The 72,089-nt window shown below is 47.2% G+C and overlaps 1 protein-coding gene across 1 annotated transcript; it reads right to left on the minus strand.

Annotated features, from left to right (window-relative positions):
• Positions 1-9,007: 9,007 nt before the first annotated feature.
• Positions 9,008-31,287, minus strand: LOC149325475 (uncharacterized). The gene is made up of 4 exons (XM_089564298.1): positions 31,283-31,287; positions 26,420-26,508; positions 11,598-11,678; positions 9,008-9,144 (listed from the first exon to the last, which is right to left on the minus strand). The coding sequence occupies exons 1-4, from the start codon at positions 31,285-31,287 to the stop codon at positions 9,008-9,010; spliced, it is 312 nt and encodes a 103-aa protein (XP_089420424.1).
• Between the last annotated feature and the right edge of the window lie 40,802 nt (positions 31,288-72,089).

Consider the following 72,089-nt stretch of genomic DNA (forward strand, 5'->3'; position numbering starts at 1 on the left):
AAGAGTTGCGTGCCCAATTACAGAAAACCTGGGTGAGTTATTCTGAACTAAACATCCGGTATATCCAGTATACCAACAGCTTTCGAAAAGTGTTGAGTAAAGGGATCTCTTTAGGTCAAAGATGTTGCAATCGGTCTTCTTACTGCAAAATAAATTGACGAAGGTAAATTAAAAAAAATACATCTTCTACATGACACGGTAACAAGGTTGCAAGATAATGCGAGAACATTCTTCAGCTGGCTCATCCAGATTTTTCCACGTGTATATACATCCTGACATCAACGGCGCGGCGGTTCTCGCTCGCCGAGTGGCAGGTCAGCCGGTGCGCCGCCGCGCCCTCGCCGGCCACATGCGCACCGCGAAGCCCAACTCAGTGCGCACGTGCGCATCTGGCGGGTCGGTTCTCTGTCGCGCCGTCGTCAACCGATCGGTCCGCTGGTATTTTTGATGCCGTGTTGATCTTGGGGTACTCACCGTGTCAAATGAGATGAGTCATCGCAAGCGGCCACCAGCCATAAAGAGGAGGTCATTGAAAAAAAAAAGGTCAATACCATTGTGGAAAATGCAGTATATTGTATTTCTTGCCTGACTAAGTCAGGGCGCATGCCACAGCATATGTGAAGAATCTAAACATTATGAATAATAGAAGAATCTGAAGAGATCAGAAGGATGGTGATGATGCATGACTTGTCGGGCACTAGAGTACGTGCAAGAGCTGTACACTGAGCTTTTCAAGCGTGAAGTTCCTTAGCAGAAGCATATTTGAAACTACACGTGAAACTTGCGTATCATGTGAAAAAAGCTGGTTCACAATGCTTTAGCGTCACTTCAGTTCTACTGTATTAGGCAGGAAAGACGTTTCTTCTACGGTTTTTATGATAAATGTGTGATGCATTTCTTTTTTCCTTGCACTGTGGGCACCTGCGCTGGTTTGAGGGTTTCTATGCTGTGTGTGCGTCGCTAAATAAACAGTTGTCATTCAGCGCTGTGTTCGTCCTTCTTCTCGTCTTTCTTTTTCCCTTATTTGGGCCGTGTGCCACTGCGCTGGAAAACTATGAACTTACATTACATACATACACATATTCTTTTTCTCTAAAAGAGAAAAAGGCCCCTGGGCAAAAAGCTACTTCAGAGTATCTTGACTAGGCCCGGGGCCCATTACAAGGCAGCAGGGAGCATACAGAAATTCATACATAATAAAGTACAGGGTCACATTCGATAAGCACTTAAATTTCGAACGCAAAAGAGACGAAACATGTAAGTGTTTTTCTTTACCAATTAAATCTAATTGAACATGACACAATATGACAGGCAGGAAGAAGAATAAATGGAATCATAATCAGACATGTAGAACACAACGCTACGAAATAGTTCTAAGCGACAGACTTCAGTACAACATAAGATGTTCACTATGAGATAATGAAATAGGGAAGAGAAATTTTCTGTTTGTAAGAAGACACAGTGAGGATGTACATGCATATACACAACTAATAGTTAAGAGAAAAAACTGTCCTCCTCCATACGACTAAGAAAATTGCTCATAAAAACATTTCTTTTAGAGCCGGCATTCCCACACCACCATTCATTTGAATTAAGTGTGTTAGGAACTAGGAATTGCATCATTTGCCTCCCATAGTTTGTGCGAGTCTGAGGTACCGACCATTTTATTCTTTGACGTGTATATCTAGATGGGTCTATTTTTTGTAATCAAGCAAATTTTAGGAGGAATTTGCTCCATTGGGAGGTCGTGGATTTCATAAGAAGCAGGACGTTGTACTCTAACATTTTGCTTACTGGTAAAATATTGTGTAGGATAAATAACGGTGGTGTATGTGTCACGTAATTGGCGGAGGAAATAATACGGATGGCCTTTTTCTGCACGATGAGGATGTGGTTAATATATGTACAGGCTGCGGTCCCCCAGACTAAGTGGCAGTAGTTAATTTGAGAGTGAAATAATGCATGGTATATCAGTTTCTTAATTACTACAGGTAGTATATCGCGACATCGACAGATGACACATACAGTTTTTGATAAGTTACTTGTAAGATATTGAATATGGTCAGACCATTTAAGATGTTCGTCAAAGATGACTCCTAGATTTTTGCGTTTGGTGACGACTTCAATGCTATTGGTGCACAGAGTAAGTGACGTAAGTGCAGATACTGTGCGGTTTACTGGACGGAAGGTTATTGCGTTATATTTTGTGTTGTTCATTTTTAAGGAGTTCGTATTGGACCAATGCAGTACTTTTTCTAGAACAGAATTTCCTTTCACAAGTAATTAAGCAAACAAGGGAAGGGGCATGAGGGGCTCGTTATAAATTTGAGAGAAGCCAACAGCCACAGAAACCAAGAGGCACAGGGGATTTTTTAATTAATTTATTTATTTTGTGCTATTGTTCGATTTAGAATATTACTGAAAATGTTATTGTTTAAAGCTAATTGATTAGATAAGCAGAAGAAAAAACAACCACGTGCCGCCGGTGGGATCCGAACCCACGACCTCCGAATTACGCGTCCGGTGCTCTACCGCTGAGCTACGGCGACGGCTGTCAAATCTTCTGCTTTCGGGGGTATTTATGTTTACAAATAACCTAACCTTGAGAGTGTTCATCAGCGCCACGTACGTTCTTAAGCGGCGGGCGTAGCACGTCCTGAGTTACCGCTGATGTGGCGTAGAACGTCATCGAACGGCGAGGGTGGAAGCCGTCTGAGAACCCTCTTATGCTTCCTACGGCGTCAAGGCAGCCAGAACCGAGGCCCTCGCTAAGCAATTAAGCAAACAAGGCAAGGGGAATGAGGAGCTCGTTATATATATGAAAGAAGCCAACAGCCACAGAAACCAAGGGGAACAGGGGATTTTTTAGTTTTTTATTTATTTTGTGCTGTTGTTCGATTTAGAATATTACTGAAAATGTTATCGTTTAAAGCTAATTGATTAGAAAAGCAGAAGAAAAACAACCACATGCCGCCGGTGGGATCCGAACCCACGACCTCCGAATTACGCGCCCGGTGCTCTACCGCTGAGCTACGGCGACGGCTGTCAAATCTTCTGCTTTCGGAGGTGTTTATTTTTACAAATAACCTAACCTTGACAGTGTTCATCAGCGCCACCTACGTTCTTAAGCGGCAGGCGTAGCACGTTCTGAGTTACCGCTGATGTGACGCAGAACGTCATCGAATGGCGAGGGTGGAAGCTGTCTGAGAACCCTCTTATGCTTCCTATAGCGTCAAGGCTGCGAGAACCGAGGCCCTCGCTAAGCAATTAAGCAAACAAGGGCAGGGGAATTAGGGGCTCGTTATAAATATGAAAGAAGCCAACAGCCACAGAAACCAAGGGGCACAGGGGATTTTTTAGTTTTTTATTTATTTTGTGCTGTTGTTCGATTTAGAATAGTACTGAAAATGTTATCGTTTAAAGCTAATTGATTAGAAAAGCAGAAGAAAAAACAACCACATGCCGCCGGTGGGATCCGAACCCACGACCTCCGAATTACGCGCCCGGTGCTCTACCGCTGAGCTACGGCGACGGCTGTCAAATCTTCTGCTTTCGGGGGTGTTTATTTTTACAAATAACCTAACCTTGACAGTGTTCATCAGCGCCACCTACGTTCTTAAGCGGCGGGCGTAGCACGTTCTGAGTTACCGCTGATGTGACGCAGAACGTCATCGAATGGCGAGGGTGGAAGCTGTCTGAGAACCCTCTTATGCTTCCTATAGCGTCAAGGCTGCAAGAACCGAGGCCCTCGCTAAGCAATTAAGCAAACAAGGGCAGGGGAATGAGGGGCTCGTTATAAATATGACAGAAGCCAACAACCACAGAAACGAAGGGGTACAGGGGATTTTTTAATTTATTTATTTATTTTGTGCTGTTGTTCGATTTAGAATATTACTGAAAATGTTATCGTTTAAAGCTAATTGATTAGAAAAGCAGAAGAAAAAACAACCACATGCCGCCGGTGGGATCCGAACCCACGACCTCCGAATTACGCGCCCGGTGCTCTACCGCTGAGCTACGGCGACGGCTGTCAAATCTTCTGCTTTCGGGGGTGTTTATTTTTACAAATAACCTAACCTTGACAGTGTTCATCAGCGCCACCTACGTTCTTAAGCGGCGGGCGTAGCACGTTCTGAGTTACCGCTGATGTGACGCAGAACGTCATCGAATGGCGAGGGTGGAAGCTGTCTGAGAACCCTCTTATGCTTCCTATAGCGTCAAGGCTGCAAGAACCGAGGCCCTCGCTAAGCAATTAAGCAAACAAGGGCAGGGGAATGAGGGGCTCGTTATAAATATGACAGAAGCCAACAACCACAGAAACGAAGGGGTACAGGGGATTTTTTAATTTATTTATTTATTTTGTGCTGTTGTTCGATTTAGAATATTACTGAAAATGTTATCGTTTAAAGCTAATTGATTAGAAAAGCAGAAGAAAAAACAACCACATGCCGCCGGTGGGATCCGAACCCACGACCTCCGAATTACGCGCCCGGTGCTCTACCGCTGAGCTACGGCGACGGCTGTCAAATCTTCTGCTTTCGGGGGTGTTTATTTTTACAAATAACCTAACCTTGACAGTGTTCATCAGCGCCACCTACGTTCTTAAGCGGCGGGCGTAGCACGTTCTGAGTTACCGCTGATGTGACGCAGAACGTCATCGAATGGCGAGGGTGGAAGCTGTCTGAGAACCCTCTTATGCTTCCTATAGCGTCAAGGCTGCAAGAACCGAGGCCCTCGCTAAGCAATTAAGCAAACAAGGGCAGGGGAATGAGGGGCTCGTTATAAATATGACAGAAGCCAACAACCACAGAAACGAAGGGGTACAGGGGATTTTTTAATTTATTTATTTATTTTGTGCTGTTGTTCGATTTAGAATATTACTGAAAATGTTATCGTTTAAAGCTAATTGATTAGAAAGCAGAAGAAAAAACAACCACAGCACGTGCTACGCCCGCCGCTTAAGAACATAGGTGGCGCTGATGAACACTCTCAAGGTTAGGTTATTTGTAAACATAAATACCCCCGAAAGCAGAAGAATTGACAGCCGTCGCCGTAGCTCAGCGGTAGAGCACCGGACGCGTAATTCGGAGGTTGTTGGTTCGGATCCCACCGGCGGCATGTGGTTGTTTTTTCTTCTGCTTTTCTAATCAATTAGCTTTAAACGATAACATTTTCAGTAACATTCTAAATCGAACAACAGCACAAAATAAATAAATTAATTAAAAACTCCCCTGTGCCCCTTGGTTTCTGTGGCTGTTGGCTTCTCTCACTTTCACAAGCAATTCACTTGCCGATAATGGCGAAAGAAACAGACTAGTATCGTCGGCATAAATTACAAATTTTGACATATCTATAATCTGTGCCAGGTCATTAATATATAAAAAGAAGAAAAACGGACCCAATATACTTCCCTGAGGTACACCACAGTTAATATATTCAAAGGAGGAACACAAGCCGTTAATGGTAACACACTGCTGGCGTTTATCAAGATATGATGCCATCAGCTTCAAACCATTTCCCCTTACTCTATACTTTTGCAATTTGTCTTTTAGGATATGATGACTAATGCAGTCAAAGGCTTTGCTGAAGTCCATAAATATGCCTAAAGTTAATAGTTTTTCTTCTATATTTTGTAAAATGAGTTCTTTTTGTGTCAGCAGAGCAGATTCAGTTGATAGGCGTGGTCGGAAACCAAACTGGGAATCATCTATGAGGGAATGTTGATTAGAGAAACGTCCTAAACGCCTCAGTAAAATCTTTTCCAGTGGCTTCGAAACTATAGGTAGAATCGACACGAAATCACCTAAAAACATCTCAGCGACTCGGCCTGTGTCTTCCTCTCGGACACTATAGAAGCATTCTATCAGAAATGCCACACTGTTCACCGCTCTACAACGGCCTACTACCTTAAGAAAATATTATTGAGCATTTCAACCGCGAGTTTAGTGATTTACAGGTCGTGTAATCGAATCTGAAAGCTCAAACTGTGACGCATGCTCCGCTTTGTAACATACGTCTGTCATAACCACACAGAGCACGACTGGCTTCTCCGCATAGAAGCTTGCTTAGAGTGGACAGTGCACCTACATCATTCGTACCGTGCTCCCCCGTTGCCCTGGTGCACCCTAGTGCGCAACCCTTTCTGATGCCTTCAGCAGGATGAAAAATCACACCAGATTGCCAGATCTTTCGTGACGCAGAGCCAGAAATCTCCTGAGAACTTCATTATTGGACGCTTTCGTCGCCCAGGTTATGCGTCGTCACGCGCTTGAAACACAGCCCGTCGACCCTGTCAAGACGTGCTACGATCCACCTTTTGTGCCTACTTCATAAGGCGGTCGGATACGTGCTTTTCTGCCTAGAGGTGACTATACTCTATCATTCACAGTAGCAAAAATTTGAGGGAGAAGACGATCCCTAAGCACAACTCTCGCTTCCAGGCTGAGCGCTTGGCCTGGGACGTTTTGGGCGTCGCAAATTACTCCGGTACAACTGACGCAAAGTCCACCAACAAAGGCAGTATTTTCGTTAGGCAACAGTCAGTTAACCATTGACCTAGATAAGCGACATTAAAATCAAAATCCTGCTCCTGGGCTATGTAACAGGCAAATAACGTAGGAAATTGCAGCAATCATTTGATTGTATTCTGGCACATATCGAGGGAGTGGGTGTGGGAGGAATAAGTCGCTTTGGAGATTCTGTCTTTGAAATGTGCGATTCCATCGGTGAGGATGATGCCGAGATATTATTCGCACGTCTTTTTTTAGGCGTTGAAAAAAACAGGTTTCATTACTGCTTTTTGGCGGCACATTCAGAAAAAGTGCCTAAAAAGCCGCGAATAATACGATAAAAAGCCGCGAATAATTCAGTACGATATTCAAGGCTACATACAATCTAGTTAATGTTTCTTGTTTCAAATATCTTGGTGTTTCTATTTCGCATGATTTAAAATGGCACAATCAAGTAGAAAGAGTGTGCTCTGCGGCACAGAAGAAATTGGGTTTTTTAAGAGCAAAACTGGGGTGGGCAACAAAAGATGTTAAACTGCTGGCTTACAGATCTCTTATTCGACCATCCCTAGAATATGCGTTAGTAGCATGGGCGCCCCCTCAAAAGGTAATGTGGGCCAAAATAGAGAAGGTGCAACGCCGGGCGGCGCGCTTTATTTGTTCGAAATATAGAAGGACAGACTCAGTTTCGGTGATGTTAGTCTTGCGGTCTTGAATTATTGGAAGATTGGTGCAAGAAGCAGAGAGTAAAAACGTTATTTCAAATAATTCACGGCGAACTAAAAATTAATAAAGATTTGTATTTAAAACCTCCAGGCAGACTGAGCTCCCGCTTAAATCATAGTGAAGCTATTCAACCGTACTTTTCCCGAACCAATGCCTTTCGTTGTTCGTTCTTCCCAGAGTCAATAGAGCTGTGGAATAAGCTGCCTGCAGAAATTGTTCTCAGTTCTGATACTGCATTATTTACAAATGCAATCAAGGTTCTTTACTAAAACTGTGCCATGTGGATATTGTAAAGTGTTTTTCTTTTCTCTTTTTTCTCCTTTTCCTTTTTTTCTGTTTGTGTGCGTGCGGCAGCTGGTTGAACATTTGAATACATGTCTTACAGTCTGTATATTGTATCCTGTGTTGTATCCGTAAGACACTGTAGTGCATCTGCATATTTCTTTTTGTATCTGACTGTATCTTGTATGAACGTATATGTAACATCCCTCCCTGTTATGACCCTCAACTGAGGGTTGACAGTATTTCTAAATGAAATAAATAAATAAAACGTATGACATTGAAATATTCATGATATCAACGTTAGATCACAATATTTGTGTAGCCTTATCTGAAGGGCTCTGAGAAATACTATCGACAAGAAAAGGATGCCGCCATGCCGATATGCCACATGCAAACGGAATAGATTGCATCGATAAGCAGCTATTGTTAGTCTCTGCATCGTCTCATTGAAGCGTAGTTAATGCTTGTATATAAGCATTTATGTCTAGGCAAGAGGACGACCAAAACTTCCAGGCCGGTTGTCCTTACTGACGGACACTCTGTCGCAAAGAGCCAGTCTAGGTTTTTACTGACTGAACTCCAAACAAAAGAAAACAACCTCTGTAACGGTAGCTGTATCAAAATCGTACTCACCTTTTCGATATCGACTTCTGACCGCCAGTGCGGGTGACCTCGTTAGACCGTATAGCTTCTTGCTGGAAGTATGGGAAACATTGTTGTTCCTCAATATAGCCTTTAAATAATATCACACTTCTAACGTGCAACGCGAGAATTGTATATTCATTTTATATGAAGGGAAAGTAGCTCGTTTTTAAAAGAATTTAAAAATATTTTATTGCAGAAACAATATGGTAAGTGGCCAAAATATTTCGCGTGCATTTCAGAACACCACCACTTTCATGTGTACTGTTTCTATTGCTAGTCACTGTTTAATTAGGACCATAATCTTCGCATCCATGCGTACAGCTGTGTGCAAAGTATCGCGCAGCACGCTCAGGCATTGTAAAACTTATGCAGCGTTCCGAAGAGAAGATATGATGCTTCCTTGTGTTCATGCCGGAACGCATAAGCTGAAGCATGTGCTAACTCGTGTACTCGCATAAAGTACGTCCGTAATTTGTGCTAGTTAAGGCGTGACGTCAGTTTGGTCGCCGAAGCGTGGTCCATAATAATAGAACCCGGACTGTGCTTGCGTGCCTACGCTTTGCGCTGCTCCATGTACCGAACCATTATGATAAAATGCATCCGGAGTGAAAAGGAGATAAAAGACGTGCTATCCCGATTTCAAAAAGATTGCAGTAGAACTTCGACAGCGCTGCTCTTTGTTCTTAGAAATTCCCAGCCACATTCCAGAGGGCTCTTTGTACTTGGGCACGTAAATATACTTGCAGTGCACAAAGCATAGATAAAATGTTATTGAAGTGGAAGCAGTATGCTTATAAGTTCTGCCTAAGTTTTCACTACATACAGGCGCGGCAGTCTTCGCACTATTAGTAGTCGCCTTCGCCGTCCGGGCACAAATCCCTGCTGTGCTGCGGAACAATGACGCCGCAAGTATCCACGAAGTGGTCAATGCAGTCTTGAGGCACGTTATCTTTGACTTCCCTCTGAGCCCACAGTGTGCATTCTGGGGAAATGATGTAACAGAGAGAAAGCAGAAGGAATGAGATGCATAAAACAGTATATTGCTCGTGCTTACTTAAGCTACAAGGCCTTATTCATTCATGAGTCTCGAAAGTGCACAGCCAGCTATGTTTACTGCTTATGCCAAAGCAGTGAGCTCTTCTCGTAGTTCCCCTGATACCCTACTTATTTCACGATATGCATTCTCTGCTTCCGTGTGACAAAATTCCTAATGGGATTAATCTAGAAAAGCTTTATAGATAATGTCTGCGCATAAGCGTAGGGAGAGTATTCGTAAAGAATGCAGTCATTGGCGCAATACAGAGCTCGAAGTACTGATATTTTCGCGATTTCTCTTTCGCGAAAGTAACAAGGCTACGCAGCAGTAGGAATCGAGGCGAAGTAGGAAAGCGTGAGAATATTTATAAAATGAGCATCTGCGTATTTCTCTTTTTTTCCCTTCAATGTTTGTGTTTTCTTCAAATGTGTACTTTTGCAACAAAATACAGCACGCCATAGGTGTTTGCTTCTGCTTGGGCGGCTTCCTATTTCTGTGTTATTAGCCGGGGTGGTGGCTTTTGGCATTAGGCTGCTGACCTCAAGGTCGCTTTGACCTTTTGACCTCAAGGTTCAATTTGAACCGCGGAGGTCGGATTTTGATTGGGACGAAACACAAAAACGTCGCTATGCATTGCGACTTGAGCGCACGTTAAACGCCAGATGGCCTTGCCTGATCCAGAGCTCTCTCCCATGGCGTCCCGCACAGCCCATCTGTCACTTCTCTGCATTACACTCTGAACACTAAACATGTTGACAGATCTGCCTATCTGATTGTGTTTAATGTCTTGTAATAAACTTCGACACTTTTCCTACCAAAATCATTATTTAAAACCCAACATTTCGGAGCCGGCTCGACTCCTTCTTCAGGAGTGATTGGGGGCAATAGTTAGCGTCTGTTTTGGGTTCTAATTTTAGAGATGTGTCTAAAACGTTGCGATTTAAATCAATGCTTTTGTTTGAATTCTTTACTTATATGCTTTCTTATCGGTTTCAGAGATGCTGCCAACCCCACAATGGTTATACAGAAGTGGAAGGCAATTTAGTAAAAGACCTCAAGTAAATTTTTCACTTGTAAATAGGTAGCATCGGGATAATTAAAGTCCCGTACTTTTTTTTGAAAGAGCGTTTCCAGAATTAGGTGGGTAAATAAGAATTATATATAAAATTTACCTCATCTGAAATTCAATTGAACCAAGGGTTTGAAATCTTGTCAGATATGCGCCTCCACCGCCAACAAGTCCAAATACAGCACGTTGATTAATTTTTTTTTAATTTGATTCGTTTTAGTCGCAAACCCAGTTTTCAATGCTCTACTTTTTACTGGCATAGGAAATTTTTTTGACGAAACATTTGCTAGTGCATTCGACAACCGGTAGCAACTGCCAACTTGCTATTGGCCCCCATTCAAATGCAATTCAAGCAACTTCTGAAGCAAGTCACATCAGTGCGTGCAGAGAAAGTAAATAAAGTTTGACTTTATTAGCTTAATAGGTGCAGCCTGCCCACGCTGTAGGATAAATTTGACAGCGACATGGCTGTTGCTGTTTTATACACACTGCAATTACCACCCATAGTGTCATCGCCCTGATTAACGACTAAATAATTTTGCACAGCTTGATGATCCAGAAAACAACTGAGGGCGGGTGCTAGAACCTCGTAGTTCAAGAGCTAGGCGATCAACTCGTTTCTGTTTGTAAGCTGTAAAATAAGTCAACACAGTCCAGATTTCGCGTTGATTTTTTTGCAAGCTTGCAATATCATCAGTCCTCTACTAGCCATTATATTGCCATGTGATAGTGACGGCACTCCAGCAGTCAGGAAGACAGCAACAAGACTTGAAAAAGAAGCTCTTTATTCGGGCTTACTTGCGCCCGCAAGAGAACTTAACAGCACGGCTGCGGCGTAAGCAACAAATGTGCTCGTCAGTCGTCGAACTACGAATTCACGCCCCTCGCTGCATTGCTCAATTTAAAGCCCTCAAGGAAACTTCGAGATAACGGGTGAAGATCATCTACAGTAATCTGGAAAAACGCTGATATCCATCGAGATTAATCCGGTCGCTTCTCGCGTCACGAACTAAAATAATTGCAACCCTTTCCTGCGGGCTTGAGCGCGAACGAACGGACACTACTGTGATACGTGGCAATGTTCTTATAGAACAGCCCACATAAAGATTCGAGAAGATATGTAGCACCCGTTTTTTGCTGTAGGCACAAAGTATCATTACGCCTTGAGCGTCTTTTCATCGAGTAGAAGTAGAGCTTTTATTTCAGGTATATTGAATACCCCGGGATCTTTGGCAAGAGAGAAAATGTGCGTTAGCTAGAAAAGTAAAAAATGGTGTAGGAAATCGTAGTGCTTGTTTCTCACAATTGGACTATTTGAAACATTACTTACGATGTCCTCGGTATTCCAGATCGGCAATAACACAGTTCACATAGTCAGTGAAATAAATCGCCCCTTCATACGGCGTCGGATCTGAAAAATAAAAAACACAGGCAAGCTGAGTTTAAATACCTGAATTGAGCCTTCAGGCCAACAAGGGTTAGCAGAAATTGAGGAATGAGCTTGGTGGTGCGCTGGGACTGTGAGTGATGCGTTGTAATACCTCAAAATCTGTTTTTATAACCATACCTCTAACAATACCGTTATAGGAATGACAAAGTGAACACTCCCGTTTTCTGCATCGGAAAAGTAGTGAATTCTTAACCCTTAGGCGGTTCATAAACGCAGTCACTCCACCATCCTCTGGGCCACTACGACTGGTTATAGACTATTTCTACGGACTATAAACAGATATATTCCAGAGCTTTTTAGCTGGCAAACATTAGGAAATCGTACAAGGCTGACGACTGGGCCAGTTAGTTCTGAATAACCTGATAACCAGGCAAAGATGCAACACAGCGAGGAGAAATGAACACGAGACAAAGCTAAAGATCAGTCCAGCATGGTCTCATGTTCTTTTCTCCTGGCTGTGTTGCGCCTTTTGACTGATGATACGAAAAATAAGAATTCTCTTTTTATACTGTAGCGTTTTAGTTTAGGCAGATATAGGACCTACAGTATGCAACCATCTAGCCTGCTAATGTATGGAAGCCACTAAAAATGTCCTATTATGAGGGGATGTGCATGCAAGTGTACTGTTAAAATGAACAACATACTTGCTTAAAAGTGTTTATTAACAGTCACTGGTACCTGCAGTTAAACCAATAACTAGCAGAATGTACTAACATCCCACGTGTCTAGATGTTGGCCAGCAGATAACGCACTACTGCCCTCTCTGTCATCTTCAACACCAGCAAGTCGCACCCTCAATCGATCGAAACAGCCTCATTCGCGGTTCTGTTGCCGTCATCGATAGAATGCAAACCTTTTTGCCTTGTTACTGGAATATATTCACTCAGCTTCATAGGTCGGCACACTCACTCATGAGTGCACTCATATCGCCTCACTCACACTCACACTCACGTCTGTGAGTGTGAGTGTGAGTGAGTGGTCGTGATTGCGAGTGGACGTGAGTGTGAGTGCGAGTGAGTGGATATGAGTGTCGGTAATCATGAGTGTGAGTGCGAGTGAGTGGATGTGAGTGTGGGTGGTCTGAGTGTGAGTGCGAGTGAGTGGTGGTGAGTGCGAGTGGACGTGAGTGCGAGTGAGTGGATATGAGTGTGGGTTGTCATGAGTGTGAGTGTGAGTGAATGGTCGTGAGTGTGAGTGGACGTGAGTGTGAGTGCGAGTGAGTGGATGTAACTGGGGGTGGTTATAAGTGTGAGTGTGAGTGGACATGAGTGTGAGTGGACATGAGTGCGAATGCGATTGAGTGGATGTGAGCGTGAGTAGAGGTGAGTGGGTATGATTGATGAGTGGATGTGAGTGGGCGTGAGTGGCAATGAGTGGGTGTGGGTGGATATGAGTGGATATGAGTGACAATGAGTGGTTGTAAGTGGCAATGAGTGGATGTGAGTGGCAATGAGTGGATGTGAGTGGTGGGTGGAAGCGACAGTGAAGTCGGTCGCCCATGTTTCGTGACGCTGATACCCGCTTAGCTATTTTCATGTTGTTGACAGCTGCGGGAAGCAAATATTCACTATACTGAAGGCGCTCAAGGTAGCATAAGGCATCATGCCGGTGTCTTTGGACAACCGAAGGAAAGGATTCCGCTGGCACGGGAACAGCAATCTTTCGTTGCTTTTGTAGTTCACCGTTGGCACGGGCGCAGGCCCTTCGCGGATGCAGTGAGCCGCTACAAGTTTTTTGAGTCCCTTTATCGAATTTCGCATTGCCAGTCCTGAAAATATAGATATATGTCTCTTTCCACGCTCCCCGCATGGCTCGATCTCGTATACATATGAGTTACAATGCTTACTGCTGAAACAACGACTGTCCGCTGCTCGGCAATAACTACCGTAAGTTGGGACCTCGGGTGCTGCAGTGGACTTAGGTTTTTTTTTCTTTGCCCAGGTGTGCGCTTTGCAGAGCTCTCATCTGGCCGTAATTTGTTCATAGGCTCTGACCCATGCGGTAACCCGACCTCCTTTATCCCAGGTCTTGAACTGCACAAACCCGGCTCAAGCCCGGAAACGACGCGAAAACCAAGTGCGCTTTTCGGCAACGCCAGAGGATTCTTGTTTCTACATGTACGTACTTTAAAGAGCCCAGCGTCGGAAATCAAGCATGTAGCTTTGATAATTTATTTTTTTTGTATGCATAGCATCAGGCATGGTAATGTCTTTGACGCTCAAGGAGATATCCAAACCGGCAATATTTTATGTTTTAATTTGCGCCAGAAATTATTGTTTCGTGCTGATGGTGGTGAAGTTCGCGGTCCTGTGCATTGTTTGTCGCGTCCGGGTTCGCGATAAAAGAATGTCCATTGAGTTTTTTTTTCTGCCCTCCGCACAACTGCAGGGAGGGGGATGAGTCACACTGGCTGCCCAGCGGTATAAGGGGAGCGGGATAGCGACGGATTCCGAGAATAAGGGAAAGGTCAAACACCCTCCGGGAACATATACGTCAGGTCGCATCCCACTGTGCACGTTCTTGCGGAAAGGCGGACCCTCTTCGTGTAGTTTTTGTCCCATGTCTATGGCAGCACGCGTTGACCACATGAGGCGCGGTCAACAGGACATTGCCACGATAGCTACAGGCTTGAAGACAGTTTGTAATTGACGGTACTGAACAGATGGGCTGTTAAGAGTGGACAACGTGGTCCTGAGAGCCGGGTGTGTCTCATCGCAAAGCAAGGGATATGACGGGACCTGGCGCCGGCGGCAGAAGCATAGACGACGACGGACGGGGGTTGTTGCTCTCCAAATCACCGAACCTCCGAAGAGATCGAAGGACGCTGTCTCCCACGGGCCTGGGAGAAATTACTGTCAAACGAGTGTCGTCGTTAGGCAACGATGTGGCGAGAACTTGGGACAGCAGCAGCAACGCTGGAAGCAGAGATGCACATGAAGCACGGCGGACAGCGGTATACGTTGGCCGAGTCGGCCTTCAGCTCACCGAACGGGATGATGCTACGCAAGGTCACACTGAGCGAGGCTGCTAATTGAAAGACGCTGTGTCGAAGGGGTCTCGTGCTTCGGCCATCCGGCGGGGGAGTTCGAGAAGGTTAAACCACCTGCGAGGAGACTGCGGGATTCTGCTTTCCCACGGAGGCAACGCACAGAACACTTGCGGCAGTGGTCAAGGTGACGCATCTGTGTTTGATGACTGTCTTCCCCTTCTCATCCCCCAAGCTGTGAGAGAGCGAGAGAGCTTCAGCACCTCCCCGTGCCGGGGGTGGTACCGCCAGCGTCATCAATGGCCCATCCGATTGGACAACGTTATTCGACCTAAGTTCCCTAGTCAGGGATTTGGGGAACGCGAACCGTATTTAACGGGATGTTGTGTGATCGGAGCATTGGATTGCATTGCATTCGATTCTCATCTGTAAATATGTAGAATAAACCCTCTTGTACAGTTTCCTCGATAACGCAGTCCGACATCGTCATTCGGAGCCGGTACCTGCGAGGCTAAACGAGTTAGTCATCTCCAGGACCCCTCCGTCTTCAACACTGGTTCCAGCGGTGGGATAGAAGCCCCATCTTTAACACTGGTTCCAGCGGTGGGCATGAGGCCCCGTTCTCAACACTGGTGGCAGCGGTGGGATAGAAGCCCCATCTTTAACACTGGTTCCAGCGGTGGGATTGTGGCCCCGGTCCCAACACTGGTTGGCAGCAGCTGGGATGGACCGTGCGACATCGTACTTTCTCCACGGGTGAGCGTTTTGGCTTTTGCAATGGGATTCGCCAGGCTTTAAGATTCAGAGAATAATCTTCACTGGGAATCAGGGCTTTGTCGTTTGAGAGGGGTTATTCTCAAGGCATTGTTGTGTTAGCAGAGCCAAAGCGGAGAAAGCGTTGTCATGGACCTAATGAGGTTGTACAAGTCGGACTTGCTGTTGATATGCGAGGAACTGTCGGTTGAAGTGCCTAGCAAACTAACCAAAATTGAATTGGGCGAATTCATTCTTAAACAAGTCAAGCATAACGATCAGTTGCTGGTAGATACGTGGAATTTGGTACAAGGGGAAAAAGAAAAAGCCCGCAAAGTAAAAGCCGACCAGGAGGCTAAAGAGAAAGCCGACCAGGAGGCTAAAGAGAAAGCCGATCGGGAGAAAAAAGCACGTAAGGAGCAAGCTGATCGAGAGTGGGAAAAAGAGAAGGAACGGCAACGGCAACAGTGGAAGGTTGAAAATGAAATAAGGAAACTAAAGATATTAGAACTTCAAAACGAAATAGGAAGAAAGCGCGGTAGTGTGAGAGCCGGAAGTCCTGAAAGAGCAAGCGATGCTTATGAAATAGGTCCGCAGATAAGACCCGAAAAGTCTGTGACCGTAGCCGCGTTGGTAAATCGCGACACCACGAGGGAAGTGGCAGAGAACGCGTTCAACCGGTGCGGTAGTCCAAGGAAAGCCGCAGAATCCGAGACCGTGTCCGGAGAAGTTGGACGTAATGCTAAGAGAGAGCATTCCGAGATAGCGTCTAAACTACACGAGTGCGAGGATTCTCCTCCAAGTGAGGTAGGAGTGGCAACGGACAACTTTGTCGGGACAGTTGCGAGCGCGACACTTTCAGTAGAATCGATACAGGCGTCAAACCGGCAGGACCGCGAAAAGGGAGATTTTAATATCGGAAAAGGTTTCGAAGTTGAAACAGCGGAAACCCCTTTTGAGAGTAACAACCGCGGTAAGATCGAGTTGAGTTGTCACAGTGGCTTCAGTGACAAAGGCTCGGGAGAGGCTACCTTGGCAAAGCTGGCGCAAGAAGAATGCGAGGCTGCCGAACATAAAGATAGTCATAAGAGCCAGGCGGGCTCAGTTGTGGCTGAGCACTGCAATGTAGACAATGGCGCGCAGAGCGACAGCCAGGCGGGCTCAGTTGTAGCTGAGCACTGCAGAGTAGAGAATGGCGCGCAGAGCGACAGCCAGACGGGCTCAGTTGTAGCTGAGCACTGCAATGCAGAGAATAGAGCGCAAAGCGACAGGCACGCGGTAGAGGACAACTCCCTAAGGAATGAGCCAGGGATCTCAGGGGCAGTTTCATGTCCGTCTGTCAGCTGCGTGGAGCTGGCACTCTGCTGCGAAGGCACAGAGGACAGTTTGGAATTTCATGAAAATTTCCGAGGTGCGACGGAAAAACTAGAGATAGCTAGTTGTCATCAGGAGACGCACGCGACACAGTCTAGGCGCAGAAAAAGAACAAGGGCAAGAACCAAGAAAAAACGAATCAAATTCAAAGCCCTAAATTCGGTTGCGCGGACAGGTGCGAAAAAAAGAAATGCGGTGGAAGGAAAGGCGAAGCCTTCCCGCGTTGCGCCTCGTAAACTTGCAGCTGCAGTTGATGATCTCGCGACGCGTGCAGCTCGTTCGAAGGCTGACGGCAGTAATGAAAAGGGAAGAGCGCGTCTTCCAAGCAAAACTGGCGCGAAGTGCATAAAGGGGCATCGGCCTGCAAGAAAGACTAGACCGCGCCGTCCGGACAAAAAGCCAGTTAGGAAAAAGGCAAAGCGGCCCAAGAGATCAGAAACCGCAAGGTTGCGCGGCACTCAGCGCATGCGAACGCAGGCGTCGAACAACCGAGACGACACATGCAGGCGTGTTCGGCGGGCGCACTTGAAAAGGAATCGTCCTTCACATTTGGCACCGCATTCTAGGAAGCGCGCATGGCGAATGGGTAGCCGAGCTTCCTGCTTGGGGCGAGAGAAAGAGGTACCTTCTCGCGCTGGTCACTGCTCGTCGTCCAGAGCCAGAGTCGGTTATCGACATTGTAGGCACGACCAAGGTTTTCGGAGAGCCTCGAGGGGGCGCGGAAACGACAGTGAGAGTCGGGGATCGTTTTTTTTCTGCAGCCTTTTGTCACGAGTTGACCGCAGTACAATCAGTCAAAGCGCGACCCCGGCGGGCGCGTCTGAAAGACTAATCCTTTCAACTCGGCGGCGGGGAGTCAGCTTCCCCCCCGCGTGGCGATTTGAAGTAGCTGTTTTTTTTTTATTCCTCTTTTTTTGTGTGTGTTTGTGAAATCAGGCGGGAAAAGGCTACTCTTGAGTTAAAACGAGTTGATCGGAGGTTACTGTTTTTTTTTTCCTTACCTTAGACAAGGGCTATGGCGTCACTGAGTTAGAAAGGATAGGGCGTCACTGAGTTAGAAATCACAGGTGTCGATTTCACACGCTACCAAGAGATAACGGCACTCACAGGAGTGCAGCTCGCGTAGAACTACGCTTAGAGTCGCGTAGACGGAGATTTGATCCCTTAATTGTCTGACACCTTACCAAAGGGAGCCTCACTGACATACACTGAAATGACCGAAGAGAAAACTCGTCTGGGGGAAGCGCTCGTGTCCAGACCTTTGATTCGGGCCACTTATTTTGTTAAAGAAGTTCAGTGTGACGCCAGTGATAGAGGACTGGGTGCTATTTTAATTAAGTCAAGTTGGCGACGGCCACGAAGAGCACCATGTTCAGTACGTCAGCCGCAGACTGACATGTAGAAAAGCGTTAAGCGCTTTAGACAAAGAGCGCGCGTTTGGTTTAGGCGGCACAGATGTTGTCGGGTTACCAGAGCTACTTGAACGGCGCAAAGTTCATATTTGAGACTGACCATCGTCTCAAACATGATTATGACAGTTTTGTCCCCCCAAAAATGGTCGCTTGCTTAGACGGAGTCCTGCTCTCCAAAAACAGAATTTCTCGATGCGTTTCAGGAACGGAAAACCGCACGGAAATGCTGATGGATTCAGCCGATTGTTGTAGACAGGAGTACTTGGTAGGACCACCTACTGTGTGTGGGTTTTTGTTTTTAACCTTGGTCCAAGCAGTCCGTCTTTGGCGATTTCAATCGGGATATTTTGCGCTTTCTTGGCACCAAAATTACGCCAAAATTCAGTCATGTTTTAGTAAACATTTATTGTCATTGTAGAAAGCCTGGTGGGTCTTTGGCAAATTCCGAGCGCTTGCTTGTGGGTCAGTGCCCCGTCTCGTGGAACAGTCCACTGATGCCATTCTTTGTTGAATGTTCGAGCTTGGATGCCTTTTCTGGAAACCAGCCCTTCCACCCGACTCCGGCCTCATCTCTTCCTGCCCAGCGGTCGTGAACGCTGGCCATTCGAGATTTTTCGGGCCGCGGACGAGCTGTTAAGAGTGGACAACGTGGTCCTGAGAGCCGGGTGTGTCTCATCGCAAAGCAAGGGATATGACGGGACCTGGCGCCGGCGGCAGAAGCATAGACGACGACGGACGGGGGTTGTTGCTCTCCAAATCACCGAACCTCCGAAGAGATCGAAGGACGCTGTCTCCCACGGGCCTGGGAGAAATTACTGTCAAACGAGTGTCGTCGTTAGGCAACGATGTGGCGAGAACTTGGGACAGCAGCAGCAACGCTGGAAGCAGAGATGCACATGAAGCACGGCGGACAGCGGTATACGTTGGCCGAGTCGGCCTTCAGCTCACCGAACGGGATGATGCTACGCAAGGTCACACTGAGCGAGGCTGCTAATTGAAAGACGCTGTGTCGAAGGGGTCTCGTGCTTCGGCCATCCGGCGGGGGAGTTCGAGAAGGTTAAACCACCTGCGAGGAGACTGCGGGATTCTGCTTTCCCACGGAGGCAACGCACAGAACACTTGCGGCAGTGGTCAAGGTGACGCATCTGTGTTTGATGACTGTCTTCCCCTTCTCATCCCCCAAGCTGTGAGAGAGCGAGAGAGCTTCAGCACCTCCCCGTGCCGGGGGTGGTACCGCCAGCGTCATCAATGGCCCATCCGATTGGACAACGTTATTCGACCTAAGTTCCCTAGTCAGGGATTTGGGGAACGCGAACCGTATTTAACGGGATGTTGTGTGATCGGAGCATTGGATTGCATTGCATTCGATTCTCATCTGTAAATATGTAGAATAAACCCTCTTGTACAGTTTCCTCGATAACGCAGTCCGACATCGTCATTCGGAGCCGGTACCTGCGAGGCTAAACGAGTTAGTCATCTCCAGGACCCCTCCGTCTTCAACACTGGTTCCAGCGGTGGGATAGAAGCCCCATCTTTAACACTGGTTCCAGCGGTGGGCATGAGGCCCCGTTCTCAACACTGGTGGCAGCGGTGGGATAGAAGCCCCATCTTTAACACTGGTTCCAGCGGTGGGCTTGTGGCCCGTTCTTAACAGGGCCTTGAGGTGACTTTCCCCGAACCTGAGTTTACCAGAGGTTGAAACAATTAACCTGCACCGTGGGAAATCGGGAATGTTTGCGAAGCTCGCGGGACGAAGGGAGAAGCCTCCGAAATCTTGATGGTGGAAAATATTTGTGCAGTGTTTGTGGAGGTGAGTTATCTTCTTTCCAAAATCACTGATTGGCTGTGTTGTCCTTTTAGAGTTGTTGATTGGCGACGTTTTCCTTTCCCCAATGATTTATTGGGTTGATGTTTGTGGAGTTACCTGATTGGTTACTGTCTCTACCGACGGCAGGGTCATAGGGTTTAAAATCAAGTGTTTTGGCGGGACCGAGGGCTGGTTTCGTCACGTAAAGCTACTGGTCAGTCAAATGTAAACAAGTTTTCTCCTTGCTTGTATCTTTCTTTGTTTTATTAATTGGTAATAAAAAGTTAACCTCTCCAGAAGTGTCCTTTGGCAACGTGATCGAGCAATATCGAATCTGCAAGACGTCAAGCACCGTTCAATAATCATCATCAACGTAATTTACCTCTACAAGATTGAGAGGGAAACTCAACTGTGATGAAACGTTGCGGCGATTTTCGGCAGTGGATATGAGGTGGCAACCAAATTGCCGGACCTTTTTTGATTGGTTGGACGTACAGTTCGAAATTAATTTTTATGTACTCGGGAAAGGGATATAAAATAGAATGTGTCTGAGTATTGTCTCCGTTTCACTCGAGAAAAAAAAAACTACAGAAGAAAAGCAGTACACGCGACTGAAAGTTAATAAGAATCAAGCTAGGGCGACAGTTTTCGTTTCGCTTAAAAGTTTCGTGCAAGCGAGTGCTGCTAAGGCACTGAAGAAAAAAATATACGACGCCACAGCCAAAAATGTGACCAGAAGAGAACAGAAAACAGAGCGGCGGGTGAAAGGGGGGCCAGGAGCTTTTCACAAACAGTTCGAAGGCTGCCGACATATTCGACTCTGGACTCTGCTCGCAGCACAGGAAAGAGTTGAATATTAAGCTCCCCCACGCTCTCCCCGGAGTAAAAAAAAAAAAATCTTTTTTCTTTGGTCATGAATAGGCTCCCGTCAGCGTCATGTAAGCAGAACTACGCCATTGGCAATATGAGCAGGCGGGGGCTGCCCTGGCAAGTCAACAACACAAAAGAAAACATTCGACAGAAGTCTGTCTGGTTGGGGTGCTGGCAGAAGGGGTGCTGGCAACGCACAAACCGACCAGCTCTATCGGTCGCCTTCTCCCCCGCCCAAAAAAACGGCAGCCCAGAGAAAAGGCCCAGGGCGTCGTGTACAAAATTCCGTGTTCCGTCTGCCCGGCGTCGTGCATAGGGGAAACGAAGAACTTCGCGGAAAGGATGAGCCAACACAAAGCGGACGTCCGTCACATGAATCGTCAACGCAGCGCCGTGGCCGAACACTGCGAAGGGTGTGACCATCCAATTGACTTGACTTCGACAGCACCATTGTATTGGAAACGGAAGCTAACCCACGCAGGAGCCTTCTACTCGAGTCGTGGCACATTCAGCAAACACGAGAGAAAGTTAATCGTTCCCTGGGGACTCTCCCCTCATCCTAAGTCCATGGGCTGCGGCCATTCACCCGGAGGTTCTCCACGCAGGGGCTTAAAAAGCCAAGCTGCGCTCGCCAGTAGTCACACCGTGAAGAAGGGGCCGAGCCGGTGCCGAAACGTCGTGTTTTTTCTGTTTTTTTCTGTATTTTACTTGGTTGGCGTCACCTTCTCCTAACAAGTCAACAACTGCATACAAGCTTCCGCTGCATGTATGCCAGGCTTGGTTCTCATTTGTGCCGCCTAATCTTCGGCATTTGGCGAGTGAAACAGAAATGAGCTCGTGAAATGCGACTTTGTTCATTTCTCGTGTACAGCAAGGGGATTAATTTGTGTTGGCAAGCACCGATTTCAGCAATCTTACCCTAACTGACATCTGGACAGCATGAGGCATCATTTGAAGCAGATACTATGATTTCCACCAAGAACTTCTGGATAGCGCTTTTTCCCAGTAAAGTCATATCATTTCAGATTGGCTCAAATTGGCTAACAAGTTAGCTGCATATGCATTCTTCCGAGAACGACGTTGGAGAATAATCGGGGGCAAAGTAAGCACCCCCTATTACCACGCGGATGCGCATCTGGTCTCCGCATGCACTGGCCTCAAAAACACCGCGTTGGTTTGTAAAACTTCCTTCAGACAGGGATTATGGCAATACAGAAAACGTACTGCCTGCAGACATGTACAGTACACAGATCGGTCACACATAGTAAGCTTAGTAGGTTTTGTAAATGGATTGATAATGGCAACCTCCCCTAGCCCTAGCATCGTTATTACGCAGGGAAATCCTCTACTTGCGACCCATTCCAGCCATTTTCCTTTGCGTGAGGAAATCACTCGATCTTTTGAAAAACACGCTCCATTTTCCATGCCGTGAAAAGTATTCATAATCGTCACTTGACTCCAATGAGTTGATGCAGAGTCACGGACACGTCATTGTCAAGGAAGACCAAATCTTGGTAATTAGACACCATCCAAGAATATTGTCAAGGCAAGCTCATTATTATTACTTGCACACCGCCATAGGCGCACGCACAAGGGAAGAAGGTGCGCCCCCCCCCCCCCTCCCCTTCCCCCCTAATCGCCAAGTCTGCCCCATACATTTAATCTGTCGGACCTATTCGGTCATTGTTTACAGTGCAGTGCTACCGCCAAGCAGGTTTTTTAACGGCCAAAGACCTCTGATGTTGCGTTCTAAGAACTGTTTACTTGCCAGGTCATTTTGGAGGCAATCTTTTCAGTTTCTTTTTCGCTGTGACAGTAACCAAAAAACAAATCTGTCATAGTTTCTGTGGTCTAGAGAGAACGGAAATTACTCCGGAAGCGCGATGCTACATCAATGCTTCAGCGACGCAATGACTGCCTTCCTCTGCGGGTACTCACGTGGTGAACAAGGGAGGGAAAGCCTCAGGGTGTTTGCGAACGTTTCAACAAGAGGACTGTCTTCGTCTGGGTGGAGACAAGACCTCTTGTGGAGACGCTGGCAATACTGTGAATCTTTCCCCTCACTTGTTCACATTTTGAGCGTCAAAAAAACCAGCCGCTTATCCTCTCTATACCCTATATTCCTCTGCCGATGTTACAGATTAAAATAAAAAACTACACCTCTATAATATCCTGTATATTTAGCAATTCCATCACATGGAAATAAATGTTTTATAATCATTCCTCATATTTGCTCTCCGTTTTGGCGGCAGAGGCCTAGGTGAGAGGTGGTTGGGGTGGGGGGCGGGGAGCAGGGGGGTGGCACTGCGCTAAAACTTGGCTCATTTTCATGGAGAACCCTGCGCACGCCTATGGACACTGTTCAAAAACTTGTCTAAGCATTTTAGCTGCTGACGCTATACAGGCAATCATCGTCTCAGAAGCAAGCGCAGGAGCACAGGTGCGTAGCATTCGGTGCATGGAATATGCGTGATGAGTGACTACTTTCTTCGAGCATCGAAACTGTGCAAATTGGCCAAATAGCCCGACAAAGCCTGGGCAGCTCACCACCACATCTTTGTGACTCAGGATAATGTTAGGGGAGCTACGAGGGCAGTCGCCGCGACAGTAAATCTCTCATCCCCTCCGTTGTCAGCAAACAAGGAAACAGTACACTGAACGTAAATGCGAGTGAGCGGGCATGAATATGAGTGTGAGTGGAAATGAGTGTGAGTGAGTGGTTGTGAGTGCGAGTGAGTGGTTGTGAGTGGTTGTGAGTGTGAGTGGACATGAGTGCGTGTGAGTGGTTGTGAGTGCGAGTGGTCATGAGTGTGAGTGTGAGTGAGGGGTTGTGAGTGTGAGTGATGATGAGTGTGAGTGCGAGTGAGTAGTTGTGAGTGCGAGTGGTCATGAGTGCGAGTTTGAGTGAGTGGTTGTGAGTATGAGTGGTAATGAGTGCGAGTGTGAGTGAGTTGTTGTGGGTGTGAATGGACATGAGTGTGACTGTGTGTGAGTAGTAGTGAGTGCGAGTGGTCATGAGTGTGAGTGTGAGTGAGCCACCACTCATGGTGCCGAGGTATGCTCAGCTTATAGGGCTCAAAGGCCTTCATACTGGCGATGTCCCTTCTGGTGGACCACTGCCTTCTTGACAGCAGCAGAGAGCACACTGCAATGAATTAGCTTCAGCAAGCTCGCCTTCATGGACACGGGCAGCATGAGTTGTTCTCGCTGTTGTCCGTAGCACAAATGTCCAGGACGAATCGTCGTTGACAACATCACCGCTGTAAACGCTGCCTCAGACTTGGCAGTGCTTGTAATGTCTGGCGCCGAGTGTCTGATTGACCGCATGTCAACAAGTTATACGATTTACGCTTTGAAAGTTCCCGCAGTAATAGAAGCAAAAATGTACCGCCGAACTGTCAGATACCCTCCTTTCGACTTGACGAAGCACGGAAAGGTAATTCGGTTAAAACATTTTAAAATGCCTTCACATTTCTCTGCCGGAAAACTGTCCGCACGGTCGGAATATAACAAAACCTTGTTGATGCTGCTACAGGGTAGGAAAGACCCCGTCCGCATGGGTTTCCTCGCACATTGCACGTTGCTTGCATCGCATCGCAATGTTTGCACCGGGTTATCTCACTCAATGTTGACTTCGGATTGGCATCATACCCCCGGATTGAACATTACCTGCTTCTTCGTTTTGGGATTCCCTCACCAGATTTCTCTGCTCCGTCGTGGGAAAACGAAAATGCAGTGAACATCCACTGCATCGCGAATGAATATAAGCTGTTACTACAAAGCCAGCAATGCTTGCGCATCACATTCCAAGAAAAAGAAGCTGTTTTGGTGATCCTGTTTCTGAGTCTGTTGCAGTATCATTCTCTGAGACGTTATCATATTTTGAGTGTGGCATGTAGGTGTATAGCGCCGGGAACCTTCACATGGCTAATGACAAAAGCCGTGGTACACGAATTCGGATAGAATAATGTTGCACTGCTGACACTCTGCCGGCGTCTGGGAAGGAACAGAGGATAAGAAGAAAGCCAGTCTGTTCCTCGGCGTAGTAGGGTCCAGATTACATCATGTAAAGGGTATATTGGTTCGGGAACGCGTTTGCACGATGCTAATAACAGTTCCTTAAGGCAGCAGAAACCTATTTACTCATTTATGTGTCACACGTCTATTCGAAAAAAAAAGAAAACAGAAGAGTTTGATTGGAGTTTCTGGAGTGTGCCCTATTAAAGAAGTTAAGAGGCAATTAATAGGTTCCATGCAGTAGGGCAAGCGTTAGCGGGTAGGATATCGTGGCAGACTCGAATTTTTTCGTTTCTGCACTCCACTTCTTCCGGGAAGGGGTGGCGACCAATCTGGCTATGCGCCGCCCGCCATAGAGCGCCCAGAGGTGCCTGGCTCGCTCTGCAGAAAGAAAGGAAAGGAACGAAGGTAGATTTCACGTGATTGGTGTGCCACCGTCGCTGCTGCTGGCAGAGGCGCGCGTAGTGCCCACGTGCTCGCTTAGCGCAGCGCGTCCCTCGTGGAGGTCACGGACCTTGCGGGGCGGAGGGAGGGTCCCTGCCCTACTCCCCGCTTGCATGCCCTTTCACTGGCTCCCCTCCTCTCCTCTACATCTCGGCTGAACTTCTTTCTCTCTGTGACCATCTCCACCCGCCTCCTCCCCCACTACACACCAGCTCCATTGTCCTCCTACCAAATTCCACTCCGGCTCATGCCTCAAAATCATGGCGCCTGGTCAAGTTTTGCGAGAGGCCACCCTTTATGCAAACGCATGAAAAAGTGATTGGTCGCGGTGAACATAACCGCAGAGCAGCAGAGCGCAACTCGGGGGGAGAGTTTTTCGTCTACGTTATATAAGAGAAATTTTTAGTCACTTTTTTACTTTCGTCTTCCGTTCTTAGGTGCTTGGGTCTGGCCCGTCTGGGGCAAAACTACCTCCTCGAGTTGTTAACAGACTTCTGCATTTTGAAGAACGCACCTCCAGAGAAATTCTCAGTTATTTCCATCATGCACCAACTAAGACTCTTTAAGCTTAATGGCTATTTCAACTTCCACAGCTCTAAGGCGTTGCAGGACAGCGGCCGACACTTCATGCGTGTTCTTTTGGGCACTCTTTAGGCTCATCCATGACCCACGTTTTTAATACATGCACGCACGATCATTCATATTCTTTGCAAACGAACCAAATATGAACACCAGGTTATCAGTTAAAAGTAATCATCTTTTAGATTACCGAGAGGATCCGTACTCTCTTCGGTAAAATCTACTGTGATGATTCTTTGCATCAACAAACCTGCAAGAGTTATTCCTGCATGACACTTTGTACATCTTTATCATCACCGATATAACTATTAACGTTTTCTCTCAGCCACTGTTATCAATTACTCCTTGCATATTAGATCTATGACAGTCTTGTTTACTTCTGTTCTTGTCGAAACGACATCCTTTGTTGTCAGAAAAAACGTGAGCTCAAAAGCGGAAGAAAGCCGAGAGTTTCACTCACCATCTTCGACCGTAAATGTTATCGTTCCAGGTTCATCTCCTGCCATGACGTGAAAGGGTATGGCTCTCCTGTATGTATTGTCATATATACTCAAAAGAAAACATTCGACAGAAGTCTGTCTGGTTGGGAAATTTAATGTTAGGAGAAGGTAAGTGACGCCAACCAAGTAAAATACAGGAAAAACACGACGTTTCGGGACCGGCTCGGCCCCTTCTTCACGGTGTGACTACGGGCGAGCGCAGCTTGGCTTTTTAAGCCCCTGTGTGGAGGACCTGCGGGTCAATGGCCGCAGCCCATGGAATACTCTTGGTGATGTTGACGTATCGCTTCACTAGCTGCATGGTCTCGATGCCGAAGTCTTGGCGTATAGACTCAAAAGAAAACATTCGACAGAAGTCTGTCTGGTTGGGAAATTTAATGTTAGGAGAAGGTAAGTGACGCCAACCAAGTAAAATACAGGAAAAACACGACGTTTCGGGACCGGCTCGGCCCCTTCTTCACGGTGTGACTACGGGCGAGCGCAGCTTGGCTTTTTAAGCCCCTGTGTGGAGGACCTGCGGGTCAATGGCCGCAGCCCATGGAATACTCTTGGTGATGTTGACGTATCGCTTCACTAGCTGCATGGTCTCGATGCCGAAGTCTTGGCGTATAGACTCAAAAGAAAACATTCGACAGAAGTCTGTCTGGTTGGGAAATTTAATGTTAGGAGAAGGTAAGTGACGCCAACCAAGTAAAATACAGGAAAAACACGACGTTTCGGGACCGGCTCGGCCCCTTCTTCACGGTGTGACTACGGGCGAGCGCAGCTTGGCTTTTTAAGCCCCTGTGTGGAGGACCTGCGGGTCAATGGCCGCAGCCCATGGAATACTCTTGGTGATGTTGACGTATCGCTTCACTAGCTGCATGGTCTCGATGCCGAAGTCTTGGCGTATAGACTCAAAAGAAAACATTCGACAGAAGTCTGTCTGGTTGGGAAATTTAATGTTAGGAGAAGGTAAGTGACGCCAACCAAGTAAAATACAGGAAAAACACGACGTTTCGGGACCGGCTCGGCCCCTTCTTCACGGTGTGACTACGGGCGAGCGCAGCTTGGCTTTTTAAGCCCCTGTGTGGAATTTCCCAACCAGACAGACTTCTGTCGAATGTTTTCTTTTGAGTCTATACGCCAAGACTTCGGCATCGAGACCATGCAGCTAGTGAAGCGATACGTCAACATCACCAAGAGTATTCCATGGGCTGCGGCCATTGACCCGCAGGTCCTCCACACAGGGGCTTAAAAAGCCAAGCTGCGCTCGCCCGTAGTCACACCGTGAAGAAGGGGCCGAGCCGGTCCCGAAACGTCGTGTTTTTCCTGTATTTTACTTGGTTGGCGTCACTTACCTTCTCCTAACATTAAATTTCCCAACCAGACAGACTTCTGTCGAATGTTTTCTTTTGAGTCTATACGCCAAGACTTCGGCATCGAGACCATGCAGCTAGTGAAGCGATACGTCAACATCACCAAGAGTATTCCATGGGCTGCGGCCATTGACCCGCAGGTCCTCCACACAGGGGCTTAAAAAGCCAAGCTGCGCTCGCCCGTAGTCACACCGTGAAGAAGGGGCCGAGCCGGTCCCGAAACGTCGTGTTTTTCCTGTATTTTACTTGGTTGGCGTCACTTACCTTCTCCTAACATTGTCATATATTCAAAAACACGGCATTTTAAACATATCACGTAAGCAGGCGCTCGCCAATGAGGAGTAGAGAACTATACACGCAGACAAGTACGAAGCAAAAAAGAATCTCATCTAAATCTCTATCGAAAAACACAGCACTCCAGTTCGTTTACAGCACTACCTACTACTTCAAAATAACAATCTAGTTTGCCGACTACAACAATATAATTTCTTCATGAAGTGTTAGTTTTCCAAGGCAGCAACCCTCTTCTCTAAATCTAAAAGTGCGATGGATGACAGTGGATTTTCTTCACAAAATATTTCCTATTCTACTTTCTTTGAAATAATGAAGGATTTAATGACATTCCTTGGCCGCACCCCAGAAAAACATCATTTGTTTTAGCGAAAATTGGGCATACTGGAGGGTAATGATTTCGAAATGTGCGCCAGATAAGCTATTTCACAGAGATTTAAATTTTTTTGGTTTTTCTTATGCTCGACGCCTACCGCAAGGTCACCTGAGCAGCGGAAATGAGCGGTTTCCTCGAGGCGGCCTTAGCACGTAAAAGAATGTTCCCCTTTCTGTTCAGCAAGGGACGTGGCGGCGACGTTCAAAGAAGGGCCATTGCCTGGACGGCACTGCACGACGACAGGCATCTGCACACGGTGGCGTCAAGCAGACAGTGGCGGGTCATCGGCGAGGACAAAAGGGATAGTGCTGCTGTACCCCCCCCCCCCCTCCCCCTGCGTGTCGGATGGGGGCGCGGATCGGAGCTTCATGCGCGAAAGCCGCTGTCTTGGTGAATACTTCTCCCGGATGGCCCCAGGCAGCGAGTCCAGCGAAGTCAACACCACCAATGTCCTTCGAAGGTGCGCAGCCAAAGGTGCGCAGCCTGTCTTAGTGGAGACGTCAACGGGGACCAGGTGTGCGATGGTGTGATCTGATCGACAGGTATGTGTGCGAGGGCGATTCGCGGCCATCTTCACGAGAGAGAATGAACATTGCCAGGGGGGCGAGCAGTGCCGCCTTGGGATAAAACCTCGGACATGATTGGTGTTCTTTGTTTTGCAGGACTATTTAACCATGTGTTTTGGGGGACTTGGACATCGGACCTTTGATCGAGAGTATGTGAGTGATTAAGTTTTTGAACTTGTAACCCGGTGGTTGTCTGGGAATCTTCTTCCACGTACGTTCTTCCTACAGATGAAGAGAACCTATGAAGAATTGTAACTGGGTCCGTAAGGATGACAAGCATAATAATTGTTGCAAGGTGCCATCGACACTGAAATGTACAACTTCATGAAAGTTAAAAACACTCTAATTGTTCGCTACATAAAAAAATTATCCAACCTGCTTTCATCTCCAAAATTCCGGACTGGCTATTATCTCATAATCTGCTGCCTTTACAAAAGCGGCATATTCTTTTATGACGTTATGCATATATTGGGAGACGGAACGTCTAAAGTAATTAGTGCAATTTAGTGTTTCCTTTGGAGCATACTTTACGAATAACATTTGCGAATAACAGCCACACTTTACAGGTCACCAAAAACTGCACTATTTATACAAATAGGCTTCTTGAGTTAAATGAGCGCCTTTTCCGCGCAGCACTACCAGCGGTGTATTAGATTAGAATGAAGCTAATGTGTGCTAACTGGCAGGATGGTTAAATAATATTCAATCGTTAACTTTTTCAGTGTTACTGTTAGGCTCCTTAATCATTGAAAGGCGTGTAGCGTACAGTAAGTGCTATCTATATCAGTTATTAAAATTTCAAAAACGCGGTTACACTCGGCGCTGTGGCAGAACAAATTGGGCTATTTCATCAAGTTAAGTGCAGCGGAGAGGTTGCTTTGCCTGTAAGCCAAACCGGGTTCTAAAATAAGCGATGCATATGTTTGCAGACACTTTTTTGAGGCATTTAAAAAATAACCACGCGAATTATGAAGAAGCAAAGGCGACTGAGCTCTTGCATAGCCGTACTGCAGCGCTTTCGACCGCGCTAACTGATCCCAAGCGAGCGGTCGCCGCTCCGTTTCACGCGCTCCGCAGTGATGTATATAAAAAGAACGGAGGCTACATTCAATTGCGGGACTTCACAGCTCTTGCTTCTTTTATTGCTTCCTCTGGGTGAGAAGCCAATAAATGTACCATCTGAATTGGCTGTCGGTTGCCTGCCTGTCAGTAATCGCCGACCGCAGCGCTCGTGCTAACGCAGTTTCAAGACAACACTGACAGCGGTGTCAGCCGCTCCCAGATGTTGAGCTCACCAGCTTAGTTCCTTGCAAACGTGTTTGGCTGCCTCTTTCACAGTAGTGTAAGAATGCAACAACGTTCTCTTTTAATTATTCGTGGGCTTTTTTAAATGCTAGAGAAGTACAACTTCAGGAAAGTTGTTGTAAAAAATTGGATCGATTGTTTCTCAACTTCCTCCATACGTAAAGTCACGCGCGTGACCGGTAACGCGACAAGAAAATGGCGCAAACATTTCAAGATAAAATAAAGCTGAATTTAAAAATACGCTTCGTTAAAGGAAACGTATTTATTTTAATGTCGGATACGAGGCTAATCATGTAGCTTGCAAGTGTATTAAGGGGCCAGAGTAAATTTTATTCTTCCCGTATATTTTAGGGCAACTTCCGGTACTGGTTTAAAAAAAATTAGATGCGGCTAAATGTTTTTTTACCAATTTAATCAGCCATTTCTGCTCTTTCGACAGAACCCCAACTATGTGTCACAGTTGTTACGTTAAATTTAAAGATTTTGTTTTCTTGAACACTGCACACTGCACTTCTGTACTATCTGCTGACTAAGCACCACTGCGTTGCGGGAGTCACCATCAACGACAAAATCATCGCCGGCCATGAAGATATCGTGTGCCTCGCAATTCGCGACGCGCTGGAACTGAAGAGGCTTTCGTTGAACTTGAGGTCGCTGAGAGTCTTTGTCTCCGGCGCCCTTGCAGCGACTATAATTTCCCTGACACGATTGACATCGCTCGATCTGTCTGTGCACTCGCACAGGCACTTGATTGTCGATCTTGCGCCACTCCTCGCGCAAACAACTACCTTGAAGACGCTTACAGCTTTGGAGGTCCGTGGGCACCCTGAGGCCTCCAAAACCTTCCTATCAGGGCTCTTCCAAAATAGGAGCATCCGAGACCTGTCACTCTCGTCAAGGATTGTCAACGGTGGTAGTGCACCCTACGGCATAGGCAACCCGCATATCGTTCTTGGAGCGTTTCTGCAGCAGAGTTCGTCCCTAAGATCGCTGTTTATAAAAGAGCCTAAGTATGGTCCAAACATGGACGTCTTGACTATCTGCGATGCCCTGGCTACTCACAAGGGGTTGGTTAGACTTAAGCTAGAGGTTAACACACTCAGGATGGAGTACGCCACGGCAATAAAGCAGCTTCTGCGCACCAACATGACGCTCAGGCACTTCAGCTTCACGTGCAGCTACACCGACGACGACGACGAAGTATTTGAAGGATTTCATTCAGCCCGAGGACATCATCATCATCATTATAGGCATTCATGCCGAAGATGCCACATTCGGCACAACGCTGACGATGACCATGTAATGCCCTGGATCTCTGCTGTGCTCGAGAATGACACCTCCATCACGGAGCTGACATTCTCAATGTGCGGCTTTAGCCTCAAAGAGTGCCAGCAGTTTTGTCGAGCGGTGACCGCGAACAAGTCGCTGAAGAAGATCATCCTTGAAGACCTCGGTCGTCATAGATGGGAAATCTGCAGAATGCTCTCTGAATGCGGCCTGCAAGACAGAGTGGTTGTCAGTGGCCACTGCATCGTGTACTACCCGGACATAGGCATTCGTCCGGTGGGCTGCCCCTCGTTCGCCGTTCCCCTCGCCCGGCTCCAGACCGCTGTGGGAACAGCGACCACGTCTAGTAACCTCACGCACATCACGCTGAGAGTGTACTCGATTTTGTGCTTTAACGGTGCGACAGAGCCAGCCTCAACGCCCATCGTTCTGTTGATCCAGAGCGCGACTAGCATCACACACTTGGAGCTGTCTCTGGAATCGAAGTGCTGTGGCCAGTGCTGGAATGCATGCGGACCCGCTATATGCGAAGCCGTGTGCCGAAATCCGAGCATCCGCAGCATGACCATCATTTTCTCTACGCAGAATTCCTGTGACATGGCACCGCTGGCGAGCCTCCTCCATCGAAGTCGAGCCCTGCGTAGTTTCACATTACACGCTCCCAGTCGCGAAGCTTTCACTTCGTTCATCACGGAGCTCTCAAAGCCGGAGCTCGCGGATAACTACTCTCTGCAGGGCCTAAGCTGTTTTTATAATTGTGATGAGTTGATGGGAGAGCGCCTGACCATCCATGACGTCCTACACAGGAACCGAGCATTGGTAAAGCGCGCTGCTCGCTTCGTCACCGGCACCCGGGTGAAGTACACTGCAGAGGCTTTTGAGAAGATCTCCACCTCTCCAACCTTGGTAGACGAGCTTCAGGCGACGGCGTTTGTCGACGAAGCTCAAGCTAAGAAGCTGATTGCTCGGTGCGTGTTCGGACTGCAAGACTTCACAGAGTTCATACGCCTCGCAGGCGTAGTGCGTGACGGCATAGAGTGCAGCGCCAGAGATGACGGGAGGACGCAACTGAGTGACCTGCCCGAACCCTGTCTACGTCACATACGGCAGTTCTTGCTCTTGAGAGACGTGGTTGTTTCACCGGAGTAAAATAATGCCGCACTCTATGTTGTATACTTGTTCCTGTAAAAATGTGTGCTACGTCTATGCAATGTCTAAAATATAATCACTTCGTTCTGCCATGTGATTACATTTTCATTTCTTAAGAGCGAAAGCTGTTTCAGTTGATTATTTTGCCATGGTATCACAGCGTCAGCCGTAAGGCTTCCATTACTGATCGTATTGAATGCACGTAACCTAATTAAGTGATTTTATTTATTTTCATATTTTAAATTCAGTTCATTGGCCACCACCTGCTGTTGTTGGTAGGCATAAAATTGGAAAATGGGAAATTTCGCTCTCCGTGTTAGCGCAGATTTAGGAGCAGAAGGTGAGATTGATACAGGGTGGAACACGGCGGGGGGCGAGGTCAGATTTCTCTGATTCGGATTTTCACGCCGAGGCTTTCACTTACGGCTGACGATATAGAATCAATGGCCAAATGCAGTATGAAATGGATAAGCCAAAGCTGTAACAGCTTTCGATGATTAATCCGCTTTGCCGTTTGGATTAGATGTAGAAATTTTTGCTGCCGCTTTTTTGCGGGGCCATATACTATAAACGAACCGGCAACATGCTTGCTGTGATAATGATCATTTTGTGATGGCAATAAAGTGGTGCCGATATATACGTCACGCACTCTGTGTTCTTTTCGCTGGTTGCTCTCTCACAACGCGCTTAATAGTAAGTAGCTGTTCCCAATAACGTTTCAGCAACACCTAGATCGCTGTTCGGTTTTTGACATTTTCTAACCGTTGGCCTTGGTGCGTCAAAGCAGGTCGCAACACACAATTCATCCATCTTTCAAGCAGGCACTGTCGATCCCCAGGGTGGTCCAGCATGCCTGACAGCTACACGTTGAGGCATGCTTATCGCAAATGTCTAAGCAACAAATAAAAGAAAGAATGCATCTGTATTCAGTAAATAAGAGCATGTTGACTCGCCAGAAATTGCATTTGTAAATTAATCTAAAATAAATGTCCGGGCTTGGAACTTTTTCATAGTGGTCACAACAGCGCAATATGGAGGACACGGGTCAAAAAGTGCTAGAGGACGCAAAACCGAACGTTTATGCCACGCGCTTGTGTTTCAAAGGCAGTTCTTGCGAACTCCTGAGTACTTCGTCCTTGCCATTCTTACAACGATAAATTAACCGTCTTCGTGGGAACCGATAGGGCCGCATGACGAGCCTTACGTAAGTCGCAGGATGCGGAGAAACGCCTTTGTTTTTCAAGGGCGCACAGTGCACACAGAATTAGTTCTTCGTTTTATTCCGCAGTTAGGTACTACGCCATCTTTATGCATTAGTGCGGTGACTAATACAAAAACCGCTGCTTGTGCAGAGGCAGAGACAGCTCAAGAGGGAAGGCAGGGAAGCTAACCGGAAGGAATATCCGGTTAGCTACCCTGCAACTGGAAAAAGGGATGAAGGGATTTTAAAGGGAGAGCGAGAAGGGTCAAGGACTGCAGTCTGTCCCTTAAGCCAGTCGCTGTCAGGTAGCTACACATTGCGGTTTTCATTCGTACCGCAGTGTCCATTCATGTGTAGGTTCTCGGATGATGGCTGCAGTTAAGTTGAGCCGCAAGAATTGGATGCAGCGCGTCCAGTAGTTGCAGTGCGTTGTGTTCTGCTGGCGTGCGCCGGCTAGAAAGCAGAGCACGGAGGACATCCATAAAGAAGTAGGGATCGCAGTCTTTCAAGATCTTGGATATGGTCCGGATTGTGGCTGTGTCTGGGTCAGCCGTAGGCGTTGCACATTGATAGTGCGGCAACCTCCACGAGAGGTAATGGGACCAATTAATAGAGTCAGTAGGTGAGGCCGGGCTCCCTTGATTAAGCGCGGTTGTTGGAAAAGGCGGACAAGCTGCGCTGGCGCTTGGGGCCTAGCGGACCACAGCACTAGCTGGTAATATTCTGACACGTCCGGAAAGGTTTTGGACACAGTTCCTGGCGGCCGCGAATGTTTTCGGGTGCATGTTTCGCAAGAAACCGCACGCTAAAAAAACAAACAATTAAAGCAATACGTTTACTATAAAGCGAAATTTTCCTGGCAATAAACTAGCCGTAATTTAAACGTAAAATGCTTCTATTTTGGATTGCATCTGATGTACTACGTGCAGGTTACGGAAAGCTTTTTTGTATTTCGCTTTTTATGAATGTGACCAGGGAGAGAAGAAGTGACTTAACAATTGCCGTTAACCTAGTGATAAAAAAATAATTTTTAAACTTTCTAAATATTACAGATAGTGTACATGTGTTTACCGGAAACTCTGAGGCTGTCGTTTTGTCGAAGCTGAGCCAACTGTAGTCAAAAATTTGAATTAACGCGTATTCGCGCCTTCCTCTCGTCACTTTTTGCGGGCTGTAATATCGGCACTCCTCGCCGGCCACTCTCACTCTCTCCCTCCGCTGGCTGCGAAGCGCGCGTGGGGAGGGGGCGGAGCTTCCGGCCTCGGCCATGTGAGCTGCGTGACGTCAGAAAGAGACGTCACGGTGAACCAATCACAGCACTTCGCTGCGGCTACGACGCAACGATCGCTGCGTGACGCATTGCGCACGGATTCGGGCGAAAGCTCTGCACCTCAGGTCGCTGCCAGGCGTGGAAGGGAGAGTTTTAAAATATATACTGTAAATGATTGGCTCGATTTTGAGGTCCTCTATGCGGCACACCACTCGGTAGCAGATGCTCTGCATAATGCAAGCGCATTACAGGCAACCTCGAACGCCCTTTTCAGAGACTCTTCAATCCAACTTACCGGGCCTTCGAGGCAGTCAGGGTGGAATAGAAACTTTTATATTGCAGTTAAGCGGTTCCGTAAAACATTTCTTCCATTTGTTTGCCAGAAATTAGACGGCAAACCGCTAACCACTTCACCTGTCGCTCTGCACCGTTTGACGGAAGAAACGCCATATGACCGACACAGCTTCAACACCAACACAATCCAACTTCATTCCGACAAGACAGAAAAGAATTAAACGCAAAGCTCTGTGGTTAACACGTTCAATAATTCACCTGAAAAGAAAATTGCGTAGAAAGAGAAAAAGAAAAGGCAGTAGATTAGAGGTGGTTGCGCTGTCAAGTCAACTGAGGTTGGAGATCAGGGCAGCAAGGAGGTTATTTTTTACCGACACATTAGCAAATTTCTTGAAAACACAAGCGCAGAAATTCTGGCGATATTTGGCGGAACCAAGAGACCACACCAGAAAATTAGAAATTGCTGGCATAGTCGTCGAGGACGAACACGAAATAGCCAATTCCTTCAACACGTACTTCCAATCAGTTTTCACGCGAACAAATGCGGTAAGCATAGCTGAGACAACTTTTGATTCTCTGATGCCCGAGATAATAATAATTGAGGAAGGCGTGCTAAACTTACTTCTGCAGGTTGACACGAAAAAATCATCCGGCCCAGATAGTATTCCACATCTGTTTTTGAACCGATATGCGCAGCAGGTAACCCCTTTCCTGCATACTATATTCATCGAGTCACTGAAAACTGCCACGCTCCCTCTGACTGGCTTCGCGCGAAAATAATACCCATTCATAAACACGAAAACAAATTAGTAGTTGACAACTACAGACCAATATCGCTTACAAGTGGTTGTTGGAAGCTTATGGAGCACATTATTAACAAAGCAATTATGAGTTACTTGGAAGAAAACAACTTATTGAATCCGACCCAACACGGTTTCCGAAAAGGGCTGTCCACAGTCACGCAATTATTAGAAATAACGCATGACTTCACGAGAGCAATCAATTCCCGAGAACAAGTTGACAGCATTTTTATTGATTTTTCTAAGGCTTATGACCGTGTTGTGCACTGTAAATTAATTCACAAACTAAAGCTCCTTGGCATTAATTCAGAAGTAATAGCATGGATAGAAGCTTATCTGTCAAATCGCACCCAATAAGTGGTTATAAATAATAATGAATCGGCGAACCTCGAAGTAGTTTCAGGTGTACCGCAGGGATCCGTCCTGGGACCTTTATTATTCCTTATATATATTAATGATGTTAGCTCTTGTATTGTCGATGGGGTGAAAATCAGGCTTTTTGCTGACGACTGTGTGATTTACACAGTCGTGCGGGGAGTCGAGGATCAATGGAAACTCAATATGTCATTAAATAACATTGCTCTCTGGTGCGAAACGTGGGGCATGAAAATAAACGCAGAAAAACTAAGTATTTAAGTGTAAGTCATAAAAAATCGTTGTTAAGGTTTGGTTGGTTTATGGGGTTTAACGTCCCAAAGCGACTGAGTCTATGAGAGACGCCGTAGTGGAGGGCTCCGGAAATTTCGACCGCCTGGGGTTCTTTAAGGCGGGGGTACCACGGCGGCCATCTTGGACAAGACGTTAGTTCAACCACCAGGGCGGCTCCACTTGTCCGTGGAAGCGAAAAAGCGCTCCTCCGAGACGGTCTGATCCTCCTCTCTGCGTTACCTTGACCTCCTCTCGCTCGCATGGTGGCAGAAGGAGGCGGTTAGTCACGGAGGGGGGATAGACGCCCCGACAATGACGACCGACCGCGCTCGAACGTGTTTGGCACAGTCGTACTGCTTCGTTCGCCCCCACGCACCCCTTTACCGGCCCTGCCATGGTGCCTGGCGATTCTTTTTTAGGAGGTACTATTTCGTATGTGACCTTTTGCGGGGCTAGTTGATGTGACATTGTGTTCAGTTGGAGTCAGCGCCCGTCCTGTCCGTCTTTCTGTGTGTTTTGTGTAGAATTTAGCGCTGTGTTTACTTTCATGAACACAAAGTCTCTATATCTTTGACATTTACAGAAATTATATTTTGTTTCCATTTTTTCCAGAGTTGTACACGTTGTTTTGTAGTTATTCTTTCCTCACGACCCTGAAAAATATTTTGATGACTAGCAGCGGCAGCCACGGCAAACAATATTACAAAATAAAGCTTCGTAGGTTCCACTGGCATCCATAACAAAGGGCCACAAGACATCTATGGGCTATGGCCTTCGTAAAACTATGGATTATGTCGAAATGAATGCAGCGGAATAGTAGATGACCTCTTGGTTTCAAAGGGCGGTTGCCATGTGTGTTGTCACAGCCTTTTCTGCCGTCAAAGGCGCGTGGCGCGTAGCTTGTGTGCTATTGATTCCTGTTCGCCATGCAAACGTTTATTTCGCAATTCCAGGAAAAACACCTGGAGTGAAACATCAACCCGAGATTTCGAAGCATGGCGAGTGTTTTTATTGTTTACTCACACACTGCCAGTGCTATGTAGAATTCTAAGAGAAAGCTGATATGGTAACAGTAAATAAGAGAAAAGTGGCAGAATAAGGCGTATCAGAAAGGTACAAACATATTGCGTTGAAGTCGTTGGGTCAGTACCTGCGGAGAGGAAAAGAAAGCAATATCACAGTGTGTTAGCCCCCTTCATCTCCCACCCGTTCCCGATAATAGCTTGGGAGAGGTAGTCTGTGACGTTGAGATACGTTTCAAGTAATGCTGAATTTTTTTTTTCCGCCCGCGCATCCATGCATGATAACAAAAATCCCGAAAGCGCTTACGGCCGCAGCCGGCAACATTCTTTGCGTTCACTTTTTATTGTCAAATAAACTACTACCACCACCAAGGTTCGAAAAACGAAAAGGAAACACTGCCTGTGAAACTTCGACTGGAGACTGCGGGACATAGCTGGCAAGAGCTAATAAGTACTCATTACAATCGCGTCGAGTTTCTCTCTACTGTGGCCTTAGCATAGCATTTCCATCCATTCATTGGAACTGCATTTTGTTGCCACACGAGGCAACGTTCCTGCTTTTCTGATATCGTTAGTGATCAGCACGAAATTCTGATAATTCCAACAGTTCTGATTCCCTGCTGTCTTGTGAACACGGATGTGAGCGTGCGGCAGCATCTGTCTAGAAAATAAGCGATCGAATGTGGATATTGCACTACCCCCCAACCCCCTCCCATCTTTTTGTACTGGCACTGTTTGTGTATTAAATTTGTATATTAAAAGGCTCATTTTTTCTCCATTCCGGGGAATGCGGGAAGTCAGAGCTATACGCACCGTGGTAGTCCTCTAGCTGATGTCCGCAAAATCAGTGGACTTTTGCTTTCACGTCACTTTTCAACTGAAATCGCTTCTGCTGCTCTGTTTTGTGTTTGCTCTAGCATAAGAAAACATTTTGTGCTCACGCTGAGGTCTGGGGCAAATCGATCCTTGCACAATAAGTGAATTTCGGTGATAGGTAGCGGAAATTCGCAGATCTGGCCTCCCAGTGGTCTGCATTGTCCAGGAGCCGATGCGAAATATATGGCGGCGTTTCAGGATAGCGCTTCTCAACCGATGAGCCATAGCGCGAGGCAGGGGTGCAAGATCGTGTCTTCGCCCTAGGATAATCATCTCTGGCCGCCTCCTCTCTCGCTACTCACAGCGTTCCCTGTGCTCCTTCTAACACGGAGCGCCCGGCAGCTCTCTCGCTGAAAAAAAAAAAAAAAATTCTTTTAGAATAGCTGTGGAAACTGCGCAACGGAACCGGTTGTCAGAGCGTCAGCCAACACAGGGTATTCGTCCCGTGGATACATGAGCCGGACAGAAGTCGAGTTGAGTCCGTATTTTGAGGGAATGTGAAAAAAAAAATCGAGGAAGAGAGTAGAGGAGTCTCGGTTTTCCTTCTCAAAAGTTGCTCTTTCGAATACTCAGCTCGACCTGCGCTCTGATCGCATTTCTTTTGATCGTGATAGTACGTTCAAAAAGCGCTTAAGTAAGAGGCCTCAAGGGTCCAACTGCAGTCCAACTGCAAATTTTGCAGTAACACTTATTTCGTCTATCGTGTTCAAAAAACTGCGCGAAAAAATACCCTGGAAGCGAGAAATAAATACGCCAACTGGCAGTACGGTTTTATTTTTTTACTTTTTCGCGAAGTGTTGCAGTCACCTGATCCGCTAACCCCTGCGCCTTGGCAGCGACACGCGGTACGCCGGAGTCTCTAACGTCATGTGCGAGCCATCTTGGGCCGGCACAGCAGCATACTCGACATTCGTAGCGGCAACTATTTTTCTGAAGAAACATGCCTGTTCCAAAAGAAACAACAGTGGAGCGAAGGCATAAGTCTAAACAGATCATATCAACATTTTGAAAAAATAACATAATCTACCAACCACGCGCACAGATGTCGAACCTGCTTCTTCAGCCACACCTGACTGTATAGTTGTTATAAAGGTTATTCACGTGACAAAAGCGTGATAAGCCACTTGCCCAGAAAATTTGATAATGGCATCCACTCCAGAGGCACACGAGGGGCATAGTTTGTCAGTACCCTCCAGTTGATGCCTTATGAGCACTGTTAGGGCACCCCTGTTGGCACCCTCATTTTTTGTACGATGTGCACGTTGATCGGCTACCAGGTTACAGGGTTGCCACAAACGATCCTCCTAGAGCCCTCAAATCCTCAATAGTCCTGGAAGCCAGGCTAGTCGAGGAAGACTGCATACTACATGTCTACTCGAAACGCAAAGCTCAACTTAGCAACTAATTTCTCATGATGAGAGCTGTGCCCGCTTCAGCACTCCTGCGTAACACAAAAACTGCAGCAACTAAAACTCTTTATTATGAGAAATAAATAACCATCCAAAAATATAAAAACTGGAAAAGAGAAACAGACAATAAAGTGGCTGGACTACCAATTGTTTATTCGCAAGTCTGGGGCTCAAATATATACAGGGCACTCAGTCACACGATCCGCGCACAACTGCTATCACATCAACCCTCCTTCGTGGAATCACAGTTTGCAACGACTTCAGCATCTTCAATCTGACCGTCGATCTCCAAGTTCCGGTTTTCTGCTTATTGTACAAAAGTATCTTTGCAGAAGCAGCGTCAGAAAATCATGGCAAAATACAATGATATACAATAAATCGCCAAAAAGAACAACAAACAAGAAACAACAAAAGCGACAGAACGCTTTCAGCGCATAACAATAAATCCATAACAAGCAGAAAGGACTTCTTTATTAGAAGTCATTTGCTATCAAGGCCTGGTGATTATGAAAAAAACATATAATGAATGCGGGTTACTTATTTCGAAGAGCAGCAGAACAATCACTACAACATGCGGCTCCTTTGCAATGAGAAAAGCCCCAAAGAACCTCGCGCGCTGTCTTATTCGCGACTCCTGCCAAGAACCTTGATGCTGTCAAGCGCCGGCTCACATTTCCACTCTGCGCAGTGAAGAGGTAAATTAGATCCAGTTCCCTTTTCTAGCGATTTTGAGTGCTCTCATGCTGCGGATTTCATACACCACACCAAATGCACAATCCGCAAAGCATTCACCATGCCTCTTTTCGCACTGGTGCTTTTTCTACGCCCATTACGTGTGCACAAACCGCTGAGCTGTCTCGTGGCCGAGAAAGGTTGCAAGCCGGCACGAAGGTACGGAAGTAGTCTGCATGAAATATAAGCGGAGGCGTTCTACTCCAAGACTATTCTGTGGCGGAGCGACAGCGTGTCGTCAGCAATGTACTATGTATTGAAGGAGACTGATCTTTGTCACTGCGCAGTGGCAAGTGGGCTGGTCATTGTTCGGGCTCTGGTACGAAGTGGCGAAGGAAAGCAGTCGGGGCGACGGTCAGTCAAGAAAGCTTTTTATGCGCTGATTATGGGGTAAACCACTCCTGCCGTCACGAGCGCAAAGCCAGTTTCTTTTCATTTCCTCCCTAGCCTCTGCTGCCTTGCTACAGAAGGTCGGCTGCGAACCCCTAAATTGTACTATTGTACTTTCTCGATAGCTCCCTAGGAGTACTCTCGAAGTTACATGGCGACATTTCAAAGGTTTTTCATCAGCGGAAACATGGCTGTGTTCGTTTAGCAATTACATTTGCTATGAAATATTCTCCAAGTATTTGCGAAAACAAACTAATTTTCACAATGTGCTGCAGCACCGATCGTCACTACCTGCAACACCCATCGTCACTATCATGATTTTCAAATAGCACCTATTTTGCCATGTGACAGCGCAATGGAAGTGCCATTCGTTCATGGGGAGTGCACTTCGTGAAAGTATCACTAAAGTTGCCCGTGTGACAGGGGTATAAATCCCCGCACGCACGCGCACAAACACGGAAAATGGCACGGTTTCAAAAACAGCTTTGACTTGTGTGATCATACACGGTAAACCATTTTTGAAAAGTCACTAAATTGCATTTGAAAACTATCAAAATGTAGCAATTACTACTCAAACATGATGTCACTTCATTTTCAGAAATTAGGGTTTAAAACCGTTAATTATCGTCACGTATATACAAGTACGCTGGACGAAGTTCCTACGGTAAACTCATATTTCTGGATTTCCTGCAGCGCACACACACCCCCCACCCCGGCGGCGCAACATGTAGGCTCTCAGCCGTCATTTCTCTTCACTGCTGCCGAAAAAAAAAAATCGACTACACGCCTTTCCGGGTGGACGGTCGCTTTTAGATAATGGGACTCTGACAGCTAGGGGGATAGGGGAAATGAACAATAACGCCCCTGCACACTGCTTTGTTTTCTTTCTCCACATGGACTCAACAAACGCACTCGCGCAAGGCACGCAAGGCCTCGCGTATTTGTGTGTGTAGCTATTTTCGTCTTGTTATATGTCCGCAGCTGCATCCATGAGCAGGCATACCGGGCAGTGTACATTCCCCCCACCCCCGCAGTTGTCGACCGAGCAAGCGTCGTTCCTGGAAAGAAACGCGCAACGCACCGCTTCACCACGACGGTGAGAGCGAGGGTTCGGTGCCGCGCTAAAGATTTTTATTACAAACACCACTGCAATGCCTACTCCCGTAATATCTTAGAATTTCATGAAATATTCAGGAAAATAGATGTCTGTGTAAATGATGGCAGATTTTTTTCACGTTTCATGATCATGCACACAAAAGCAACCGCTGTGGCAAATGCTATTTCAATGCCGGAATGCGAAGACAATGCAAGCATGCTGCTGCTGTATGCTTTTTTGTAAACAAGCATGAGGAACCGTCCTGAGCAAGAGGCTGAAGTGTTCGTCAGATCTGGTGAAATGTAGAGTTCCGGCCCCTTCCAGTTAGGTTTTTTTTATAACCACGCTAATGAAAATCTGGCCGTAAATGTTTATCAGGTAGACAAGCACCATTTTTAAAATATTTATAGTCTTTCTTCTAATTTATGAATACGGATCGACACTAACGTCATTTTATGTTCCCCGCTTTGTAAACCAGGTCAAAAAACAATTTGCCATGTAAAACCTGCTTCCCGCATAACCTTGCTGAATTATCCTGAAGTCCTTGATGGTGTTGGTGAGAGGGCTTCGAAATCTGCTGAAAAATAGCTCTCAGACGAAATGTTCTCACCAATGTCATCCACAGACCACGCAGCCAAAGGACTTCATACCGGTTTCCAAGAAATTTCACCGGAAGCTCTCGGCCCCTCGTGTTCACGGAACTATCCTGAGTAGTAGTAGTAAGTGGCTTTTATTGTAAATGAAAATGAAGGTAAAAGGATTCTTGCCAGCACCGGCATCTGCTATCATGTCTAGAAGCACCTGAGCTGGGGCTGGGGGAAGGAAATGGAAAGCGAGATGAGAGTGAGGGGGAAAACAAAGGGTACAGAGAGAGGGGAAGAGGAGGGAATACCTTCCCACCTGCTTGTATTTCCATTACGCGAGGCGATACAGCCAGTGGGGAGGACCGTGAAAGGTTTCAGCAGCCTCGCGTTGCAGGCGACCTGACACGTGAGGCGCGCACTTCGGGAGAGGGCGAGCGCGCTCTCTCTCTCTCTCTCACACACACACACACCACAGACACTATGCTCGCCCGCTCCGCAAGCTCCCCCTCTCACTCGCATGCACCAAGCTGCCCCGAATGCCCGCAGCACAATTTTCTCCATTCTTGACCGGAGCGGAATTCCAGCCATGACTAACAACGAGGGACACCACCCCTTTTGAGCACCCGCGAGCAGGTTGGCACGTGCACATAGAGGAAGTGCCAGCGGTGCGAGCAGCAAGCGCACCATAGCAGACTTCCATATTTATGCAACTCACCTACTCCTATCTAGACACTACACGCGCATTCGTGCAGCGCCATGCGCAGTAAATGTCGCTGTACTATTGCGGAGCAGCTCTTCCGGAAACCGCGCCATTTACAAGAGCTAGTTTTGAATCATAATACCCTGTAGCCGAGACTGACAACTAATTGCATTTCTAACGATTTCGGTATCCGTGGTTTGCACACCACTGAGGGAAGGTACTGGTATTTCATGCAGTGCGAACAATGGCAAGAGATACTGGCATTGTTTTTGCTGCATTGTGCGCGTGTATATCACCAGCTACGCTCCCATATACCTTTCAAGAATGTTATCCGTGCATTCTTTTTTTCTTGACATATAATTTTGGGGGCATGATTTTGCATTCACTACAATGCTAGTGAAATCGCACTGTCCACACATGCACTTCGCCACTGGTAGAGGCAAAAGCGGAAGGCTTCATTCACTTCCATTGATGTGCATTTTCAAAAGACAAACGCATGTTCCTTATAAAAACAGGACCATTTTATTGCAACATCTGCTAAGCACGTTCAGATGCCTTGCACAACTCCCCCGCACATCATGGTGGCTGCCTGAAAGCAAACAATCCATACCAATGTCATATGAATAAATAAATAAATAAATATGCGAGTCTATTTTCAGGAAGTGACAGGAAATGTCAGTGCTCAAAAGCAACACAAGCTTTGCTCTCTGGCCCCTTTTCAACACTACAGACAATAAAAAATGAGAAGTTGGGCTTCTTCGACATCCCTAAATTGTACTTCACGATCGCAATAAACCGGGATGATTAACTGAAGAGGTATACACACAAGCAACTTATTCTTGCAGCGAAGTAGGAGAAGAAAAATTTACTTGCAGTGAATACGAAACAGAAGCATGCACTGACTAGCGCATTTCTCTAGCCACAGTTATGCAGTGAATTTCACGAGCACAATTATATTTCGTTAAAAGCACCGCCCTCCTAGCACGAAACTAGAAGATAATCAGCATCATAGGCGCGTGCTAGGTGCATGAATGAAGAAAATTGAACGTCCTCAGCAAAAAATTTCAAGTGCTAAGAACTACAGTTTTTCACCGGTACTAAGGTATCTGCAGTAGCTACGGCTCGCAGTGCGCTTGTACGATTTTTCATCACGCTTTGCCCCTCCCTCATCATAATCTACACATAAGCTGCCAAATGCCACTCGCATAGAAAGGTGTCCATCCCCCACAACGCAAACTGCCGCTTCCACGCACTGCGAGCTCCTAACGAGCTCAGGAGGAATGCAAAACGCAAACGCGAAATATTTTGCGCAATGCAGAATCAGCAGGTGATTTTATCGCCCAAGATATGCTGGAGTAGATTTTTTAGAAATGCCAACAGTTTATAGACTTACTTCAGAGCGGAATGAAGAAAAAAATTCCATCTGCCACATCTGGATCCAACCCGCGACGTGCGCATGCTCAGGACGAGAGTCGTCATATACATAAAATATCTCTCAATGCCCTCTGTGTCTTTTAAAACTCATCGCTTATTTCTAAACACAAGCCCCTCAACTCTCCAATTTAGAGCCACTTCTACAGGCCCCCAGCTAAGGAACAAATAATTATGCAGCAGATTTCTGCTCTCGCCTTACGAAATATCACAGTGCCGTGACACTGGTAATCTTGCACACGCGTTCATTAAAAACCGCACTCGATAACACACACTACGAGGTAGCTCACGCACGCGACACAGGTACAGTTGGTACTTCAATGCACATACTAATAACAAAATTGCGGTCCGAATGGCTCACCTGCGTTTGGCCCTGTCATCAGCCATGCGCGTACGAAGCTTTGTCATCGTCGACCATTTGCGCTGAAGGTGTTTCCGCCGATTCCCCATTTGACACTTTTACACACAAAAAACTGGCAAGATAAAGTGATAAAAAACGGTGCTGCACACAAATACAAAAGCACAGTAAAAAAACACCAACAAGCAAAACAGCACGATACGCCGATGACAGCCTGCTGAGCAGCCGAAGAAACGACGGAAAGGCAGGACAGGTTTCAGCGAAGTCAGTCGTCTGTCTCATAAGTCTTGCTTCAAAATGTTTGACAGCGCCACTGTCGTTGACCGGCGGAACTCCATTGTTGAGTCAAAACGCCCGCGAGATTCAAATGCAGCAGCCCCGTCGATCAACAAAGGGGCGAGTGAGAGCTAACATGAGTCGTTTATCATACCCAAATTTACATCACTGGTAGTATTAAGACCAGCGACTTCAGTTCCTGTCAAAAAAGCCTGGAATATAACAGTGATCTTTCGCGCTGGATGTATTTTGCGGAGGTTACGGCGCACAAAAAAATGGCGCAATTGAATGGCGCAGTAATACCGTTCTGTTTGTCATAGCGAAATTCCGCCTTGAGCAGGTCTTTGAATGTTTCCTAAATATTTTGCGTGCCAAATTTGTTCTCTATACGACGTTTACTTGCTTCTAAAACTCAGATCAAAAAAGCGCAGTTTCTAGGTTACGACCAACTTTGAACAATGAAAACTAAAAAATTATGACATGTAGCTCAATGAAATTTTCAAGAATTAACAACATGGGTACTATCTACAATCCTGCTAAATATGTTTGTGATTTATGAATTGGACTAGGAGTTATTAATGCGTCATTCTTTTAAATTTCACTCTTTTTTATAGCACCAGTTCTAAATAACTACCCAATATAACTCAATAACTTGCCCGTAAGGTCCTCGAGTCACACTTCATCTAAAAGCTGCAGAAGCAGTTTTCTTTTCGGAGCAGTAGTTTTCGTAAACAGCAAGGCAAACGCAGGAAAGTCGAGCAAAAATATCGTTTTATGCCCCTCGCTCTGTTGCTCACTGCTATTATACTAACGTGAATAGCTTTTAGCGACACATACCATGGCAAAGAAGATACAATTATCTTTACAATGCGCTCAATATCATTTTTCTAGCGCAAACGGATGAGCCACACCGCTCACACAAACATGACGAAAAACGGCTGCTGACCGCCGCTAGCGTGGTACCGCCGCCTTAACGTGCACTGACATCGCACAGCACACGGGCCTCTAGAATTTCTCCTCCAAAGAAATTCTAGCCGCCGCGGCCGGGATCGAACCCGCGTCTTTTGGGTCAGCAGCTGAGCACCATAACTGCTGAGCCACCGCGGCGGCCGTTGTTAAGGTTTAGCTACACATTAGGGGGGTCCGTTCTCAGCCAAACAGACACTGTTAAGTATTTAGGGGTAACACTTACACGCACAATGAAATGGGATGTACATATTAACAACACCTGTGCAAAAGCGTTTAAAACACTAGGATTTTTACGAAGAAAATTAGGCAAGGCTCCTCCTGAAGTAAAACTTAAAGCCTACAAAACTCTATAGTACGACCAATTCTGGAATATGGTAGCATAGTCTGGAACCCGCATCAACAGTACCTGACAGATTCATTGGAAAGGGTGCAAAATAAAGCACTACGATTTATCTACTCGAAGTACTCCCGGTTTGAAAGTGTCAGCGCTCTTAGAACACAAGCAGGCATTCCCACACTTGCGAGCAGGCGTCGCGTTGCCGCCATGAAGTTTCTTTTCATGCTTTACCATGGGTCGCTGCGCATCAACAAAGATCAGTATCTGCAGCCACCACACCGTCACACTAAACGAAAAAATCATGATAAGCACATCCGGCCATACGTCACACGGTGCAATACTTTTAAGTTTTCTTTTTTCCGTCGTCCGTAGAGATTTGGAATTCATTGCCGGGGGATGTTGTTGACGACGATTCTGTGTCTAGCTTTGTCAATAAGGTAGAATCTTTGTTTCACTCAGAGCGATAATGCGGAAGCTTTTTTTTCTTCTTTTTTTCCTGCTCTTTTCTACCGTTTGATTTTGGTTGGAATGACGTTCTGTTTCAGATAACAAGTTCTAGTGTTAATATATTTTACAAAGTGTTGTACATTGTGAATACCTTTGTAACCCACTGCCTGTATAGGCCTGTCAAAGGCTCACAGTATTGCTAAATAAATAAATAAATAAACCGCATCGTCGCCGCTTTGTATGTGTACGATTACGGGTATTGAATTGAAACTCGGGACCCATGGGTGTTAAAAAATTCCAACAAACATGCGCGTTACCCACAGTGTCTTTAAAGGTTATTCATTAATTTTATTAACAAAGTTAGGCGACAACTATTCTCTCACTCCGTGTCTTCCTATAGTGGCATAGCCTGCGTGCGTGAACAGCGCTCACGTAGCCCCAATAATCTTTTCTATTTAAATGTTGCAAGTCGAATTTTGAGCACTCTGAACCCTAACGGGCAATTTGAAGTCTCTGAAAGGCACAGTTTGGACAAAGAAATGCTGGCTTGTATTAAAAGGCTACGACGTTCTTATCACAAATTGATCACTGACACCAGAGACCAAGGAAAAAAAAAGAGCATGGTAAAGGAGGCCAAACTTATGCGTATTTTCGCCAGAGGAATGTAAACAGGTATGAACTTCCCTTGAATGAGTCATGCTGCCCGTCTGCAACACCTGAGCAGGACTTGAAAAGAATGCGTGAGGGGGACGATCGAGTGTGAAAGAAATGCCTTCGTGTACTCCTCTCTCGAGTCCTGAATACCCTTCGCTCCCCCCCCCTTTTTTTTACAGGCGCGCGTTCTGCTGCGTTCTTTCGAGTGACAGCTGTACTTGCTTCTCTGCGGCCCACTGCGAGTTTTACTCATCCTGCGAGCACTTCCACAACGTCCCCACAATGCGGCAGGTGGCTTTCGCTTTGTGCGAACCCGTCTAGTCAATCTGGCTTCCCTGCGGTGCCAATTGCATCTGGAGTGCTGCGGTGGCGGTGTCAGCATTGGACCGGCCTTCACTCTTACAATATTTTGGGCACATCTGTTGTCCTTTCTCTGCGGACTACCACTTCGCTTGGCTCTTCTTTCGCGCGGCTGCTTTCCAGAAACTGCCCTAGCTGTTCTGTCTTGCGCACCCCCCTTTCTCGCGGTTCCCTCACCTTTCACATCCGCTCTTTGACTCAGCACCGAGCCGCACTTCCCACTTGAACTATCGGCTCGCGCTTTCGATGAGTCACTGCACGTCATATTTATTTTATTTTATTTAGTAAGGAACCCACAGCGCCGTGGCATTACAGTGGGGGGGGGGGGGGGGGGGGGGGAATGTACAACAAAGAAGCACACATGACACCTCCGCTCGCAGGCAGAGTTACAAGCACAAAACTTTCACCATGTACATCTCACTTCAAAAGAACACATCACAATCGCATCACATCATTAAAGAACGAAAGAACGCATCATTTGATGTCACACTCACAACATCGCTCGGTAGTCTGTTCCATTCTCTAATGGTTTTCGGAAAGAAAGACATTTTAAACAATTCAGTTTTTGCCGCAAATTCGCGGACTTTAAAAACATGGTCAACACGGTTGGATCTATAAAAAGGCTCCTGCACATACCTTTCGCGTTCAACCCGAACAGTTGAATAATAAACAGCATGAAACAGCTTCAGACGCAACTTCTTTCGGCGCGTGTCAAGCAATTCCCAGTTGAGTGCATCCTTCGTACGCGATGCACTGTAACGAGCCCCGCGTGTGCCAGACACGAAACGAGAGGCAATGTTCTGCACCCTCTCCAACTTATCTTTATCTCTAGCAGTAGGCGGGTCCCAGACAGTGCACGCGTAGTCCAGAACCGACCTGACATAAGTTTTGAATAAAATGTCACGACATGACAGTGGAAAAGTGCTTGCATTTCGACGAAGAAATCCCAAGTTTCTGCATGCTTTAGCAGAGATATAATCGACGTGACGGCGCCAGCTCAAATCAGGAGTAAAATAAACGCCTAGGTATTTAAATTCGAATACCTGTTCTAACATTGTGTTCCTAATAACATATGAGTACACATCAGGGTTTTTCTTTCTTGTAAACTTCATATGGACAGTCTTGGACAAATTCAAATTCATATTCCATTTAACGCACCACTCTGAGATTCTGTTCAAATCTTCTTGGAACATTTCCGCATCTCGATCACTAGTGACAACACTATAAAGAACGCAGTCATCCGCAAATAACCGCATTTGAGATACTATTCCGTCACCAATGTCGTTCACGTAGAGCAGGAACAATAGTGGTCCTAACACGGAGCCCTGGGGAACACCAGACACAACCTGCACTCTTTGAGACTCGGCGCCATTCATAACCACAAACTGCTGCCGTAAACATAGGTAATCTTTTACCCATGATACCACTTGAGGGCTAATATTGTAAAAAGACATTTTTTGAATTAGTAAAGAGTGCGTCACGGTATCAAAGGACTTTTTAAAGTCCAAAAACACGCAGTCCACGCTAAGTCGCCTGTCCAGTGCCTCAGCCAAATCGTGCGCAAATTCAGTCAGCTGCGTAGTACACGATAGGCCCCTTCGAAAACCATGCTGACGAGGATTAAACAATGAATGCGCGTCCATATGTGCTGCTATACTGGTGAACAAAATATGTTCGAGTGTCTTGCACGCAACTGAAGTTAGAGATACCGGTCTATAATTTGATACAGTGTTGTGAGGGCCAGATTTGTAGATTGGCACAACACTTGCAATTTTCCAGTCATCTGGAAGGCAGGATTCTTCAAGCGATTTTTCAAAAATTATCTTTAAGTAGGGTGCAACCGACTCAGCACACAGTTTGTAGAATTTGTTTGGCAAGTCATCAGGACAACCAGCCTTAGCAATCTTCAGATTCTGCAACAGAGACTGTATACCGTTGATGCTGATCACAACATCATCCATAACACTCGCCACTGGCTGGAAACTCGGGGTATTCATATCAGCATGTTCGATTTCAGAGCTGAAAACAGAGCTGAAATATTTATTAAAGAACTCAGCTTTTTGTGCATCATCCTCAACAAAGGTGTCACCAGAAACAAGAGGTGGTATAGTTACAGAGTCTTTTCCATTTCTCTTTACATGTTTCCAAAATTCCTTTGGATTTTCTTTTAATTTCGTCTCCATTGAAATGCCAAACGAATTCTTTGCAGCTGCAACAGCAACTTTCATTCTTCCGGCAATTTCCTGAAGCTTGAACCAATTTTCACGCGTCGGATTTCCTTTAAATTTAACGTAAACACGTTGCCTTTTGCGCGTAATACTGCGTAGCTCCCGAGTAAACCATGGTTTGCTTTTACTCCTCCTCTTCGTTAATATCCATGCCGGAACAAAGCACTGCCTCAGTTCAAACATCTTATCCTTAAATCTAGACCATAGTTCAACCACTCCAGAGTTATCGGCATGCGTTTCAAAGATCGATCGGTACTTATTGAACTCTTCGTTTATCTCCCTTACGTTTGCTTTTTCATAGTTATATACTCGCCTATGTACTGTACCAGCGCTCCTTACATGTTCAACTTTCATTTCACAAAGCGCAGCACTGTGATCGCTTATTCCAGGTAGCACCTGAGTGGAATTGACGAATTCAGGTTGATTTGTGAACAACAAATCTAGGATGTGATCCCCACGTGTCGGTTCCAGAACCGTTTGACGCAATGCATAAAGTTCAACCAAGTTGATCAGTTCTTGGCAGGAGCGACTCGTAAAGGACAGGAAGTGAGGTTGATGAGTCCAGTTAATGCTAGGCAGATTGAAATCACCTCCGATCACCATAAAATCTGTTTGAATTGCGTCAACTGTCCCCGCCAGCTGCGCAAACACATCAACTGATGAATCAGGCGGGCGGTAGAACGAACACACAGTTATAACTTTGTTGTTATTAAGCACCAGTTTACACCATACAGCTTCACATTCATCGGCAACATTTATTTGGTAAGAAGAAATTGAAGCATCCACAAGAATAAATACACCTCCTCCATGCAAGTGTCTGTCCTTTCTATAACATTTAAAACGATCTGGGAATACTTCACCATCTGCAATTTCATTTGCTAACCATGATTCAGTGCCGAGAATAACGGACGGCTTCACCATATCAATTAGAGCTGCAAATTCATCAACCTTGTTTTTAATGCTACGGCAGTTAATTACGAGAAAGGAAATAAGCGTTGCATTACGCCGACACCGTCACTCAACCGCTCCTACCTCCTTTGTAGCTCTGGCCTTATCACCTACTATCGGTACGACCTCATTTTTATTATCATCAAACAAGTACTTCTCGCCGTTTAAAATAAGAGTGTCATACCTGAGGCTGATCTTGTCGCCACTTTGTTCACGTGATTTTGCGAACTGCCATAGAAACTTTCTCTTTCTACGTACTTCCTCAGAAAAGTCCTCTGAAATACTGACATCACTTCCTTTTAATTTATAAGCCCTCTTTAAAACCTTCTGCTTGTCAGCGTATGAGGCGAAAATCGCTTTTAAAGGACGGTTGCTACCAGACTTGAATCTGCCTAACCTGTGAGCAATTTCTAGTTTTACGGATTGAACTCCTAATTTCGAATTACACACGTCAATTACGCATTCTACTGAGTCCTCATTTGACTCGTTTGGTTTTGTATCCTCGACACCAAAGAAAAGCAAATTGCAACGCCTCCTCTGGTTCTCCAGATGCTCAACCTTTGCCATTACTGAACTCAACATCCGCTGCTGATCTTCAAATCGTTTTTTCCATTCACCAACTGCACAGTTCATTTCATCAAGGCTCGCTATTCTTGACTCTATCGATGCAATACGGCTGCCGAGGTCATGCATGGCTCTCTTACTTTCAACTTGGGTCAGTTCTATTGCACTCAACTTGGCCTTAATCGTATCTTGGCCATCTAGGAGCATCTGCAGAGTTTCTGCGGTAGACGGACCTGGGTTAGGCTCAACATCACCACATAGAAGTAGCAGCAACAGATAAAAGGAAATACGACGCAATAACCGAAAACTACGACGCGAGTAACCTTTCGGTTGCGAGTGAGTTCTGAGACAAGCAAATAACACATGGGGTGGAACCGGCAAAACGAAATGCGCGCGAAAACAGTGCAAGTTTGTGTTACTAACCTGCAAAAGCAACAGGAAAAACGTGAGCGGCAGTGCTTCAGCCATGCCGGTTCCACGCCCCCCTGGTTGACTGCCAGATCTCGGTATTTGTAGGCTGTCGATAAGGGAATCACTGCACCAGTGTTCATAGACCGGTACGGCACATCTGTCGAAGTCAGCGGCGACGCACGTCGAATCGTCCCTGGCAGCAGCAGACGAAGTTGCGTTCCTTGATCCGTCGGCGCATATCCCAGACGAAAAGGGTGAACTCGTAGGCGATGAACACGAAACGGCACAACCGCAACATTCCTTCAAAGCTGAGAGGCCATGTGTCTGCAAAAGCAACAGGAAAAACGTGAGCGGCAGTGCTTCAGCCATGCCGGTTCCACGCCCCCCTGGTTGACTGCCAGATCTCGGTATTTGTAGGCTGTCGATAAGGGAATCACTGCACCAGTGTTCATAGACCGGTACGGCACATCTGTCGAAGTCAGCGGCGACGCACGTCGAATCGTCCCTGGCAGCAGCAGACGAAGTTGCGTTCCTTGATCCGTCGGCGCATATCCCAGACGAAAAGGGTGAACTCGTAGGCGATGAACACGAAACGGCACAACCGCAACATTCCTTCAAAGCTGAGAGGCCATGTGTCTGCAAAAGCAACAGGAAAAACGTGAGCGGCAGTGCTTCAGCCATGCCGGTTCCACGCCCCCCTGGTTGACTGCCAGATCTCGGTATTTGTAGGCTGTCGATAAGGGAATCACTGCACCAGTGTTCATAGACCGGTACGGCACATCTGTCGAAGTCAGCGGCGACGCACGTCGAATCGTCCCTGGCAGCAGCAGACGAAGTTGCGTTCCTTGATCCGTCGGCGCATATCCCAGACGAAAAGGGTGAACTCGTAGGCGATGAACACGAAACGGCACAACCGCAACATTCCTTCAAAGCTGAGAGGCCATGTGTCTGCAAAAGCAACAGGAAAAACGTGAGCGGCAGTGCTTCAGCCATGCCGGTTCCACGCCCCCCCTTGGGCGCGTGGAACCCCAAATTCTCTCGATTGCATTTTACTTTCCGCTGAACCTAGCAACTAGCTCTCCTGAGGCTTGCTATCCGACCCCATGATCCTAGCTACCTGGCCCGCAACTCTACCTGAACCACACTGTTTGGTTAACGCTGAGTTCTGGCCTGTGGTTTCAGCGGCGCGCTCAAGTGACTCACTGTCACTCTCATTACAGTCAAACGCCTCCAATACTTGGCTACTACTGTTCGCCAGCCGCATCGAAGGAAAGTTTCCTTTGATTCCCTCACTGCACTGGCCTGCGAGCTCACTACTGTCTTCCCGAGGGAAAGCATCGGCCCCACTCCTCAAAGCAACCTCTGCCTCAGAGCTGGAGACGGCTGCTTTGGCTTTGTCCTCGGCGAGTTGTTACCACTTTTTTTCACGGCCTCTAAGTCGACAAATACTGCCCCTGCCGCTGCCGAACTGGCCTTCCTGTCTGGGCTTGAACCTGTCCTGTCGTTACTCCCCTCAGCAACGGCTGTGTTCCCAGCTGACCAAGCGGGGTTCCTAGGCTGGTCGCTGACACACAGATGGGAGCGCTGCCCGCTTCCTTCACATCGGTCTTTAGTGACCGCCCCGCCACGAATGCCAAAGTACCTGTAAAGTGCTCTTTTCGCGGACTTATAATTGTCGACCTCCTCGTCGGACAGGCGCGCTAGTACGGCGCCGACATCACCTGGGAGGATGGCCACCAACATCGTTGACCAGTAACCTTTGTCTCGAGCCTTCCTTTTCTCGAGCCGGCCTAGAAAACAGGCGCAGCGACGAAAGTTGGTCGCGTGTTTAGTTCCCCTCGATTCTGGGATATACGCTCGGATAACAGTCAACGACAGCAGCGCTTCCGTGAAACCGGAGAGCCGCATGTAGTTCAGGCACATTCGCAGGGAAGTGATCGGTGACTCGGCGCCACTCGACAGCTGCGGCGCGTCTGCGGTGCTCCTTACATAACTGTGGACTACGTATCGGCGTAGAGGCGCTGATTTCCGAACTGTATTGCATACCTGACCGTGATATAAAGTGTCACACTTTAACCTTAGCTTGACCTGCAAAAATCTTGAACGAAGTGCATCCTAAAAAAACGCAGGACGGCCACCAAAGTTTGCTTAGATATGTCTAATGAAAGGATGTGACCTCGTGCTTTTTTGGTCTTGAATTCCTGGGACATGAGCTTCGTTTTTCGATGGTGTCGTGGCACTGCCTGCTCTTCGTCGTCTTCTAGGTAGCACCCATCCCGTGGTTCTGTGTCATAGCGTCCTCGATCACCTCGCTCCAGGTGCGCCCCGAAACCAGCGCGGTTCCCTGCGCACCGCGGCGGTGGCGCACCGGCGAGGGTCAACATCGGGGACAACCTGCGCGCCGCAGGGGCTCGTGCATGCAGCGCCGCCTTTAGGGTGCCTTTCTTCTGGCGCGTGCATTTGATTGTAAACCACAACACCGGCCACACGCTCCTGCTCACCCGAAAATGCTTTCGGAACGGCAAATAAATCACACATTTCACATGTCAAAGGCCATGCGCACTCCAGCTATTATATGCCAAGCAGTGCAATGTAAACAGACGCTCACTCCGGTATCGGCGAGGCGCCTGACGACCCGATAAACTAATTTGTGGTCGTTCATCACCGTGTTTAGGCTATCAAGTGGATTATCATGTCATCTTCGCTATCAGACGAACTTGACAGCAGTTTATCAATAGCGGCAACCATCCGTATTATCTGCTCCTTTGCGTGAGTGCGTGCGCAGACACGAGCAGGATAGTATGGGCCACCGTGTACGGCTAAAAGCGGCTCTTCCGCAGTACGCGTCCCGCAATGCTTGCCGGGATTGCACCCTTGCGAACCGCCGATTTTCCGGGTGCGAGTCGGAGCAACGAAAAACTGACCCGGTAGGGTGCGCTTCCGGTGATCGAGGACCGCGGGTGCGCACCGGTGCAGTTCATCGAGGATGGATGGTGCGCACCAAGGCGCCCCGGTGCGCACCGGCGCGGGCGGTCGAGGATGCTATCAACCAAAACCGTCTCTTCCGTGTCTGCAGTTGGCGTAGCACGAGCGCGTTGTCCCGCGGCACTTACCGCTCATCGTTGCAATCTGCGTTGCAAAAACCAGCGCTTTCAATTCTCTAATCAGATGGATGGATGGAAGGTTGGAGCGTCCCCTTTGAAACGCGGTGGAGGCAGCTGCCACCATGCTCGGCTTTTTTCTTATTTATTTTTGTTTATCTGTGTCGCAAATTACTACAATTCTCCGTTTTCTTCAAATAATTTTCCCTACACTTCTAACCTTCTGTCACCTCTCTGCATTTCAGCCACCAATCTTCCAGACGCTTTTTGTTAACTTCCACCGTAGATTTCTTTGCATTATCATCGTTATCTCTAAACCCTAGGGCCTCAGGAAGAGTGACTGTGCGCTCATCGACATCATGCCATCACATTTGAGTATGAAATATTCAATTGTTTCTACAAATGTGCCGCACACAGCAAATGTGTCATTTTCTTCGTTAAATTTCTTTTTGTAGCTGCGCATTCTAATACCCCTGTCACACTAGCAAATCTAATGTCATTCGAATCGAATGACATTAGCACCTAATGTCATTAATCGACTGCTACACGGGAACATGTAATGTCATTAGGTTCGAATGACATTCGCCATCGAATGAGTTAGGGGAAATCATTCGCATTCGATCTCGAACCGAATGCGTACTCTGGACACCAGATACGCAGCAGGAACAAGCGACGCGAAAAAAATAATGTGCCCACTGCCAAACCCAGAAAGTGCGTTTATTTAGTTCTGCTAAAAAAAAGTTAATGTTTGTGTGAATCTGTTCACACTAGAGGCTGTCGTGTATAGCTGTTACTCTCGGTCTCAGCAGCCTACCGCAGCGGCCGAGCTTGAAGCAGCGTCTTTCCCGCGACCGTCGGTCATTTTGGGATGCGTGATTCTTGTTGGTTGGCGTGCCATGTTCGTTAGGCTCGAAGGTACTTAAAGACGTAACTGAGCAGTTAACCTTTTGGAAGACATTTCGAAGCTCCGCGCGTGTCCGCGCGCCACCATGCCAGCCATTTTGTTTGTTTACATTTATCGGATTTGTAGTTGACTTTGTACTTGGCTTGGCTTTTAATGGCTAAAGCGGTGCAGATTGGCCGGAAATGATATTTTAAGCTTATAATACGGCACACAAATGTTCTCACCCGCTTTTGAAACACTGCACAACAATTTTAAACATATTTTATGCGTGCTGATATCCTTCAGTTCGACTATGTTTTTTTCACTGATCGTCGATGCCATCATTTTCGAATGACATTATTTTTTCCCGTGTAGCACCGAAAGAGACCGTATGACATTCGATGCATCGAATGCCATTAGGTTCGAATGACATTAAATTTGCTAGTGTGACAGGGGTATAAGACACCCTGACCTAGCTTCAAAGAGAAGGGCACTGCCTCTTGAGTTATCATAGAAAAATTCTTTCCTGATCTGCTTCTTCCATTCATGCATGGAGCTCGGCCTGGCCCAGGTTGGGATCCCTATCTATGCTAACCGCTTGTGTTAGCTAGCTGACACCAGCCGTGCCTTGGAAGAGAGAAAAGCATTGTACCATGAGGTTGTGTTTCTCTACTCCTGTTTTTTTTTTTCGAGAAGGGGGAGAACGGACGAGTTCGCCCCCTCGGCGGCCATGCGGTCTTGTCTGAGCACTTTGAAGGCCGTAGTGCTCCCTCCGTGACGTCACGTGGTGGAGGCGGGTGCGCGACGCGTCGCTGGTATGCGAGCGGGAAGGATGACCTGAGCGGGTCTCGTAAGTCCGATTCTGTAAGATGTGAAAGCGCACACTAATTTGCACCCATATCTGCGCAAGACATCTGAACACATTATTGCCTTTCGTGATAGCTACTACGAATAACACCGCTACGAGCCAATGACTGCGAAGGCTTTTTGAGGTCTCTTTGGGCGTTTTAAGGTTGATGTGCCTGATCAGACGCGTTTGTTTTTGGAGTTGGTTTTTGCGGCTGTTTAAGCAGCGATAATTTATAACACAAAACACACAGTTTGAGTAATCCAAGTACGAAATTTTATTTCATTATGGGGCCCGCCCACCTACTTGTTACTTAGTGTCTTCAGTTTTCTCTCCTTAGATTTGGTACTGGCATCAGCAATCTTGTCATTTAACCTGCAGCAAAAAATTTTTAGCAGGATATTGGTGCTGCACCATAGCACGTGGTTCAGTACCAGTTCACTAGTGTGTCCGCTGTCACAGGTGTCGAAATCTTGGCTGTCTTCGCTCGTGAGGAGCTCCACCGTCAGGTCTGTGACTACTTTGCGCTGGCATGGCATACTGAGGAAGTCGCTGTTCTTTGACAGCTGCTCAACTACTGCGTAGTTGTGGGCAACAGCATTAACCACAAACATCGCTGGATGTACCAGACCGCCTCGATCCATCTCTCTAATAAGTTGATAGTGCTTTTCCTCCACGCCGACTGTTAATTCCTTGTCCACAGTCAAGGCGGCCCGGCAACTCTCACACTTGAGCTTTTTTAGCGTGGCGTAAACGGCATATCCTGCGACGTACACCAATACTGGAATGAGGTCTTTGATTTTGGTCAGTGTCTGTTCAGAGACTACCACATTGCAGTTAGGCCGCGATCTTTCATTTTCCTTAAGAAGTCCATCCCACTGCTGGTCCTCGTCGGTGCAGTCTCTAGATCTTGTGGCCACCAGAGGCAAAGTGTTCTGAAGGCGGAGCTTGTTTTCGCATTCGTACACTTGCCGAATGGACACATGATATTGAGCACCTGCAAGCTGCCTGTACTTCCCAAAGCGGTCCTCCAGGCCATCCGTCTGTATTTTCCCGAGCAGTACATAAGAGAGTTTGAGCTCATCAAGGCAGTACCTGTAAAGTTCGATGAGGCCGTAGGTAGTCTGATGAAGGGCTCGGTGAGTTTCTTTGGTAAGCTTACCGGATTTGTAATGTTCTGTTTTTTCTTTCCATTCGTCCAACCAGTTGAGCAGGTTGGAAAGAAAAACTATCTTTGCATCGTCCATAGAAAACACTGGCCCTTGAAACGGATCCCTTAGTCTAGTGCCTTTGAACGGAGTTTTGACGTTTACAATTTTCCACCACTTCACAATTATTTCTATGAAACTGGCGGTCCCTTCAATGTGGTTCAAAGTATGTTTCTCTGAAATGACTCGGAGGGCCGGGGGCAGGGTGTCATTAAATACTTGCAAAGCAAGCTTCACATTTTGTTTCTCGATATCAGAGGGAAAAAGGCCTTTTCTGGACAGCGTATACGCATGCCTAAGGAGCATGCGCCGTTCTTGCAACATCCCTTCATCGAATTCCGGGAATGAGAAGCAGTGTTGGTCATTGCGTTGCCGAATCCAGTTGTTTCGGATGCATTTTAGCAAGTGCACAGTGTCGATAATGAAGAACAGTGGCCTCTCGGCTGAGCATGGATGCGGGTAAAGAAAAGTCGGGTGATCGCTGCAAGGGGCAGAGTTCCTGAAATTTTCCATTGCCTTCCCGTTAACCTTGTTGTTGTCGGTTACGACACATATTATTTTATAACCGATGTTCTCAAGTCCACATATGATGCGCTTCAGCAATCTATGCAAGAAGTCACCATCGGCGCCACGTACGGGCACTATGTGGGCCACTTCTTTGAATTTGCATGTTAGGCTCTGCACCATAAAAACCAGGCCACTGTTAGCAGCTTCAGCCGAATTGTGGGCGGCGCCAGTTATACCACCGCCTTTATAATCAAAGAAAGGTTTAATATGGATTTCATCAGGGTGACAGTGCGTTGGTAGTGATCCAAGTCGGAAATCCGTGTGGCCATGTATTTCAGGAACGCAGAATCATCGTGTTCTAGCAGAGGGTTCATGCCGTAGGATGAGCATATAGACCTAATTGTCATTGGGTGTGGCAAGATGACGTTCCCGTAGCTGCGCATGTATTTGTAGGCATGGGGCGAAATTGTGAATAAAAGGCAGCAAAACACCATAAATTCAGCTGAATAACGCCTCCGAATCTTGTTCACTAGGAGCAACTTCAACTGCTCGCGAATAAATCGGACGGCACGACCTCTGTCCTCTGTTTCTGTGTCGCAAAGCTTATCGAGCAGGAAAAGGATGGCTGTAAAGGTTTCCTCTTCCGATCTCTCGGAGGCTGAGTCCAGTTTGCTGTCCCATGTTTGGACGCTGTCGAGAAATCCTTCTAGCTCTCTCTTGCTCTTTGCGGTCGCTGGAACGACTAAGCAAGATCCAAGCTTCGTCGTCAAGCACTTCATGAAGTGGAACGTAACGGCCAAGTCCGCTTTGATGGTCACAGAATACTTAATCCATGGGGCCTCATCTTCAACGATGTGGAGGAGAATAATCCGCTCATTGCCCTCAATAGTGTGCCAGAATGAGGAGTTCTTTAGCCGCAAGTGAGCAATTATGTCCTGAATTCGCGAAATTTTGTCTGCGTCTTCATCTTCACGAAATGTCTCCACAGATTCCGCAAGAGCTTTCTGCATAGCTGAAGCCTCTAAGCGGATCCTCTTGGCCTCTGGGCTCTCCCTTGTTGCATTCTCAGTCGAGAGATACATCGGACAGGCGGGGAATTTGGATGGCACTGCACCTTGACGAAGGCGCGGATATGGCAAAGGAGCCGTGATTGTTCTCCCAGAGGCATCATCGAGGTATGAAGTTTCCTTCAGGATATCCTCTGAGCGGAAATGGGACTCGCATACCTAAGGAAAATATCACCGGACATGAGTAATTTTTTCCTCTATGCACCGTAAATGCGAATATACCATGCGGAGGTTCTCCCAAAACAGCACATTTCTTAACTATTTCCTTACCGCATGCAAAAGCTTGATTTGGTCGCATAAAAGGCAAATTATAAAGATTAGATTTACATTGTAACGCTTAAGTGAATATCAAATTATTGTTCACTGAAGCATATCAAAATATACACCTTAATAGGTGTACAAGAAAAGGATACGCGGGCGTTACTTAATGAATTTAGTCGTCAGATTTATTACCGTCACTGTTACCACAGAATTTAGTTCTCGAAGAAACAGAATTACAAGTATAACCGCCGTTTTTAAATTAAGCCGGCGCGCAACGGCGACATAGATAAAGATCCCAATGACATTTTAAAAAAATGCCTGCTCCACAGGTCAAGAAATTAGTCTCTTATAATTAGTCAAGAAAAGATGTCCACCACTGCGTCGATTTCACAGCATAAAATATTAGTCAGGAATCTGCAGATTGCTTACCCTGGAGTTCTGCGTACAGACGAAGCCCTGACGCGGTATTGCACGAATCCATTTCTTTCGCAGTTCGTCATCTTGCGGGAACCTGAATACATGGGCTTTGCACTCTGCCGTGTAGTTTCCGCGGCAGCGCGGTACACAACACTTGTTCGGCATAGCGGCGTCACAGTTATTCCACCGCTGCGCCGACAGTAGGGAGTAGGGGCACAAAATCTCGCAAAAGGTGAAGCACAACCACGAGGCAAGTATAGGCCCAGAGCGCTCTGCTTGCTACTTTGCTACGAAAAAAAAACCGAAATACCAGCAAAAAGAGTTGCGGCAGACGCTGCCGCAGAACTCTCATCCGCGTGACGAAATGGTGCTAAGAAGGCGTAGAAACAAGAAGTTTTGTGCGTAACAACAAACTTTTATTGTGAAGACATAAGGCGATCTCGGACAATCCTGACATTTAGCAAGCGTTATTTTCGAAATAAGAATGCAGGATTGCCATGTAACTCGGCTGCGGATGAATATCCCGCGAACGCGGCTTTTCGGGTAGCCCGTTTCCTGCAGTGTAGTTTGCAGGTACATGTGGCGCCGTCTCGTGGCCGAAGAGACAAGCACTGAGTAGGCAGCTCGGCGCGGCCCGACCGGCTCCGCTTCCCGAGGAAGGCGCAAACAGCGACGTTGCGCAGTTTTGCGGATTTCTGGAAGCTTTACCTCGGCCATCCTACGCCATGGCTGTCGGTCGCACTCGGAAAAAAAATCAACCGGAGATACTGTTGCGGGAAGGACTGTCATACACGAGAAGGGAACGGAGACGTGAAGCTGTTTCGTTTCCCTGCAAGGCCGCACCGGTCAACCCGGCGACTGAAGTGGATCGTCGCAGTGTGTCATGTCAAGAAGGTGGCACTGGTGTTGTAATTCACGTGAAGCTAAGAGGAGAAAAAAAGTGTAAATGCGGAGCGGCTGAATGAAGCTATAATATTGAGCTTTCATTAAATTCGCCGCTAGTAGTTCTCTTGCTTGGTATCGCCGAATTACGGTCGCGCTCCCGCGTTAAGAAGCCGTTTTTCTGGTTCTGTCAGAACAACGGTCTTCAAATCAGGATTCGTCGCGTTCGAAAGCAGGGCTCTTGGTCGCGGTTTTGTCCTATACTGGTATACTCAAGTACGTGCGCTCAACGTTACCGTGTACGTGTCGAGGTACCATGAATTAAAGGCAGCACGCCTCGCGGGGTGAATCGCAGGTGATTAATTCAGGTCCCACTCCCGTATGTCGTTCCCATATGTGTTTGCCCGTCTCGCGCAGATTTGCATGCTTTGTCTAAGGGGTGAATTGATTTTGCAGTGCTGTGTGTCATACAAATTTGGTTGCATTGTATTTGAGTGGTGAAGACTTCTCCAACTGCAGCCCAAATGACAACACAAAAATATGTTCAAAGCACTTTGTCCGTGGTGAAAAGAGTACCATTGAAACGCATCCCGGTTATCTCCCGACAAGCAAGGTCATGCATGAAACTGCCCTAACATTATTAACAACCTTAATTCAGCTGTAAACACCTGTATACCGCGGGAGTCATAAAGAGGCTGACTGTGTGGTTGCTTGGACGTTCAGTCTGGGCTCGATAGATGCAATTCTTTCTGTACACCCACCACTGTTTACTGTGGTTTCGATTACACGCTACGGGAAAAATTCACATATTCACGGGTCCCGTGCATCTAAATTTTGTCCCTTTATGTTTTTAAAAATCTTTTTTCCAGATCAGTTACTAATGCAAAGCGGCGAGACGGTTGCTTACACATGCACTGTACATGCACAAGTTGAACGTCGTACACGTGATTGCCCTGCTGAGACTGACACTTCGCCGAAATTTCAGCGCCGTCTGTTTCCTTCACTGAGTGCACATGGTTGCTTTCGGAAAGGCGACATCCTTTTTAGAGCTCCGGTCGCCGAAAATACACATCGATGGCATCAATAGGCTTGAATCCGCAATATAAAACAACCGACATTTTCAAATTCGTACTGGGCATGCACGCCGCAAAGAGCGACCGCCTACCCAGTACCAAAAAAACATATGGTGGCGGCGCTGTAAGCAGCGCGACAGCGGCGCCGCCTGGCTATTGCAGGTTGCCTCCCGTGCACCTGCAAAAGCTGTCAAACATGTCAATGACAACGACCGGACTCGAGCGGCGGCGGCGGCTCGCGCTTTCTCGGCCCCCCGCAGCCGCCTCCAGATGATGACGCGCATCACGTGATCAACAGGAGCGCTGCGGCCTGGAAGTCTAGCCATCCTGATACCGGGATGGCGTCGCACGTGGGGATTCCTCCTCGCACACCAGCGCTTTCTCCCTCTCCTTCCTCTTCGTTCGCTCTTCAGAGGGCTCTCTCCACACGCTCTTCCACGCCCAGTTGTTGTCTGGACTTTTGTGGGGACGGTCAGCTCGCGCAGTGCCGCCGGCAGAGACGCTAACGCCATCGCAGCAGCGCTCTCACGTGGACTCTAGAGGACTTCGGCACAGCGCGTCATACGTCTTCTTGCCGGCCAGACCTCCACGGTAAGCGAAAACAAGTTCCTGCCAAGGTGTTCTTTGTTGCGCTGGGTGGTTAAGAGATTTTCTTGTAGCATACACGGTTTCTCACGGACAGATGATGTTTGTATACTGGAAAAACAGATGGTGTTCGTGCTTGGCCACATTTTTTTTTCCATTTGGTTAAGCGCGTAGCATTGGCAGTGCCGGCCGGAGCTGGACTCGATAGTGTTTTATACACGCACGCGGCCTTTCGCACTGCTCCACAGACAGTAAAATGGTGGCTGCTGTGTCGTTGGAAGCGTCCAATGTTTTCGCTCACAGCGCAAGAAGAACCGGACACGAGGCGAAAGAATGACACAAACAAGCGGTGGCTATCGACCGGTTTTTATGCTGTTAGCGTTAAATGGCCGGTCTAAAACATTCTTCTCGCAATGAAAGGTTTCTTCTGTTTTGCTGCACTTTCTGCATCAGTTCAGGGAGTGCAGGACCTTCGCATTCCTTTCGCCAGTGCAACGTGCCGTCTTCGTTTTGCAAGGGTGCCAACCTAGTGTAGCACGTGTTCTTGGCTGGCTTGTACTCTCCGAAGGAGAAGATGAGCCGTAGTGCAGCAATATGGCGGCGCCCTTGTGTAGGTCGGGAAAAGCGAAGATATGGCAGTGATCTCGTAATGAAATGATGACAGTTCTTTGATGAAACGAGGAGGTCAGTGATTGTTCGCGGCGTCATAACTGTAAAGTGAGGCGCTCACTTCGAGCAACATGGGCACAATTTTAGCGCATGTTCGTAAATCGTATATGTGTGGCTATTCCACTGTGCCCGTCTTGACTTATCGTGCCAAAGGAGTTACACGTGGCTGCAGTCCTCCGCCCTTTTCACATTTGTTTTGTTGTATTTTGTTTACTCGTTTATGTCCACAACACGCGACTGCATCTCAAATCTATTCTGTGCTTCGGCCACTCTGTCTCCATACACTTCACTCGCTGCGGCTGCCGTTGTGCTGCGACTGAGACCAGCGTCCCTGCTTCCCTCCCGTCCTTTCTCTTTTTGTCCTCTTTTTTTTTATTTCCTTCCTCCGTCTTTCCTCCCGCGATCGCAAACGTTGGCTGCGGGCGAGGACGCCTATTCTCCCCCTTCCGGTTCCATTTTTCTTTCTTTTTTTTACCTTCAGTTGTTATTTTATTTTTTATATATATTTTTTCTTTTGGGCCGTTCTACTCTCCCGCACTGTTCGCTTGTTGTTTTGGTTCATGTGTGCGACACCTGCAGAGATGAGATGCAAGAACCCAGTATCTTCAGTCTTGAAAAACGAGAGGCTCCGTCCGAAACGTCCGAAAGTTTTTTCCGTAGCTAGCATCGAGAAGTTTAGACGTGTTTGACGACAGCGAGAACGTTAGCAGCAAAAAAAAAAACAAAGCAATCCTTCTCGGGGGAGATCTGCGGATGCATATTACGCGATAGCGTGCACAGCTCGTTCGGTCGAAAAGCCGTCGGCGTAGTCGGCAACGCGTGAAAGTAGGGGACCACTTCGATCTTCCTCCTATCCTCTTCCACTGGGCATGCGGGCTTTTCTGAACACTTTTCCATTTTTGTTCCCCAAGGATTCACACACGTCCAGCAAAACCGAAGGGGCCAACCCAGAAGTCTTTAGGAGGTCGACCTGCTCCAGCAGACTTTGTTGTTGTTGTTGCATGTAACACTCATTACCACTCGCACTCATTAACACTCGCTCTCACAAAGACTCACTCGCGCTCACAACCATTCAGTCACCCTCATGTCCACTCCCTCTTAGTCGCTGTTTCCTTGTTTGCTGTGTCATCATAAGAGAGTTCCAAGTTTGAATCAGAGCGGCGGGAAAAAACTTTTTCAGCTTCGAATCCAAATTTGTTAGAAATAAATGCATATTTCGCTGCCGGCCAAGTGGCAACAAAGCCATGAAATGCCGAGCTATAGGATTTTGCTATTAAAAAAAAATGGCTGAGGCTTAGCTAAGGTTAAGCCTAGTCAGATGCGAAGCATATTGATGGCTAGGCTTGGTAAAGTTCCTCGCTTTGTTCTTCAGTTGTAGAACGTTGTCGCCGAGCCGCATATTGAGCACGCCGCTTAGCCAGACGTTCATCCCGCTCTTCATCGGTCTCTGTGGCACGAACAAACCCCTTAAGCTGGATAATCTAAGGCCGATATCGCTGACCTCGTGTTTGGGGAAACTCATAGAGAGGGTCATCAACACGAGACTGAGTAGATACTTAGAAGATAACAACCTCCTACCTAACACTCAATTCGGCTTTCGCCCTCACCTATCAACACAGGACGCCCTATTGTATTTGTACAAAGACCTCCTTGAGACACCTCCCAAGTCACAGACAAGGGCCATCCTGGCACTAGATTTGAAAGGAGCGTTCGATAACGTTCTACATAAAAATATCCTGCAAAGCCTCGCCGATACCAACCGTGGCGCAAGAACCTACAACTATATCAAAAACTTCTTATCAGCCAGGCAAGCCACTATAAACTTCGGTGGAATAAAATCTGATCCCATCACTCTAGGCCCGAGGGGAACTCCGCAAGGGGCGGTACTGTCACCCCTCTTGTTCAACTTGGCTATGAAAGATCTACCAGGCCTTCTTTCCGAAATTCCCGGCATCAAACACACATTGTATGCGGATGATATCACTGTCTGGTGCAACTCGGGGAGTGACGCCGAGATCGAGGAGCGTCTTCAAGCAGCAGCGGACACGGTGGCCCGGTACGCCAGAGAGAGAGGCCTCCAGTGTGCGCCGGAAAAGTCCGAGTTGCTAATTCTGAAGAACCCGAGGACACCCCTAGCGCAGAACATCTCGGTGTATATAGAGAGCCACCCAGTACAGAAACCCACGGAGATCAAGATCCTAGGGCAGTATATCCCGCAGGGGCGACAGAACACCACCAGAATGAAGAAGCTTACAACATCCACCGAGCAAATCCTCCGGATGATACATCGTATCAGAAATAAACACCATGGCATGAAGGAAAGGGACACCATCCGCTTAGTGCAAGCTTTCGTGCTCTCGCGGATAATGTACGGGACGGCATTCCTTAACCTCTCCAGGTCGGAAATTGAAAAGTTGGAGACACTCATCAGGAAAGCCTACAAGACGGCACTGGGGCTACCGAACTCCACGCCAACGGCCAAGCTCATGGCTCTAGGAATACATAATACCCTCAAAGAGATGTGGGAAGCACAATGGCTCTCACAACTCAATAGGCTCGCACTCACAACACCCGGCAGAGAACTGCTCAAGAAGATCCATGTTAATCAGCCCTATACAATTGACCAAAGGGAAGAGGTCCCACGAGATGTAAGAAGACGCATCAACGTGCACCCCATTCCGCGGAATATGCATCCCGCATATAACATCGAGAGGAGGAAGGCAAGAGGGGAAGCCCTGCAGAAGAAATGGGACAAGCAGACTAACACCCTTTACGTGGACGCAGCAGGACCACAGAATGGAGTCATGACTATTGTAGTCTCAACGCCTTCAGGGTCGATGGTGAACTGCGCCTCGGTGAAAACATCTAACCCCACTCACGCAGAGGAGGCAGCTATTGCATTAGCTGTAGCATATAACCCCAACGCCGTTGTGTTCACTGATTCCCAGAACGCCTGTCGCAACTTCAATTACGGATTAATTCATAAGTCAGGGTTGTCATTGCTGACTAAGCATCCACCCAACCAAGCCTCAATCATCTGGTTTCCCGGTCACCTGGAACTACCAGGAGGAAACGAAGCCGCTCACAGGCATGCCCGAGCTCTTCTATACCGGGCGTCTCCCCCTGATGACCATGAAGGGTGCCGTGACCTGATAGGTTTAGCAGTGTATACTGACAATCTCGCGCCGTACAGAACAGCCAGAAAGGAGTACCCAACACCACACAAATCCCTCAATAAGTTAGAAGAGAACACCCTTAGGAGACTACAAACCAACACATACCCAACACCAGCTAAATTACACCTGTGGTACCCTACACTATACTCTCCGCAGTGCCCACACTGTGGAGAGGTAGCTAACCTCTACCATATGGTGTGGGCATGCCAATTTAATCCCTTACTTGACCCCATTCCCAACCCCTCGGAGGAGCAGTGGGAGGCTATTCTGCTCAGCGATGATCCTGACCGTCAGCACTGGCTGGTGGGGAGGGCCACCGCAGCAGCAGCAGCCAATGGACTACCGGACTAGGCGGCCCACCCACATGTTCTGAAAATACTGAATAAATAAAGATGTTTTCAATCAATCAATATGTGGCACGCTGCAGCTTTCGCTTCTCGTTCAAATCAGCCCTGCTTCTAGGCGGCATCCCAACACCTGGCCGCCTCGTAAGTGCCCGTAGAGCGAGGCAAGCTCAGCTTTATACCGCTGCTGTAACGTCACGTGGTCAACTGCAGCGCGTCTGATGTGGAGCCTCCACCGCCGCGGCCGACCGCGCGAGCCGGCAGCCCATCTCTCCTCTGCTGTGACGTCATGTTGTCACGTGGTCAGCCGCCGCGCCTCTGATGAGCCTCCACCGCGCGAGCCGGCAGCCCATCTCTCCTCTGCTGTCACGTCGTGGTGTCACGTGGTCACGCTAAACGTCACGTGGTCAATGGTAGCTCCACCGCCGCGCTCGACGGGCTGTAGTGTAGCTCTAGTAATATGCTTCGCATAATATTATAGAGCTCTCCTCACTGTCCCTTCAACGTTGCGGACAGAGTTAGCGTCCGCTTGTGAACAAACATGGCGGCGCCTTGCACGCCCACATCGGACCAATTACAGCATCTACGCCGCATTCTTCGGCGCCATTTCTAGCTCTAAGTGAAGGCATTCGCTGTTAATTCGCATACTCTCACTCATACGTTGCGGTTTAAGTAAGAACTAGTCCATGTTTTTGAGTTAATTCAGCGATTATAGAGCAGTCAAGACTGACTACCCGAGTGCGTAGCCAAAGTAGCAACGACAACACTATAGTTTTTTGCCAGCTTTAACATTTTCCTCCATTTTCATAATTTTGTTCCTTGAAAGACAAAAATATTCTGGCTGTGCTTGTCATATTAACCACTAAATTCGGAAAAAAAGTTTCTTCAGTCCAGAGTTCAAGCGCTTTGGCTTATTGTCACCAGATGGCGCCACTATGTTTACAGACAAATCATGCATCCAAACATCCAAAAAAGAGGCGTTGCGCGCGGCAAACAGACGGTGGTGTAGCTGCGCTTTTTTAAAGCGTTCGCAGCGCAGTAAACTTGTCTACTGGACAAGGTATTTTTAAAGCCGCTGAGCCGGCCGTAATCAGAAAAGTAGTGTGCACGTCTTTATGCGCAGAGAAAAAGATGATTAAAGAGCATGTAACATATCATTGCAAATAAATGCTTGCAATTCATGCGTATTTTTGTCTGTAAGTAATGCTGGGGCACCTGCCGTCATCATCATTCGTTTTCTCCTTACTGTTACTTGTTACGCAAGAGAGGGTATGCTAAAACGTCTTGAAGCGTGCGCAGCGCTAATCGGGAAGTCTGGCGTCCGGTATCACGGTAAGCGGGAACGTAAACACGGTAACGATATGGTATAAATCTCTATTCTCACCCACCGACCTTACTCTCCGTGGCCCTCTGGTGCGCTTGCATTCTCTTTTGAATTTGAATTGCAGGCTCAGCCGAAGCCCATTTCTTCCTCTTGATTTCGACTGAGATGCCAGTAACCCGCGTTTGTTTCCTCACCAACTCTGCCCGCTTCCTGTCTCTTAACGTCGCACGTATCATTTTTCTTTCCATACCTTGCTGAGTTGTCCACTACTTGGGGGGTGCTAATTTACTACCGTATTATTCTTTTGTTGTGAGTGGCAGGCAGTACTGGAGGGCAGTGCTGCCAACCTCGAGAGCCGCTTATCCTACAATTTGCAACCAAAAATTACCTAGAGTTCTCTACATACGAAATAGTGTTCAATTGTGAAAGAACGGATATTTATGCGTAGTTCAGTACCAACCTTTATCATGCAGCTACCCCATTACCAGACGTTATCAAAACAAACATACAGATATGCTTCCTATACACCATTTTACGAGGAGCGGGCAGGAGAGGGAGAAATACTCTCAAACACGTGCGCTGCGCGACACCCCATTGTTGCCGTCCTCCCCTGGGCTGATAATCCGACGCGCGGAGCAACGTCCGCGGCTGCTTAGCTACCGGTCAAGCGCGTCTTTGCGTCTGTACAACAAAAGCAGCTATGTTGTATGGAACACCAACGTCCTCTGGGCATCATTGTTTTATTGTCGGGTGCGGAAATAGTCGACGAAAGTAGAAAAAAAAACAAACGCCGCCAGTATGTACGCGCACCATGTTATGCGAAGGTCTCAGCACGTCTGCGGTGTCCATTTCTTCACCGCTTTCCCGTCGGTCCCGAGTTGCATTGGCAGTGGTCGTAGTTGGCGAACAAAAAACACTTGCGCCAACAAAAATCTTAAACGTTAGCGCACTTTGTGAACGAAATATAGACAGAAACAAACCCACTGCCTGTGCCTTATATCGGGCACGGAACGAAGCGCAGCGCCTGGGTTACCAAACTATACTCTGTGCATAATTTTAAGAGATCAAGTATTTGGATGGCCTTGGCAGAACTCTTTTAATTCGGCAGTACACTGTGTGAGGACTTCACAAATTTGGCCACAACTTCGTTTCGCCGCCCCACATGATCGTCAATATCGGGAGGGTGTGGGGATCGCCACCTGAAAACAATAAACATGTCGTTAGTGCAAAAATACTAATTTAATTTGCAGAGCATGACATAAATAGAAGCGGCGACATGAACTTTTACCCAACTGCAAAGTGAGGAAAAATGCAGCCATGGCAATGTAAGATGAAAAAATACACGGCATGCACAGGACGGTCAACTCTGCCATGCATTGTAATAAATTATTCGACTGAAATCGCATCTAATGCACTGTAAAAAATAATCCACACTATGCATAACCGTGCCAGAGATACAACAAACGCAGCGACTTGAGCACTGCCCCGACCCGATTGAGATTGGAATTCTCAACACAGGTGCGGCGATTCTGCCTGTCAGTAAGTGGTAATAGCGTTCCATTAGCGTACCAACCTATTAGATCGTGTAATTGCACATTTTCTGGTCTTTGTGCTCCAGTGAGTACTGGCGGGAGCGGAGAAGGCGAGAATGCGAATTGCTTTCAGTCAACTGGCTTTTATCGCTCGTAGTACGAACAGCCCTACGAGTACGAACAGCCCTACGCAATCGGCAGGAGGGGCCGAATTTCAATTTCATCGCGTGTATCTCCGCAAACAAACATTCTAATCATAAGAAGTGGATTCGTTTCGGTCATGTACTCGCTGTTTCCAAAATGTTCAGTTTGTAAACGGGGTACTCTGTCGCAAGCTCAACATCTAAACTGCCACACTCGCCATGTCCAAGCAGGCAGCGAAAGCGTTCATGAAAAAGGTCCACGAAAAACTAGATATTCATTGCTCTCCGCGATCTTGTGTTTCAACACATTTTGCTTTCGTTTTTCTAACATGCAACACCGTGCCGCATTTGCCCTACAGGCAACCGGCGACAAAAACTACACGCGTGAACTGCGAGCATGGCACTCACCGATGCTGATCGTTCGCTGCGTCGAGGAATGGTCGCTTGCTCAAAGTTGGTTATTGCAGGAGCTAATGGCATAGCCCACACGAGGATGAACACGAGGCGAGCGCCCACCCAAAATTTCTAGGCTTGGCAGGAATAAAACGGGCGAATGACACTTTCAGAGATCCCACGCTGCTTCGGCTGCAGCCCACGGGCTGCAAATTATCAGCCCAAGATGGCGTCGGCGATAGGCGGCGCTCGAGTAAAACAAACATGGCGGCGCCCAGGTATCGAAACTAAAATCATGTATATAAGAATTCCACGTCGTGCAGCGAGCTCCAAACACAACGTGAAGAAGGGACGCGCGTGTTGAGGGAAGGCAGTGGCGCGCCAGATCACAGCAGCGGGTGCCACTGGCCACGTCAGAGACCATACATGTCCGACTACGTCCGAGTAAAGGCTGGTTCACATGCATGCAAGCAACTGAAAATTGAGCAGCGCATAGCAGCTTGTTGGAACATCGCCGCTCTGACTTCTAGAGCCGCCGCGATGGCTATAAACAGCATTTGCGCCGCAGCAACACGGCGTATTCCCTTGCATGTGAAACAGGCTTTACTCGAACGCGCGGCGGTGTTGTGCGGGCCTCTGTCACTTGTAGAGAGAAGGCAACGAGAAGCTTGTACGGTCTTCCCAGAGATAAAAAAAAAGAACTCTCCGAACAAATGAAATTTCCCTAGATTATACAGAAAATCATTTTTCGACTTAACATTGTCCAAATTCTGTAGATCCAGGGAAATGTCCCTAGGGTTGGCAGCACTGCCTGAGGGGCACTTGTAGCAATTGCTTTTCATTTCAAGTGGACGCTTCATGACCGTGGCAATCCTTGCAAC

The sequence above is a fragment of the Amblyomma mixtum genome, chromosome 10, assembly GCF_055824585.1.
Source record: "Amblyomma mixtum isolate Tamu chromosome 10, ASM5582458v1, whole genome shotgun sequence".
Taxonomy (NCBI): domain Eukaryota; kingdom Metazoa; phylum Arthropoda; class Arachnida; order Ixodida; family Ixodidae; genus Amblyomma; species Amblyomma mixtum.

Coding starts and splice junctions, on each gene's coding strand:
- LOC149325475 (XM_089564298.1), bottom strand. Junction 11,679..26,419: donor AACATTTACGGTCGAAGATG/GTGAGTGAAACT, acceptor TTTATTTTTCAG/ATCCGACGCCGTATGAAGGG. Junction 9,145..11,597: donor TCTGGAATACCGAGGACATC/GTAAGTAATGTT, acceptor TCATTTCCCCAG/AATGCACACTGTGGGCTCAG.